The sequence below is a fragment of the Thamnophis sirtalis genome, unplaced genomic scaffold, assembly GCF_051295495.1.
Source record: "Thamnophis sirtalis isolate CommonGarterSnake01/CBP01778 unplaced genomic scaffold, rThaSir2_p1.2 scaffold_10, whole genome shotgun sequence".
NCBI classification, from domain to species: Eukaryota; Metazoa; Chordata; class Lepidosauria; order Squamata; family Natricidae; genus Thamnophis; species Thamnophis sirtalis.
Window position 1 is genome coordinate 63,879,964 of NW_028261390.1, and position 71,964 is coordinate 63,951,927.

The 71,964-nt window shown below is 44.8% G+C and overlaps 2 protein-coding genes across 2 annotated transcripts in view; both read left to right on the top strand.

Annotated features, from left to right (window-relative positions):
* SCFD2 (sec1 family domain containing 2) overlaps positions 1–1,863 on the top strand; it is a 200,635-nt gene extending 198,772 nt beyond the window's left edge. Inside the window, exon 10 of the mRNA XM_087724747.1 lies at positions 1,798–1,863. Within this exon, the coding sequence (XP_087580873.1) occupies positions 1,798–1,816 (19 nt within the window). The 3' untranslated portion in view covers positions 1,817–1,863. The remainder of the gene's footprint in view (positions 1–1,797) is intronic.
* A 17,322-nt stretch (positions 1,864–19,185) lies between these two features.
* On the top strand, positions 19,186–60,724 carry USP46 (ubiquitin specific peptidase 46). Its single transcript, XM_087724748.1, has 9 exons — positions 19,186–19,687; positions 36,249–36,329; positions 38,966–39,179; positions 40,842–41,071; positions 43,761–43,837; positions 44,990–45,073; positions 45,910–46,107; positions 51,746–51,824; positions 53,277–60,724. The coding sequence occupies exons 1-9, from the start codon at positions 19,652–19,654 to the stop codon at positions 53,376–53,378; spliced, it is 1,101 nt and encodes a 366-aa protein (XP_087580874.1). The 5' UTR covers positions 19,186–19,651; the 3' UTR covers positions 53,379–60,724.
* The last annotated feature ends 11,240 nt before the right edge of the window (positions 60,725–71,964 follow it).

Sequence of the window (71,964 nt, forward strand, 5' to 3'; positions counted from 1 at the left end):
CATTTGCCTTTTTTTAAAGCAGCTACATCACATTGTTGGTTCATGTTCAACTTGGAATCTACTTGAACATCCAAATCCTTTCCCCATGCACCACCATCAAGTCAGATAGTTGTGCATATATATATATATATATATATATATATATATATATATATATATATATATATATATATATATATATATATATATATATATATATATATATATATATATATATGAATATAATTCTTTATGGCTTCTAAAATGTTAGCATCTGTTCCTAGTTTTGATTCATCTGCAATTTTCCCTCAACTTCTTCATCTAAATCACCAATAAAACGTTGACTGGCTCAAAGCCCAGAGTGGACCTCCCTATCCCTCCATTATCTCCAAAAATGTATGAATCCATTTATGAATGTGCATCTTGCTGCGATCATTCAGCCAATTATGCATCCATCTAATAGTTGCATCATATATTCTATATTGAGATTAGAAGGAGGATTTCAGGTTTTACTGTTCCCCTGTGTCATCGTTTCAAAACAATTCCATTTTTCTGCTATTTAAATGGACAAATACGAACTAACTGCCCGATTTTCTTTCAGACCAATTTGTCCTCCTTGGGAAGTTAGACAGGATAATAAATGCCTCTGTAAATAACCATGAATGGGATTGCAATGTTTTGTTCTCCTGGGAAATAGTGACGGATTTAAAATTAGGTCCCATTTTGTAGCTGTTTGATTGAAATGGAACGCAATGTACTGTTCTATATCTTGTCGTTTAAATTAAGCCTTTAAAAACTGGGTTATAGCCGAATTCACAGAATTCATATCCAAGGGGTGAGCAGCAATTTTACAACTTCTTAAATCAAGTGAAAAGAAGACCCCATAACTATGAGGATGTTGAAATAAGGGACGTGCTTGGTTATTCCGCTGAAGTTTATCTATAATGTCCAAAGTTTTGCAGAAATAGAAAACTTGAACTTGGTTTTCTCTGGCTCACAAATGTAATTGATGAAACACAATATTTTTTTTAATAGCAATAGCAGTTAGACTTATATACCGCTTCATAGGGCTTTCAGCCCTCTCTAAGCGGTTTACAGAGAGTCAGCATATTGCCCCCAACAATCCGGGTCCTCATTTTACCCACCTCGGAAGGATGGAAGGCTGAGTCAACCCTGAGCCGGTGAGATTTGAACCGCTGAACTGCTGATCTAGCAGTAGCCTGCAGTGCTGCATTTAACCACTGCACCACCTCGGCTCTTAAAGAATTAAAGAAATGGAAGCCTGTTAGCTTAAATAAAACATTTAAAACTTGTTGACATAAGCCTATCAACAGCCTTGACTGAAAACCCACCAAACGGCAAATCATTTCGCACTAATTTAGGTGGTGGCTCAGTGAGACGCGGTAGGTCAGTGGTTAAGACGCTGAGCTTGTCGATCAGAAAGGTCGGCAGTTTGGCGGTTCAAATCCCTAGCGCCGCATAAACAGAGTGAGCTCCCGTTACTTGTCCTAGCTTCTGCCAACCTTGCAGTTCGAAAGCACGTAAAAAATGCAAGTAGAAAAATAGGGACCACTTTGGTGGGAAGGTAACAGCGTTCCAGGCACTTACGGCGGGGAACTTTTACCTTTAGCTTAATTTAGGCCAGATAGTCTGCCTTTCCCTTGATATTTGATCAAGACTTTCGCACGATAGCATATGAAAATTTGTGCTTTTCTCCTGCCCTTCCATGTCCTGAAGCAAATAAAGGTGATTCCATTAAGTTACTCATCATGTATTCTTAGTTATATGTGACAGGTTCATTCTCTGCTTTATCTACAGGTATCTTTGGAATAATTGACTGCCCCAGCTCTTGCCTCCCAAAGGTGCTTTTTCAAAAGGTAACTGGACTTCCTTTTTAAGACATTTCGCTTCTCATCCATCTCAAAAAAATGGCTTCTATGTATTTGAATTTAAAATCTAAATGCTGGAGATGTGATTGTATGGATGCCACATATTTTCATATACGGTGGACTTGCAAAAAGGTTAAGGCATTCTGGATAAAAATATGGTGGATTATGCAAAATGTTCTAAAAAAAAAGGATAAAGTTTACCCCCCCCCCCAGCTATTCTTGTTAGGTATACTTTCTGACTGTACAGCAGTAGAGATTAACTTGATTTTGCACTTAATAACTGCAGCTAGATTGTTGGTGGTGCAATACTGGAAGAAGGAAGATTTGCCTACTATCCAAGAATGGACATTGAAAGTCACAAACTTAGCAGAGATGGCTAAAATATCTGCATATCTTAAGGACTATTCAAACGAGAGATATAAACGAGACTGGAAAAAATGGATTGACTGTATTCAAAATAAATATGGGTCTAGGAAATTTCAGATAGCTTACGATTAAGATCAGAAATGATACAAATTGTTTATAGTTAGCCTAGCAAGAAGAAGCTAAGCTCAATTCAAAGACGTTATTAATTTTCTACTATCTCTTTAAGTATATTTTAAACTGTTTTTGTTAAAAATTTATACCTTGTATTGGTTCTGGGAAGTTGGGGGGGGAAGGTTGGGGGGGGGTTGGGGGGTTGGAGGAGGGGGGGAGGGAGCGGAGTTTGCTAAGTTGGAGGAGGGGTGTTGGATTTTAAGGTATTATGATTGTACATGTATACTGCTATTTTTTTTAATGTATATTGAAATGGAATTATAAATACCATCAACACAAAAGGGAGTTTGCTCAGAAGCTGAAATACACCAAGTGAATTAGAGGAAGAGTGGGAAGCAGAGGAGAGAAGAAAGATAGGAAGAGAGGGACAGGAGAGAAGGTGAGGGGGGAAGATGAGGTGTACAAGGAGGAGTGGAATGAAGAGAGAGGAGAAGGAGAAAGGAAGGGGAAGTAGAGTAAAAAATGATGGAGGGAGGAAAGAATGTAGAAGAGTTGGAAGCAGAGGAGGGAAGAAAGATAGGAAGAGAGGGACAGGAGAGAGGGTAAGGGGGGAAGATGAGGTGTATAAGGAGGAGTGGTAAGGGGAGAGAGGAGAAAGAGAAAGGAAGGGGAAGTAGAGTAGAAAATGATGAAGGGAAGACAGGATAGAAAGGGGGAGGAGAGGGGGGAAGAAAGTGTTGGATAAGGTATAAATATGGTGTATGGAGAGCAGAAGAGACAATAACTGGTTTTTTGTATGGTAAGATGAATTGATGTAATTATTTAATAATACAACATGATATTGACTATGTAATAGTATACATGTGATTATATGCTATGAAAATGGAAAATAAAAAAATTTTCTATGTGAAAAAGCACCTTTGGGGGATTACTGAGAATCTCCATAGACACAACACTTGTGATTGAGAACTTGGGTCTGGACATTTTGTCTACAGGTATTCCTCAACTTATGACTCTAATGGAGCCTACCCATTAGGGTTCGTAAAACGTGATGGCTGTAACGCAGATCACTCATGTGACCGACCCAATTTTATCACCTATTTTGCAATGGACTTAAACACAGTGGTCGTAATGCATGCCCGTTGTTCTGCATGGGGCACTTTTGCCAAAAACCAAAATAAAGGCCATTTTGGGGGCAAAATGTTGTAAAAAATTATCATGTGACTGCAGGATGCTGCAAACAGCTGTAAATGACAGCCAGTTGCTGAGCATCTAACATGGGGTCATGTGATCATGATAGGGGGGGGGGCAGCTATTGAAACTTTGAAATTGGATCATAAGTATCTTAGAGGCGGCCACAACTTTGAATGGTTGCTAAGCGAGCATCATAAGTCAAGTACTACCTGTATTACTTGTATTACACTAAGCGGCAGCTCAGTGGCTAAGACGCTGAGCTTGTCGATCAGAAAGGTCAGCCGTTTGGCAGTTCGAATCCCTAGAGTACAGTCGTTCTCAATCTGTGGGTCGGGACCCCTTTGGGGGGTCGAACGACCCTTTCACAGGGGTCACCTATGACCATCGGAAAATACATATTTTCGATGGTCTTAGGAACCGAGACACCAATTTTATGGTTGGGGGGGTCACCACAACATGAGGAACTGTATTAAAGGGTCGCGGCATTGGGAAGGTTGAGAACCACTGCCCTAGTGCCGTGTAACGGAGTGAGCTCCCGTTACTTGTCCCAGCTTCTGCCAACCTAGCAGTTCGAAAGTATGTAAAAATGCGAGTAGAAAAATAGGAACCACCTTTGGTGGGGAGGTAACAGCGTTCCGTGTGCCTTCGGCGTTTAGTCATGCTGGCCACATGACTACGGAGACGTCTTCGGACAGTGTTGGCTCTTCGACTTTGAAACGGAGATGAGTACTGCCCCCTAGAGTAGGGAACAGCTAGCACATATGTGCAAGGGGAACCTTTACCTTTACCTGTATTTCTTTCTTCTCTCTCTCTCTCTCTCTCTCTCTCTCTCTCTCTCTCTCTCTCTCTCTCTCTCTCTCTCTCTCTCTCTCGTTACCATAAACTCCTGTGCAATATAACAAATAGATTTTGAACTTGTCATAATTCTTAAGAGTTGCTTTTGCAGAGAAACAAAACCAAAGTCTTGTGTTCATTAACCAGCTGCATAGTAAGCAGCATTTTTGTCATGGTGTGGAAGAAACTCATACCTCGTTCTAATTCAGCTGCCCTAATAATATTAGCAAAGGTTATCATTTCAGAACAAAAGAAGAGAGGCAGCCTATTTATACTTTGCGGTACAGAAGCCACGACTTATCTTCTTTTGGGATTCATTGCAAAAGTCATTCTTATTCGGCTTATTGAATTGGCTCCAAAGAGCCTTGTCACAGTAGGTCCTTGCCACTTAAAAGAGGAGCAAGCACGAAGGAAGAGTGTGGTGTTTCACAAAACTATGAAAGCATTCTTTAATTAAATATCAGGCTGGCCTGACAGACTGTATAGCAATTCTCTCTTTCTGGGCAATGGAGCAAAGCATTCTGGAGATTCTTTTTCCAAACAAGAATGCAAAGTAAAAACATTCTTAAACACCTAATTATATATATATTAAAAAAAAAACTTTTTTAAAAAAAAGCTGTTCAAGTGGTTTAATCTGATTTCGAACTAATAAAAGCATAGATAACTAATTTCAAGGTCTGGCACAAAGAGAAACGAGGGCCCCTCCACTGTTGTGTCTGTGACTAGCTCAAAAATGTTAAAATTGCAAACTTATCTCCAGTCCCCACCGAGGGCTCAAATTACTTCTACTGTCACATAATCCAAAATGGGAATCTAATTTACCCATTTCAAAGTAAACTATGTGAAGCATTTCAGAGTGTGCAAAGCCACAGTTGGCATTTGAAACGATTGCTGTACACAAACACACACACACACACACACACACACAAATATAGAGTACATACCTACAGTACATACATATACCGTGTTTCCCTGAAAATAAGACAGGGTCTTATTTTCTTTTGACCTTCAAAATAAGCATTTGGCCTTATTTTCGGGGAGGTCTTATTATTTTTGAGATGCAGGAGGTGGCGAGTGTGGTTACCTCATGGCTGCTGCTGGGTTGCAATATTTTCAGGGAGGGCTTATTTTCGGGAGAGAGCTTATTTTAGCACATGCGCTCCAAAGCCCGATTGGGCTTATTATCCAGGGAGGTCTTATTTTTTAGGGAAACAGGGTACACATATACCAGGGGTGGTATTCACTTACGTTCTCTACTGGTTCACAAATGTGAGTGCGCACACATGTGCTTGGCCTTCCGTGCATGCTCTCTAATCGCACATGTGGCTTGCACACATGCACACAGCTTGAAAACATGCCTAAATAGGACGGAATAGGGCAATAAGGATGAACCTATCAGAACTGGCTGAATACCACCTCTCTCTCTCTCTCTCTCTCTCTCTCTCTCTCTCACACACACACACACACACACACACACACACACACACACACCAGTGGTGGGTACCGGATCCCGGTTGCAACGGGGCTCAGTGTCCTCCACATGAATGTGTGTGGCACACGCATGCATGCATGCATGCGTCTTATCTTCCAGCGACGCCTCTGCAAGCCTCCACGATGTTCCAGCTGCTCGGTGGAGCGTCGCACAGATGCTGTACATGCCATGTGCATGCGCAGAAGCACCAAAGGCTTTAAAGGACAGGTAAGGAGTGACGGTGGGCAGGTGGGCCCTCCGGAGCACCATACCAGAATGCTACCCGGTGCTCTGGGCAGGCTCCGGTATGCCTGTACTGGGACGTACCACCTGCAACCCACCACTCACACACACACACACACACACACATACATACATGCTGTACATACATATACACATACACTGAGCCGAGGTGGCGCAGTGGTTAAATGCAGCACTGCAGGCTACTTCAGCTGACTGCAGTTCTGCAGTTCGGCTGTTCAAATCTCACCGGCTCAGGGTTGACTCAGCCTTCCATCCTTCCAAGGTGGGTAAAATGAAGACCCGGATTGTTGTTGGGGGCAATATGCTGACTCTGTAAACTGCTTAGAGAGGGCTGAAAGCCCTATGAAGCGGTATATAAGTCTAACTATTGCTATTGCTATTGCTATATATTCATGTGCTCCTTGGTTTCTGTTACCAGACTGTGCAGCTCCTTTGCATTTTTGGGCTACACACACACACACACACACACACACACACACACACACACACACACACACTGTTTTCTTGAAAATAAGACCCTGTCTTATATTAATTTTTGCTCCTAAAGGTGCATTTACTATTTTCTTTATATGGTTACAAACTGACTGCTTACTAATCTGTTCCAGAGTCTTGTCAGATATTTATTTCAAGCTGTCCAAACTGTAGTTATCTTGTCTTCTTTATTCTTTCTGAAGATGATGATGATGATGATGATGATTATTATTATTATTTCAGAAAGAAATAAAAAGAAGAAAAAATAAGAAGAAAAAGAAGAAATGAACATTTCTTATTTTCCAGTCTCTGGCACTGCCGCCATCCTAATTTCTTAAAGATCACCCTGAGAAGCTTTAAGATGATTTCTGCTACCATGTATCCCCAAAAATAAGACAGGGTCTTATTTTGTTTTGACCTCCAAAGTAAATGCTTGGCATTATTTTGAGGGAGGTCTTATTATTTTTGAGGTGCGGGAGGCGGTGAGCCTGGTGACCTCCTGGCTGCTGCTGTGTTGTAATATTTTCAGGGAGGGCTCATTTTAGTGCATGCGCTCAAAAGCCTAATTGGACTTATTTTTAGGGAAATGGTAGTTTCTCCAAACTCTTGGAGGAAGTTAATTTGTCCCTGGACACATGAGGTCATTTGAAGTAGCCAGAGACTCCCTAACCATCTCTTTACTTATCTTGAGTCTCTACGCCTTTTTTGTGCCAATTGCTCTACTTATCTCTATGTGAAACTTTAGGAGGGGGGGAAATACAACGTGAAGTAAAAGGAGGAGCTCTGTTTCTCTCCATCATCTTCAAGGAAGACTTGTGACTTAAAACAGTTGCTAAACAACCGGTCATAAGTCACGGTCAGAGGTGGTTTCAGCAGGTTCTGATCGGTTCTGGAGAACCAGTGGCAGAAATTTTGAGTAGTTTGGAGAACCGGTAAATACCACCTCTGACTAGCTCCACCCCCATCTATTCTCTATCCTTCCCCTGCCACGCCCACCAAGCCACACCCACAGAACTGGTAGTAAAAAAATTCAATCCCATCACTGGTCACGGTTACCTCTATGGATGTATATGAATTTTTTTTTGCATTTTTTTTATTTTTAACCATAAAAAACAACATAAAAAAATATCATCCATTACATACAGCATGTTACAATATATATATTGTATTTGTGCTGATAAATAAATAAAGGGAGACTAGTATAGATCTATTTCAAGCTATTTAGCTCTCATCAGCTAGCCATACCCTTACTGGGATTAGAACCTGTGCTGTATTACATCTTAGGCAGATGTGTTAACCACTAAGCCACAAGGTTCTCCTCCTTATATATATAGCAGTCTTTCATTGTATCATTATTAATCTATTTAACAACATAATTGTATTATCACTTATCTCCTTCAATTAAAACATAAGTAAAACATTTTTCATTTCCAAGTTTTTTTCCCCAGCCACTGATAAAAGTATATGGACTTTTAAAGGACCAACTGTAGCTTAAAATGATTTCTCCCAAAACTATAGTCACTTATTCAGTCCAATTTGACAAATTCTTCTTGAATTTGAAACCAAGACTTGAAACCAAGTCTCGCTCTTGCCTTAAACGCCGAGGGGAAAAAAACCATGGTTAATTTAAAGGACATGACCGACATAATTTGAAACTAATGGCTTTAGTCTTTTGCAAGATAAACACTTTACAACACATTTGTCCTAATATATACCAAGCAGCCATTGATCTGAGGAATAAATGTTTCTGAGGAATAAATGTTAATATAATTAAGAAGTTGGCAGCTCTTTTTTTAAACAAATGAAAGTTCCAAGGAAATATTAAAATAAGTTTCCTTAATTAGGGGGGGGGGGAATTGCCACAATCAAACATTTTTTCTCTAGAAAAGTAACTTTCTGGCAGCGTCTGAACATTTGTCTATTACCTCAACAAAATGAATTGGGACATTAAGAGGTCAGCCTGTTGTACAAACCAAGGAACACAACCTTACAAGGAGCCACACTGCAGAAAATTGTTTGTGTTGAAAAACACCATTTGCCAACGTGTCACTAAAGGCAAAAGATCAAGCCAGATCAAGGCCATTTCTTTGCATCAGTCATCTTTTTAAATCCTCGTATTGCATGAGGTGGACAAAGATACTTTTTCAGGAGGCAACTGGACTTTCTTGGTTTTTCTTTTGAAGAGGTTTCGCTTCTCATCCAAGAAGCTTCTTCAGCTCTGACTGGATGGTGGGGGAATGGAAGGATTTATACTCCTTGCAGACAGCTGGTCATTTGCATCCTTTTAGAGAGTCATTGAGGCCATGACCCGTCAAAACCGCGCTCGACTAAGCCGCGCCCAATTAAACTGCGTCGCTGACGTCATCAACAGGGCGACGACAGCCAGCGCGGAGAAAGAAGGGCGCTTTAAATAGCGCTTTGAAAGCAAGCCGATTCAACTTAAGGTAAGGGTTAGGTTTAGGGTTAGATTAAGGGTTAGGGTTAGGTTTAGGGTTAGGTTAAGGGTTACGATTAGGTTTAGGGTTAGGTTAAGGGTTAGGGTTAGGGTTAGGGTTAGGTTTAGGGTTAGGTTAAGGGTTAGGTTTAGGGTTAGGTTAAGGGTTAGCTTTAGGGTTAGCTTTAGGGTTAGCTTTAGGGTTAGGTTAAGGGTTAGGGTTAGGTTTAGGGTTAGGTTAAGGGTTAGGGTTAGGGTTAGGGTTAGGGTTAGGGTTAGGGTTAGGGTTAGGGTTAGGGTTAGGGTTAGGGTTAGGGTTAGGGTTAGGGTTAGGGTTAGGGTTACGGTTACGGTTAGGGTTAGGGTTAGGTTAAGGGTTAGGTTTAGGGTTAGGTTTAGGATTAGGTTTAGGGGGGTTAGGTTTAGGTTTAGGGGTTAATTTTAGGTTTAGCGTTTACAGCGTGCTTCTGTCTCCATGCTGTTGTCACCCTGTTGATGACGTCAGCTACGCGGTTTATTCGAGCGTGGTTTATTCGAGCGCGGTTTTGTGGTGGAACCATTGAGGCTACTTGGAGGTTTATCTGTGTCCTCAGAGGTCAGCTGAGTAGCACAGGATAAAAGTAACTTTCCCTTTGCATAGGAAATGAGTTACATGTAGTCAAACATGTTACATGCATGTTCATTTAAATCAGGTCTGATGTCAGAAGGGGTGCAAAATTTAAGATGTTAACGAGGAAAACAGCTTGTTTGGAGTTCAGGAAGAGTCAAACCAGACGCCAGTGAGCACGAACAAACCTCTTTTTTTTTAAATCAGGAGATATTCTCCAGCCACCCCTTCTATATTTTATCTTTTCAGTTTCGGAATGTTAAAAGCCATCAACCAATTCATACAGCAATAGGATAAAAAGTTTTCCTACATTCCGGTTTCAGTGTTTAATAAAGCCTTATCATCATTTTAAAAAAGAGAGAAATAAGTTAAAATACAAAGTATAAGCTACAGATCCATGTTAGGGGTGAAATGCTAGCAGTTCGGACTGGTTTGGACCAGTTCGCCCGAACTGGTAGTAAAAAAATGCTTCTGGTTCAGGCTAACCGGACTGGTTTGGACCAGTTCGCCCAAACCGGTAGTAAAAAAATTCTACTGGTTCAGGCAAATCACAGCTGATCGTCAGTAGTTCCAACAATCAGCTGTGCAGCGTAATTTATATTAGCTAGAAAGCAGGAAATCCTGCTATCCCACCCCCCTCACTGTTCTACTTACCTTTGCAGACTCAGAAAAGGCTTGTTTTCAGCGCTGCGCGGTAGTGCATGTGGTGCACATGTGAGTGAAGCGCGCATGGGTGCGTGAAGCAAACCAGTAGCGAAGCAAAGCAGTAGCAGACTTCAGAGCATTTCACCTCTGATTCATGTCATGTGCCCCTCAGACCCTCTCTAGTTTCTCAAGCTGTAAAACAAGAAGTGGGAAGACTTCAGGGGTGGGTTCCTGCCAGTTCTAACCTCTTCTATAGAAGAGGTTCCACAAATCTACAGTGCCGTTTAGAACCGGTTCCAGCTCCCTCCCCCCGCCCGTCCGCACATCATCAAGATGAAGAGCGAGAGGAGGAATTCTGGGAGTTGAAGTCCACAAGTCTTAAAGCTGCCAAGTTTGAACACCCCTGGGTTTTTTTTTTCTAAAGGGTTAAGGGTGCAAGGGTCTTGTAACTTGACAGCTTTAAGATTTGCACACTTCAATGCCAGAGTTCCTGAGCCAACTTGACTGGAGGAGGAATTCTGGGAGTTGAAGTCCACAAGTCTTAAAGCTGCCAAGTTTGAACACCCCTGGGGGAGAGTTTATAAAGGGTTAGGGGTACAAGGGTCTTGTAACCTGACAACTTTAAGACTTGCATGCTTCAAATGCCAGAGCCAACATTCTGGTTGCTAAGCAAGAGCGTTATTAAGTGAGTTTCACAACATTTTACAAGTTGGCCACACCCACCCAGTCACATGACTGCCAAGCCACTCCCACCCAGTCACATGGCCAGCAAGCCACTCCCACAAAGCAGGCCACACCCACAGAAGAGGTTCTAAAAAATTCAAAACCCACCACTGATGTGCACGCATCCCCCGCACATGTGTATGCAGCTCCGAATTGCGCCCTGCCTTCCGCGCATACACGGAAGAGACCCAGCAAGAAGCACATGTGCATGTGCAGTGGAGCTGGGCTCGCATGCCCACAGAAAGGGCCATAGGTTCACCACCACGGTTATAGTATTTTAATAGGGCAAGTGGCCATACAAAAATGAATGAAAAGCGAAAACATTCTTTAGATGTCTTCCCTGTTTCAGTGACTCTCAGGCTAATCGAAATCCTGGCTTTTCACTGAATGGGATCTCAAAAGGATGAGGTCACACGGTTACGTTACGCAAGGTTTAACACCACAGAAGGCGAGGAACATTTTCTAACCAGCTAACAGCTATAATGAAGACAAATATTATGTACACAAGGCAAGATCAGCTCCGGGTGCAGAGTCTGCCTCTTTGTGACTATTTCTGCAAAGGCACTAATTTACACTGAGCTCACTCCTTTACGAAATGCAATTAAGCAGCAAGGGAGGAAAAGGCCAAGCTGCATAATATAATCACATTTCCAACGAGTTATTTATGAGGAATTGAACTGACTGTGGGGGAAAAAAAGATCTAGCTGTGAATGAAAGCCAAATCCATTCTTATCTGCAAAATAGGTTATAACCCAGTCTGCAAAAAATTGGTGATAAGCTTATTCAGTGTGATGAATGTGGGCTGTCACAGATGTTTCAAAGCAGTGGTGGGTTTCAAAGTTTTTTGGAACCTCTTCTGTAGGTGTGGCCTGCTTTGTGGGAGTGGCTTGCTGGGCCATGTGACTGGGTGGGAGTGGCTTGGCAGTCGTGTGACTGGGTGGGTGTGGCCAACTTGTAAAATGTGGTCAAACTCACTTAACAACGCTCTTGCTTAGCAACCAAAATGTTGGCTCAGAAACTCTGGCATTTGAAGCACACAAGTCTTAAAACTATCAAGTTACAAAACCCTTGCACCCCTAAAAAAAAACCTAGGGGTGTTCAAACTTGACAGCTTTAAGACTTGTGAACTTCAACTCCCAGAATTCCTCCTCCAGTCATTTTGGCTCAGGAACTCTGGCATTGAAGTGTGCAAGTCTTAAAGCTGTCCAGTTACAGGACACTTGCACCCCTAACCCTTTCAGAAAAAACAAACAAACCCCGGGGTGTTCAAACTTGACAGCTTTAAGACTTTTGTAAAAGAAAACACTCAAATCAAGGCCCAACCTGGGTTTTTTGAAGTGTGACCAATGCTGATATTTTTTTATAAAAAATAACATATCAGAACAGGGCTTATGTGAACCCCCTACCAATCTGAGGATTGATTTATTCCCCTTACGTCCCCTTACACAGGTACAGTATATGTGGAACCTTGCTCAATAATAATAACTGTGAGAGGGATCTTGGAGTCCTAGTGGACAACCATTTAAATATGAGCCAGCCGTGTGCAGCAGCTGCCAAAAAAGCCAACACAGTTCTAGGCTGCATAACAGAAGGAAAGAATCAAGATCACATGAAGTGTTAATACCACTTTATAAGGCCTTGATAAGGCTACACTGCGTTCAGTTTTGGTCGCCACGATGTAGAAAAGATATGGAGACTCTAGAAAGAGTGCAGAGAAGAGCAACAAAGAGGATTAGGGGACTGGAGACTAAAACATATGAAGAACGGTTGCAGGAACTGGGGATGTCTAGTTTAATGAAAAGAAGGACTAGGGGAGACATGATAGCAGTCTTCCAATATCTCAGGGGTTGCCGCAAAGAAGAGGGAGTCAAGCGATTCTACTTTACTTCTTTCTGTGTTTCTTTAAACAAGCACTTTATATAACCTAATTGAATCTGCCATTCTCTTCCGACTTGTCAGTCTCCGCTCCTGGTAAATCAGGGTGATGGATTGATCAGTTAGTGGGATTTATACTTCACCTTTTATGTAAGCAGCATATAAAACACTGCACTGTTTCCTGTGTTTCTCCACAACTCTACAAAATAGTTTTAGATTCCACTTGGATTGGAGAGCTGAGAGGCCGATATCTGCAAAACCTGGCAAGGAGTCTTGGAGAGTCATGAACCAATTAAGTGAATTAATTGTCTCCTGCAAACTCCACTCCCCTTTCCTTCCTCTTTTATTCCCTCTGGGAGGGGCCATTCATTCATCCACCTGTGCCTTACTCCCAAGTCGAGCCCTGTTCTTTAGCTGTCCACTTCGTCTGGCAACTCTGTGCATGCGCACACTGGGAACAGGCTCCAGCTGTTCCTCTGCCTCACTGATGTCTGACTCTGAAGGCAGCTGCTAACTGGCATACGGCTCTGGCCCCCTCTCTGCCTCCAACACAGAGCCCTCATCAGAGCCTCCCCCAGACTCCAGGACTGGCCCATCTTCCTCCCCAACCTCCTCACTGTCCGAATCTGCTGCCAGCTCTGCTGGCCGCTGGCGGGCCACAACACTACCTCATCAATGAGCTGTGGATTTTGGGGTTGTTGCATCTTACGTTAACGCTGATAAATGATGTTGCTTGAATTGATGGAGAGAGAAATGGACTGAAGGCAACCTGAATTGAACACTACATTAACAGCAATGTTAGTTAAGCTGGAGAGCAGCCTAAACTGTTGGCATTTCCCTCATCCACATAACAAAACGCCAACTTTATGGTAATCATAGTTTGGCTGGATTTGCCACCAAAGGGGACCAGTAAGCCACCAAAAGGAAGTGCGATGTCTTTATTTGACTTTTCAATAGAATTATATAAGCCCTGCTGAGTTATAAATAGTTCTTTTGGCCTTACCACACAGGGAGGAAACACAAGGCTGTTTGTTTGTTATGAAGGAATACAATAGGGACCATTCTTCTGTGTTCTTAGCCACCCAACTCTTCCCAGCATTCATTGGCCAATCGTTTTTTAAAAAAGGGAGAGAAAATAGATCTCGTTAAGTAATGCCTGTTTTTATCATGAGTTATCCAGGGTATTCCTGGATAACTCCATCATGCATATCCAGGGTATCCCTTTGCAGCAAAATTTACAAAAAGTTGTAAAACAAGACAGCCGAATTACTGGCTGCGTAAGCCATTGTGGGACCAATTCAATTTTAATACTTTTGAGATCATAATTTTTTTAAAAATTATAGCTCAGAGTTAGTGAAGCCCCGCAGTTAAATCTGTACATGAGGATTTGAGAAAGGTAAATATAATTTAGGAAGAAGTTATCCTGGGCCATTTCCCCACATGGGCCATGTTTAAAGCATCATTTTCCCACCGTGACAGATTCTGAATAAATGGAGTTTAACCTTCCAAATTCCCCCCGTCAAGAATTCTGCGAATTGAGGTGCAGTGTCCCCAAAATTGCCAGTGTTGGAGAATATAGTTTTAGTCGTGTTTCTGAACCTCAGCTATTAGAAGATATGTGGACTTGAACTCCTAAGATCCCCCAGTTAGAATGGCCAGCTGGGAAACTCTGGGAGTTGAAGTTCATGGGTCTTAAATTGCCTCTGGTTAAGAAACATCGAAGTAGATTTATTCAACCATCATAAACTGAAGACAGTATTCCTCAATCTAGGACCACAATTGAGCCAACAAATTACGTTGCTAAGCGAGACAGTTAAGTGAGTTTTGCCCCATTTTATGACCTTTCTTGCCAGAGTTGTTAAGTGAATTGCTGCAATGGTTAAGTTAGTTAGAGGAGCGAAAGGGGAGTGGGCTTTTGTAGGAAACAATTTGTTTGTTTGTTCATTTGTTTCAGGAGTATGAAGATCTGTCTGTGAATCTCAGAGACTCTGGGCCAAATCTTTCCTTGGCGTTTGGAAAATATTTGCAAGGCAGCTTTCCAAGACAGATAAGGTCTGTGGTCATAACTCCACCTTTGAAAGACTGTTTGCCAGGCCTTTGCTGAATGTGAATGAGAGGAATTCACATTCATTTAATAAAAGGGGTTTTGTCGGGACCAGGAATCTACTTGGTGCTTTTTGGGGAAGCCTACGTCAGAACACCGCCTGGGAATCATGTGAGCCCAGGATGCGCAACATTTTGATTACGTGACTGATGTCTGCAACGGTCATAAATCTGAGGACTAGTCCCAAGTCACTTTTTTCAGCACCGTCATAACTTCGAATGGTTGTTGAATTGAACGGCTGAGGTTTTTCCTGCAGAGAAAAGTGCTGTGGGCAGAGTATCTTCTTTTAATATCTCAGCTGTAGAGCCTGTGCCCACGGTTCTACCTGTTGGACTGGAAGGAATGACTAATAAAACACTTTATGCTAATGCAACGCCCGCCGGTTGAGCCGACAGCATTGAATTTAGACTCTTGTTTTGCTGAACGAGGAGGGCAGGTGCCCACAAACCGAAAGATAAAAAATGGGATTAGGGATCCCTGGTTATTGAGTGCAGTTCCAACTTTGCTTCTATAGATCTGGAGGGGGTATAGGTAGTCCTCGACTTACAACGGTTCGTTTTATTTTTTTATTTTTTTATTTTACTTTTTAATAAATTTTTTATTTTGAACACATAAGCACATCAACAGAAACAAACACATAACTTAAAAACAACATAGGAACAATAAGTTCCATCGTATATCATACCGCAGTTCCGAATCGGTGTCTTTACAGTTAGTATTTTCCCTACTATACATTTCTATCTTTTCATTCATAATCTCCTGGTTCGTTATCCATTTTTATGTACAATTCTTTATTTAAGATTTAAGATTTAAGATTTAGTTTATTTGTATGCCGCCCTTCTCCGGGAGGGACTCAAGGCGGCGAACAACTCAAAGGGGGAAAAGGGAACATAAAACACAATACACATGATTAAAATAAACAAGAGTCATACAGCCAGACAAGTCGAGAGGGGAGGGGAACTCATCAACCCCAGGCCTGCCGGCACAGCCAGGTTTTGACGGCTTTCCGGAAGGCCTGGAGAGAGGTGAGGGTCCGAATCTCTGTGGGGAGTTCGTTCCAAAGGGTATTTATTTATACCTAGCTACTAATGACCCAATATTATTTACCTATATTATGCTTTATATTTTTTACTGTTATTTATTCCCTTACATACAGATTATAGATATACATTCACATAATTATTCTTTTTCTTTGCCATTCTTATATTATTATTATTCCATTTGGAAGGTTATAAGGTATAGTTTGAAATGCTTTGTTTACCATCCTTCGCACCTGCTAAGACACCACCTCGTTTTCTCTTTCTTTTCTTTTCTTTTCTCCCTTCCCAGTTCGTTTCAGTGACCGTTCAAAGTTACAGCAGAACTGGGAAAAAAAGTGACTTATGACCATTTTTCAGAGTTATGACCTTTGCAGCATTCCCCCATTGCACACGTGATCAAAATTCAGATGCTTGGCAACTGGTTCGTATTTATGACGGTCGCAGTGCCCTGGGGTCGGGCGATCCCCTTTCGCGACCTTCTGGCAAGCGAAGTCAATGGGGGAAGCCCGATTCGCTTAACAACCGGGTTACTACTGCAGTGATTCACTTAACAACCGAGGCAAGGAAGATCGTCACGTGGGGCAAAACTGCCTTAACAAATGTCTCGCTTAAGAACGGAAACGCTGGGCTCCACTGTGGGTCGTAAGTCGAGGGCTACCTGCGTATCCAACGCAGACACAAACGACACAAACACACAAACAGAATGTTCCCATCCCAGGCCCAGATTGCATGGAACTTTACAGCCCAAATGGCTGGTTAGGCAATCAAAACACTGAAAAACACCTTGAGAAAATCAGGCACGTCGTGACCCGTCAAAACCGCGTTCCACAAAAGCGCGATCGACGGAATCGCGTATGTGACGTCATCACAACGCGACGAAAAAGATCGAAAAATTGAAATAAAAATTAAATTACAGCAAGCCGATTCACATAAAGGTAAGGGTTAGGTGAAGGGTTAGGGTTAGGTTTAGAGCGTTAGCGTTACGTTTAGCGTTAGGTTAAGGGTTAGGTTTAGGGTTAGGTTTAGGTTTAGGTTAAGAGTTAGGTTTAGGGTTAGGTTTAGGGTTAGGTTTGGGGGGGTTAGGATAAGGTTTTCGCTTTATTTTTACATTTTTCGATCTTTTTCGTCACGCTGTGATGACGTCACATACGCGCTTTCGTCGACCGCGATTTTGTCCTCCGCGGTTTTGTGGTGGAACCCAGGCACGTAGAAGGCAGCAGTAGAAGAAAGCCTGCAGTTTTAGGGAGCAGCTCCTTCGGAATACGTCTCTCCCTACGGAAAACGTGGTGCCAGAGAATTCTGCAACCTCTTCCTTCAAGATCGATAAATCGAAGCAGCGTCTCCGGTGAACAGCCTGGGGGCTCCTGTGCCGTTGTGAGAAAAATCTCATTTATTCATGCAATCCTCGTAATGGGAGAGGCTGTGGGTTGCTTTTAAGCAGGCGCTTTCCCACGGTCTTCCAGGGTTCAGTTCCCCAAAGGCAAATTGCTCTGGAAGGGGGGAAGCGGGCAAGAAGTTTCTAGATCCCGCCTGGCAGTCAAAACTTCAGCGCCAGGCTTCAGGCGTGCCTAAGGAGCCACCCAATGCGTGCAGGTACCAGGTAGTCCTCAACCTATAACCGTTTGCTTAGCGACCGCTTGAAGTTACAACAACACCGGGGGGAAAAGTGACTTTGGACCATTCCGTGCACTTGTGACCCAATCCGCACACTTCCGAAAGTTGCAGGAGCATCCCTCACGATTCTCGCAGGCGTCGCACAATTTGCACTTGGACGCTTGACGAACTGATTCACATTTACGACCGTTTGCAGTGTGCCCCGGAGGGTGTGGGGCGGGAGGGTGTCACGTGACTTCCCCTTCTGCAACCTTCTGACCAGCAAAGGGGAAGCCAGAATTCACTTAACAACTGCGTGACCGATTGAACGACCGCCGTGATCCACTTAGCAAATTCCTCACTTGGCAACCTAAATTTGGGAGGTTGGGGCTTACAAATTTCATTGGTCTGAAATGGCATAGAGCAGTGGTTCCCAAGCCCCACAGGGGTGGGGGGGGCAGTTTGATTTTTAACGGGGGGCAATTTGAACCTTGTTTAAATCAAGTGAATGGCCTTTTAGGCTTTCTCCCGAGTGGGTAGAGTTCACTTTTTGAGTGAAGTAAGAATTATATGGGATGTGGGGAGGAGGAAATCAGGATTTTAAAGATGCTTAGACGGGGCATGGCCAAAAAAAAAAAAAAAGATTGGGAACCACTGGCCTAGAGTTTCCTGCCTGAGCAGGGGGTTGGACTAGAAGACCTCTAAGGTCCCTTCCAACTCTTGTTACTCTAAACAAATTAGAGTCTTCCTTCTAATTTTAGATTCAAATTCTAACGGGGGTTGGACTAGAAGACCTCTAAGGTCCCTTCCAACTCTTGTTATTCTAAACAAATTAGAGTCCTCCTAATTTTAGGATTCAAATTCTAAAGGGGGTTGGGCTAGAAGACCTCTAAGGTCCCTTCCAACTCTTGTTATTCTAAACAAATTAGAGTCCTCCTTCTAATTTTAGGATTCAAATTCTAAAGGGGGTTGGACTAGAACAGTGTTTCTCAACCTTGTCAACTTGAAGATGTCTGGACTTCAACTCCCAGAATTCCCCAGCCAGCATTCGCTGGCTGGGGAATTCTGGAAGTTAAAGTCCAGACATCTTCAAGTTGACAAGGTTGAAAAACGCTGGACTAGAAGACCTCTAAGGTCCCTTCCAACTCTTGTTACTCTAAACAAATTAGAGTCTTCCTTCTAATTTTAGGATTCAAATTCTAAAGGGGGTTGGACTAGAAGACCTCTAAGGTCCCCTCCAACTCTTGTTACTCTAAACAAATTAGAGTCTTCCTTCTAATTTTAGATTCAAATTCTAAATTGAATAGGCGATGTAAAGCAGGAGGAGGAAGAGAAGGACGGTGAACAGCGGGTCCCGGAGCTCCTGAAAGGCGCAAATCCCTCTTCCCAGCGCCGTTTTCGGCTACGCTCCTCTCCTCCTCCTCCTAGACTGGCCTGGTGGGCGGGGATTGCCTTTCTCCTCCCTCCCCCCCGCCCGCCTCCCCGCTCGCAATTCGTCCTTCCCGAAAAGCGGCCGCGGCGATTGGCCGCCGTCCACGTCACCGGCGGGGAGTGACCGTCCTTGCCAAACCCGGCCGCCGCCGCCGCCGCCGCCGCTGTCAAAGTGGATCCCGGGCGCTGCGCTGCGATGGAGAGACGGGAAGCGGCGGAGCGGCCGGCGCGAGGGAAGGAGGAGGAGGCGGAGGAGGAGGAGCGGGAAGAAGGCGAAGGAAGGAGGGAAGCGGCCGAGTGAGGAGCGGCCGGGCCCGGGCAAGGCGAGGCGAAAGCCCCGAAGCGGAGTCCTCCGTCTGCGCCGCTGCCCTCCTCTTCCTCCTCCGCCTCTTCCAGCTATGCTCTGCCCGGCGCGCTGCTGCAGCTGATCCGCCGATGCCCTTCGGGCGCCTGCCCGCCTTTGGCCTCTCCCTGCCGGCTGCTGCAGCCGCCGCCGCCGCCGCCTCCCGCGGGGCCGCTTCTCTCTGCCTCCGCCGCCGCCTGAGCTCCTGCAGCCGCGGCCATGCGGGCTTTCCCCTTCTGAAGATGGCGCTGGGGAACCGCGGCCCCCGTTAGACTCCATGACTGTCAGAAACATCGCCTCCATTTGTAATATGGTGAGTGGAAGGGCGGGCGGAGGCCCCGCGGGAGAGACGGGGACGGGTCACCTCCGGGGGTCGTCAGGCAGGGGAGCCGCCCGGCCGGCAGCCACGTCGGGCAGGAGCAACTTTAAGCGGTGTTGTGGCGGTCGTTAAAGCTTCACTCCCCCTCCCTTACGGTCGTTATGCGGAGACTGGGTGTTTCGGGCATGGGCGGGTGTATTGCTGGAAGGAGGGTCGTAAGTGAGGGACTTCTTGTAGGGTCTGCATCCACAGGGAGTCCTCGACTTATGCCACATTATGGTCATTAGGTGGGAAAGGGGTGCTTTGGGGATGGGGGGTCATTATGCGGGGACTGGGTGTTTCGGGCATGGGGGGATTGCTGCAAGAACAGTCGTAAGTGAGGGACTTCTTGTAGGTTCTGCGTCTACAGGGAGTCCTCGACCTATGACCACATTATGGTCATTAGGTGGGAAAGGGGTGCTTTGGGGATGGGGTGGTGGTGGCTAGAAGAACGGTCGTAAGTGAGGGACTTCTTGTAGGTTCTGCATCCACAGGGAGTCCTCGACTTGTGACCACACTGGAGCCCAGAATTGCAGTCATGAGGTTGTCGCGGTCGTTAAAGCAACCCCAAGTCTCCCCATTACAGTCATTATGTGGAAGTGGGTGCCTTGGGGATGGGGGGGATTGCTGCAAGAACGGTCGTAAGTGAGGGACTTCTTGTAGGTTCTGCGTCCACAGGGACTCCTTGACTTATGACCACAATACGGTAATTAGGTAGGAAAGGGGTGCTTTGGGGATGGGCGTCTGGCTGGAAGAAAGGGTCGTAAGTGGGGGACTTCTTGTAGGTTCTGTATCCACAGGGAGTCCTCGACTTATGATCACAGTGGAGCCCAGAATTGCGGTCTTGAGGTTGTTGTGGTTGTTAAAGCGATCCCGAGTCCCCCCATTATGGTCATTATGCGGAGCGGGGATGGGGTGGAGGCCTTGGGTTGCTGAAAGAAGAGTTGTAAGTTGAAGAGTACTTCTACAGATGTTGTGCCTCGACTTACAACCACTGTTGAGGCCAGAATGGCGGTTGTGAAGGAGTTGCGGTCGTTAAAAGCGATCCTGGCTCTCCCCATTATGGTCATTATGTGGAGCAGGGTGCCTCAGAGATAGGTAGGCCCTGGGTTGCTGTGAGAATGGTCATAAGTCAAGGACTACTTCTCCAGCTGTTGTGCATCCAGAGGGAGTCCTCAACTTTGGACCACAATGGAGCCCCAAATTTATGTCACTGAGTGAGACATAGGTGAGGTGGGTTCTGCCCTATTTTACAGCCTGGCCACCTTTGTCGAGTGAATCGTTGCGGCTGTTAACTTAGGAACACGTTGTTAAGTGAATCTGGCTTCCCTCATTGACTTTGCTTGGCAGAAGGTCACAAAAGAGGATCACATCGCTTTCGGGAAACTGCAACCGTCATAAGTGTGAGTCATTTGCCAAGCGCCTGAAGCTTGATCACATGACTGTTGGGACGCAGCAACAATCATACAAATGGTCAGAAGACCCCTTTTTTCAGCGCCGTCGTAATTCGAACTGTCAGTAAGCAAACTGTTGTTACTCGTGGACTGCCCCGCTGAGTAAGTCCTTGACTTATAATGGTTCATTTAGTGACCGTTCAAAGTTACGACGTCACTGAAAAAAGTGACTTATGACCACGTTTCACAGCTGCAACCTTCGTAGCATCCATGCGATCCCAGTGATCAAAATTCAGATGCTTGGCCACTGGTTCATACTTACGTCCATTGCCATGCCTCTGGGTCACATGATCCGCTTTTGCGACCTTCCGCCAAGCAACATCAACGGGAAAGTCAGAATCCCTTAACAGCCGTGTTGCTAACTTAACAACGGCAGTGATCCCCTTAACAACGGTGGGGGAGAAAGGTCGTAAAATGCAGCTCACTTAACAAATGTCTCACTCAGCGACAGAAATGTTGGGCGCAATTGTGGTCGTAAGTCGGGGGCTGCCTGTATTTGGGCGGAGGGTATGGATCTGCAGTCAAAGAATTGGGATGCAAGAAATGGCTGTTCCCCATTCAAATGCAAAAGTTGCCAGGATAAACAAAAAAAACCCCATGAATTCAATATTTGGGGCTGCTTTTTGAGCTCTGAAGGGACGTGGTGGCTCAGTGGCTAAGATGCTGCGCTTGTTGATCGGAAAGGTCGGCAGTTCGGCGGTTCGAATCCCTAGCGCCGCATAACGGAGTGAGCTCCCGTTACTCGTCCCAGCTTCTGCCAACATAGTTTGAAAGTGCAAAAATGCAAGTAGGAAAATCGGAACACCCCTTTGGTGGGAAGGTAACTGCGTTCCATGCGCCTTTGGCCTTTAGTCGGCCACATGACCACGGAGACGTCTTCGGACAGCGCTGGCTCTTTGAAGCGGAGATGATCAGCACCCCCTAGAGTTGGGATCGACTAGCACCTATGTGCGAGGGGAACCTTTACCTTTAATTTTGGAGCTCTACCTCTGCTTCACAAGGAACTGACCCCGGGTTAGTAATTGGAGCAAGATAGGAAGGGGGCTTTAACCCCTCTTTGTTTTATGAAATAGCAGTAGACTTATATACCGCTTCATAGGCCTTTCAGGCCTCTCTAAGCGGTTTACAGAGAGTCAGCATATTGCCCCCAACAATCTGGGTCCTCATTTTACCCACCTCGGAAGGATGGAAGGCTGAGTCAACCCTGAGCCGGTGAGATTTGAACCGCTGACCTGCTGATCTAGCAGTAGCCTGCAGTGCTGCATTTAACCACTGCGCCACCTTGGCTCCAGGAGGGGCTGAGCCGAGTTTCTTTCATTGCCCCTGGCTCATACTTCATATTTTGAATATCTGCTCCCCAATCATCAAGATGCTCTCCACTCCTAAATTTGCAGCAGGAAATGTCTAAAAGCTTTACTTTCGAATGGATGGATGGATGGAATAATGAGTCAAGGATGGCGGGACCCATCCTGGGAAAACCTGTTAGCTACGAAGTCGTGTCCAACCCATTGCGACCCCATGGACAACGTTCTTCCAGGCCTTCCTGTCCTCTGCCATCCTCTGGAGTCCATTGAAGCTCACATCGGTGACTCCATCCAGCCACCTCATCTCTCTGTCGTCCCCTTCTTCTTTTGCCCTCCATCTTTCCCAGCATGAGGCTCTTCTCCAGGGAGTCCGTCTTCCTTCTCATTAGGTGGCCAAAGCATTTGAGTTTCCTCTTCAGGATCTGGCCTTCTAAAGAGCAGTCAGGGTTGATCTTCTCTAGGACTGACCGGTTGGATCACCTTGCAGTCCAAGGGACTCGCAGGAGTCTTCTCCAGCACCATGGTTCAAAGGCCTCCATTCTTTGGCGCTCAGCCTTTCTTATGGTCCAACTTTCACAGCCATCAATTGCAACTGGGAAAACCACAGCCTTCACTATATGCACTTTTGTTGGCAGGATGATGTCTCTGCTATTCTGAGAAAACTAGTCACTCTTTAATGACATGAATGGAGAGCTGAGTAGCGTTAGATAGAATGAAGCATTAAGCAGAACGTTGAGAGGTTATGTTGTGATTTTGGAAACTCGCTGGGATGTCCAATGCTGTGGCCTTTCTTTTATTTGGGAGCAACTTAACCAAATCCCAGATCGGTAGGATTTTGATTCCCCAAATTCCCCCAGCCAGCAATTCAGTTCAACTTATTATTTTTTATAAATATCTCAAGATGGTAAAACATACCCTGCCCTCTTTTCTCCCCCCCCCCTCCTATTTTCTACACAACAACCATTGTGTGAAGTGAGTTGGGCTGAGAAAGAGTGAGTGGGCCAAGGTCACCCAGCTGCCTTTCGTGGCTAAGGCAGCAGGACAACTCATAATTTCCTGCTCTTTAGCCCCGGGCCTTAACCACTGAAACAAGCACATTGTAGTTGTCCTGGATTAGGCAGACCACATAGGGAAATCTTAGTCCTTCACCCATATCACTTGATTAGCATCACCTTGTTTCATTGATGCCCAATAACGATGCCTTACTACCGGTTCGCAATCCATGCATGCCCCAGACATGCGCTGGGCGCATGTGCGGCGTTCAATATAAATGATTCTTTGCACAGACACAGAACAATTTACAGTGAACTGCGCACCCGCAGTCATTAAAATCCAAAATGCCGGCGGCATCAGCAGCGGTGAGGGAGCTGGTTCAGGGGCGTGGCCAGCCTGGGTCGCTGCCGGTTCTGCGACCGAGGCCTGAATCCCACTTCCGGTTCGGCTGATCCAAGAGCAACCCACCTCTGTCTGTGATGCAGTTGGAAAGTGCATTGGTGGAATGTATAATTAAAAGGGGCGAAGGGCATGATTGTACATCTGGGTTAGCCTCGGAACTGTTTACAAACAGGGAGTGTTCTCTTCATTTTGATTCATCGTGGAGAGCCGTTCGTGAAATGAGGATTGTAATAGTGTCTTGGGTTGTGGATATGTTCACAATCACAGGCTGAGCAGACCTGTTTCAGAAACAGGTTTTAGGTTGTGTGATGTAACCAGTTACAAAAACATTGCTTTTGAAATCAGCATCTTGATTTTATACCCAGAGTTATCCTATTTTGGGGTTATGTTATGTTCCTTTCATCCAAAACTGTGTTGCTGATTTTAACAGGAAATTAATAAAAATATCAGGCCAACTTCAGTCTGAATTCTCAGACTCCCACACATGTATCTAGAACCAGTTCATTGATAACTTTTTCCTGGTTTTGGCGCTGTTGTGAATTACAGCACATCTGAATATAATGCAAAATATACTTTGGGAAGTCGAACTGCAAATGTATTTACATAATATTTTTTCCTGCGGCCTCAAACCCCTTTCCCTCTCACAGTAATCCTATGATTATTTTAAACAATGGTGGCTTATGGCTTGCCCAAGCAAATGTTTTGATTTTTTTCCCTTAAATAGGCGTCTGTTAAATATATTACGACAGAAGCTTTCATGGGCTGAAATCCATTTCATCATCTCTATGGTTATGCTCTTACACCTCTTGCTCATGTCTTTCACACACATGGCACACAAGGGTGCACATAAAAAACACATAAACAAGCCATAGGGGGAAAAAACCAGTCAAATGGCAGAATAATCTGACAGATTGAGCATAAAGGCGGAGATGGACAAAATAACCATTACTAAAAGGAATAAGATAGTGCCTGCACGCAATCCTAATATTTCTAGTAGAACAAGCAGGCAGATTTTTGTTTGAATATAAATGGGTGGAATGCGACATGAAGTACAACAATAAGTGAAAGTTCCTGCTCACTAATGCTATAATTCTTGTGTGCCTGCCATTTTGCTGCTGTGCTCATACCATGTTTATGTCTCTGGGAATTATCCCAGTCTTATAGTTTGAGGAGGGGATTACTCCTCCTGAAGTAGTAACCTCAAATATTATGTAATATATTATGTAATATAATTGATCACATGATTGATATTGTGTGTGTATATATATATATATATATATATATATATATATATATATATATATATATATATATATATATATACACACACACATACATACATACATACATACATACATACATACATACATACATACATATATATATATATATATATATATATATATATATATATATAAACACACTCTGCCTAAGATGCAATACAGCACAGGTTCGAATCCCAGTAAAGGTATGGCTAGCTGATGAGAGCTAAATAGCTTGAAATAGATCTATACTAGTCTCCCTTTATTTATTTATCAGCACAAATACAACGTAGGTAGGTAGGTAGGTAGGTAGGTAGGTAGGTAGGTAGATAGATGATAGATAGATAGATAGATAGATAGATAGATAGATATGATAGATAGATATGATAGATAGATAGATAGATAGATAGATAGATAGATAGATAGATAGATAGATAGATAGATAGATGATAGATAGATAGATAGATACGTAGATAGATAATGTTTTCGTAGATTTTCACAGGTGTTGGTTTGCTGGTCTTGTTGTATTCGGGTCTTTTCCCGCGTAAGATTGAGATTGGCTTGGCAACGTTTCAGCGAGGTCTCACTCGCCATCTTCAGGCTGGGTTTTGGGCTTAAAGTGTGATCGGAGTTGCCGTCTTTCTATAAATCTTGGTGGGGGTGTGTGGAGTGCCGGCTTTGTTTCAGTAAGTGGAATGATTGGTTGTGTGGTTGTATCATGACTGGTAGATTGGTGCTGATTGGTGCTGGCTGTGTGTCCGTTGTTGTTTCGTGTTGTAATGGCCTTGGTGGTGGGTGGGGCTCATTTGTTGACTAGAGCTGGTTTCCATATGTATGTATGTATGTATGTATGTATGTATGTATGTATGTATGTATGTATGTATGAATGTATGCTGGTCTTGTTGTAGTCGAGTCTTTTCCCATGTAAGATTCTCCTATTCAGGGCAACAAAAGAAGATCAGCTGGGAGGCAGCGGGGTGGTGGTGGTGGCGAGGACAGCCTATTTGCCGGTTCTCCGAACTACTCAAAATTTCCGCTACCGGTTCTCCAGAACCTGTCAGAACTGGCTGGATACCACCCCTGCTTTTATGCTTCTATGAGGTGGCATTGATTATTTTTTTGACCTGCCATAAAGGGTTGTATCAGGTCAGCCTTTCCCCAGCTTGGTACCATCCAGGTGTATTGAGTCTCTAACTCCCAGAATTAATAAGCCAGGATTAATGATATCACAGATCATGCTAAGGAAAGGGCTATCCAAACTTCATTGGACATTATTAAGGGCATGACTAAGTTGTTCTGTTGTGTTCAGGGGAGCTTACATACAGTCTTTTAATTTTCCCAGTGTGTATTAAAGTGGTGCAAGAAGAGGAAGACTGTGTAATTATGAAGTGTTATTATTGTGCATTCCTTTCTGTAGAAATTGTATTGCATTTGGAGCAGCCTCCAGAAAAAAAAAAAAGTTCACTGTCTACACATTCCTCAGGAAGGTGAGAAAACCACTGTTGTCATCATTATTATTGTTATAAAATTTAGCTGGGGGAGGGATAAGAGATAGACTCTGAAGCAGGGCAGATACTAAAGAATTTAACCACCCAGTCAAGTTTTACTGGCTTCAGAGCATTAATTCAGCAGCTGAAAGATGACCAACCACCTGGAAGTACTCCACATAAACTGAATATTCTCTTCCCTAGAAATCATGAGGCAGTGGCGGAGCAGTAATAGTAACAGGGGGTCTTGGAGGTCATCTAGTACAACCCCCTGCTTTCTGACAAATGGCTGTCTTAAAAGCCTCCAGGGACTGGAGCATCCACAATTTAGGAAGGCATTGTTATCACTGTTAAGAATTTTCTCCGTTAGTTCTAGGTTGCTTCTCTCCTTGATTAGCTTCCATCCATTGCAGTGGTGGGTTTCAAAAAGATTTGGAACCTACTCTGTGGGTGTGGCCTCCTTTGTGGGAGTGGCTTGTTGGCCATGTGACCTGGTGGGAGTGGCTTGCCGGCCATATGTTCTCTCTCTCTCTCTCTCTCTCTCTCTCTCTCTCTCTCTCTCTCTCTCTCTCTCTCTCTTTCTCTCTCTCTCTCTCCTTCCTTTTGTCTCTCTGTCCCTTTTTTCTTTTTTTCTTTCATCTCTCTCTCACTTTTTCTTTCTTTTTTCTTTTTTTATTTATTTGTTTCTTCCTTTTTCTTTCTCTCTCTCTCTCTGTCAGTCTGTCTGTCTCTGTGTCTGTGTGTGTGTGTCTGTGGCAGTGCTGGGTTTCAAAAAATCTTGGAACCTCTTCTGTAGGTATGGCCTGCTTTCCGGGTCCACTGGTGGAACCTCTTCTAACCGGTTCGGTAGATTTGACGAACCGGTTCTACCAAATAGGTGCAAACTGGTAGGAACCCACCTCTGATCCATTGTTTCTTGCTTCATTCAATTTGTTACAGCCACAACAGACTCTGAGCAGAGTACAAAAACAATGAGAACAAAAAAGCACACAAAACCAGATTAAAATTATCTTGGCCTGGCAAGATTTTAACGTTTAAAAGAGGTGGTCTGGATCTCTCTGGGGGAGGAAAAAAACCTAAATTTGATAAAACTCAAGATTTTTTTTTTTTTGCATTGTAATAATTTTCAAATTTCCACAACCTTCATTTTTTTTGCCAAAAATAAAAAATCTAGTAGGAAATCAAATAAGCAAGCAGAATAATGAAGTAGTGTGATGTAATCAGGGGCTTCTGTAAAACTGAATTCAAGTTCAGAAACTTCTACTTAATGGCTTTCCAATAAGGCCTGATTGGCCCCTGTAGGAAGAGGATTGGAGAGATGTATGACAGTGTTCCATTGTTCCTCGATTATGATCTCCTACAGTGTGTGTCTCTCCATCACACGTAAACTTCCAGTTTGTCACTGTGTTGTGTGATTGCTGAAGTTCAGGAAAATTATTTTTCACCGCTACTAACAATCTCCTCTTGAAGAAATCTGCATGCCTTCCCCACCACTGTCTTCCCCGGGAATCGGAACTACACCTAAAAGCCATTTATTGGAATTCAGTGTAAACATTTCAACATGCTACATTAGTTTCTAATGGTTAAAGCTACTTGGAGGCTGAGATGAACCATTTGCCCAGGCTTCCCACCAGCCGCAGTTGTAAATCTCATCTCCCCAAACATAATCCCTTATTCAAGATTTGCTTTACTCCACAAAAAGCTCAAACACAATACTACTCAGCAAAAATTAAATCTCTTTGCTGCAAACAAGAATAAAGCTGAATAAGCAGATACTGCAGTACAAGGCCTAGAATAGGACTGCAGTCTAGGATTTAAAATGTAAAGTTTTCCCTTCCACTTTTCCCGGTGAGCAGATACTTGCCTGTTTTCTCGATGACTTTAGAAAGCATCTCATCTATGTTTCTCATCTATGATCTAACAGTTTTCTCGTACCCTGGGAAGAACTGATTCCTGCCTCAACAGCCTTGTTCCTACAGTAATGTTTACCGTTTCCCTTTCCTGCGACAAGAAGATAAATACATCTCATCATGTTTTATATAAGAGACCTAAGGACGGAAAGTTGGGCCTTTGAGGGAGCCAAAATTATGAATGCTAATACTATCGTGCTTCTCTGAAAATAAGACAGGGTCTTATTTTCTTTTGACCCCCCCTGAAATAAGTGCCTGGCCTTATTTTCGGGGAGGTCTTATTATTTTTGAGGTGCAGGAGGCAGTGAGTGTGGTGAACCTCATGGCTGCTGCTGTGTTGCAATATTTTTGGGGAGGGCTTATTTTAGCACATGTGCTCAAAAGCCTGATTGGGCTTATTATCCAGGGAGGTGTTATTTTCAGGGAAACAGGGCACTTTTATTATAAGGTTACTGTTCTGTCCCCCCCTCCATAAGGTGAGTCACCTCGACACAAGATTGCCGCTAGACAATTTATTCACAGTAAATTAACACATAGACAAGACTTTGGCAGCAACCCAGACTTCCACAGATAAGAAATACACATCAGAGCTTCTCCAGCTTTAGTATAATAGTTGAGTCCTGCAAACAGCCTCCTCCCAAAGTCTCTTCTTATATACTCTCTTGGGAGGAGCCTAATCACAACCACCTGGCCCCAATTATCTTCTATATCTCCGTAGTTGCTGTTGGCGCTTATCTGCCCGTCTTTGCCTGGTGTCCGGGACCAACTCCTTTAGCTCCTCCCCACTGCTCCAGGGCCTGTCAACAGGGACCAACTCCCTTTGACTTTCACCACTGCTCCATGCCCCAGGCGCCTCCTGGTGGCCAACCAGCCTCTCTGGTCCCTGCTCGGAGTCTGAACCCTGCCCAGGTTCCTCCACATCTTCCAGAGCCGACTCATAGAGTCCCTCGCTATCGGAGTCCATCGGCAGCTCCAATGGCTCCTGCTGGGCCACAACAGGTTACTATAACAGAATTTTGCAAAGTCTGGATGCATATCCCAGCCTCTCTCCCTTTGTTTCTGAGAAATACCGTCTTTTCCCGAAAAAACGACCTACTCCAAAAGTAAATCCTAGCTTTATTTTTACAATATAAGTCCTACCACCCCCAAAATAAGCCCTAATTAAGATCCTGCCCACTCCAGGGTGCACTAGTAAAAATTAAGCTAGTGTGGGGATGGGGGAGCTGCCCTACTACTTACCTTCGGATAGTTGTAGCCAGACTTCGCACCGCTCGGCCCATTTCTCATGCAGTCAGCAAGTCTTTCCCGAAGGCCTCTATAGCCAATAACAGAGCTCTCTTATCGGCTACAGAGGCCTTCAGAAAAGCCTTGCTGGTTGCAGAAGAATTGGGCCGAGGTGTGCAAGGCCTGGCTGCAACTATCTGAAGCCGAAGAAGTTCCTGAAGGCCTCTTGACAGCGACAAGGAGGCCGGGCGTGATGCAGGCAAGTGACGTGAATCAGTGGACAAGATACCCCCCCAAAATAAGACCTTGTGGCTTTTTTGTGGCAAAAAATATAAGACAGGCTCTTATTTTGGGGGAACACAATAGAGAGGGTCAGGGCTGAGACAGAGCCGAGGTGGCGCAGTGGGTAGAGTGCAGTACTGCAGGCCACTTCAGCTGACTGCTTTTTGCAGTTCAGCGGTTCAAATCTCACCGGCTCAGGGTTGACTCAGCCTTCCATCCTTCCGAGGTGGGTGAAATGAGGACCCAGACTGTGGGGGCGATATGCTGACTCTGTAAACCGCCTAGAGAGGGCTGAAAGCCCTATGAAGCGGTATATAAGTCTAACTGCTATTGCTATTGCTATTATCTCAAATTACATTTCTGCCTTGGATTTATTTATTTCTGCCTTATTTGTGACTCTTCCTCCTGTTTTCCCACTCTTCCTTGCAGAATTCTTCTAGCTCAGTAACAACCTTAGGTTCTCTTGCATTTGCTGCAAGAATTTCGCAAAGCAAATTTTTAACTACCACGTTTCCCCGAAAATAAGACAGGGTCTTATTTTCTTTTGAACCCCCTGAAGTAAGCGCTTGGCCTTATTTGGGGGGGGGGTCTTATTATTTCTGAGGTGCAGGAGGCGGCGAGTGTGGTCACCTCATGGCGGCTGCTGGGTTGCAATATTTTTGGGGAGGGTTTATTTTCGGGGGAGGGCTTATTTTAGCGCATGTGCTCCAAAGCCCCATTGGGCTTATTATCTGGGAGGTCTTATTTTCAGGGAAACAGGATAATAATAATAATAAAATCTGAGGACTGCGAAAGCCATTCTAAAAATATCTGTTTTTCTTGAAGTACTTGATGGTAGTTTTAGAGCTGTGTTTTGGATTGTTCTTTTGTTGAATAATCTTTTAAACTACTGTTCATCTCTCAGGGAATTCATTCACGTGTAGAGTTTTGCCATGCAACACCTATTTTCTGCACAAACCGCAGAAGTGGAATGCATTAAACCCAGCCTGGTTTTTCTACCAGCCAGCTCATTCGCTCAGTCCAATTCTAGATTGCTTGTTTCTTCTTCCAAGGCAGTATATAAAAATAACCCACTGTGATTCTTTTGTATGAATGGGAAAGATAGAAATAAATGGCATTCCTAATTGCACCCCTTCTTCCTTTTAAAAACCAAACTCTTTTTTGATAACCTTATATGAAGTCAAGCCTCTGAAGAATATCCACAATGGCTATTTTGGTATGATGTCAGCTCTTTGAGGTAGAACCAAACTTAGAAATCAACTCCATAAGTGGCTAAAATTACTTTTACTTGACAGTAGCTATAATAATGCGGTGTGTTAGGTAAGCTCCCCGATGGGAGAGCGAGTACGTTCAGCGAAGAGTTGTGAGAGTTGTGTTGGAGAACACACAAACCAGCGTACAGAGACACTGCAGTTTAAATAGGCTTTTTATTTTCGTGGAAATAGAGGTATCAGAGTCCATCAAACAGTCCAAGTCATACACAGGTAAGACAGTCAGTCATCAATGTCTTTAAGTAAAGGGATAATCCAAATAACATAGTCCAGTAACATATAATCAGTCCAGTAATCAAGGTTTGCTAACAGTTGCAAAACTTACAATAGCTCACGGCACTCAGATCAGCCCAGCATCTAACAAACAGAGAGAGAGCTAACAGTCGTTCTGGCTCCCTCTTATGGCCGATTGAGGAAAACAGCAACCAATCACATTTTACAGTATGATTTAAAGCAACAGATACAACATTGTTACATGAGTTATATATTGCCAACCCAACCATTAGAATTATATTCCTAACACAGTGGCTCAGTGGCTAAGACACTGAGCTTGTCAATCAGAATGGTGGTTCGAATCCCAAGCGCCGCGTAACAGAGTGAGCTCCTGTTACTTTTCCCAGCTTCTGCCAGCCTAGCAGTTCAAAAGCACGTAAAAAATGCAAGTAGAAAAATAGAGACCATTTTTGGTGGGAAGGTAACAGCATTCCATGCGCCTTCAGCATTTAGTCATGCCAGCCACATGACTAGGGGGACGTCTTCGGACAGTGCTGGCTCTTCGGCTTTGAAACGGAGATGAGCACCGCCCCCTAGAGTCGGGAACGACTAGCACATATGTGCGTGGGGAACCTTTGCCTTTTAGCTATAATCTTGCAAGCTTGGTTGTATTGTACCTCCTCTTCCTTCTGATCAGCCAATTAGGAAGGTGCTGTCTGAACCTCTTCAAAAATACTATCTGTTTCTTATGTTGTAGGAAGTTATCACCCAGCCCTCTCCCAGAAAATTAAATACCCTAGGAAATATTGAAAAGGCAGAATATTTCTCTGGATGTGAAAAGGAAGAAACATGCTTCAAAAGGACAGAGTAACTCTCCCTACAGCTTCCTGCCCCCACCCACTTTGTCCATGAGCCATTAAAGCCTGAGCTAGTCCCTTTACATAACAAAGAGTTCTTCCCTTCAGCCCCAGGGGATGGGATCAAGGCATGATAATATTGGCCCTTTACCCAACTGACCACACGGCATCTGAGAACTCAACCAAACCTGGACTCAGCCTAGAGAGCTGCCCCTGCATGGCCCCATGGGAGTCTGACAACCAATCAGAATACATTTCTTACACAGGAACAGGAAACAGAGAGGTGGGGCCGAACAGATTAATAAAACCCCTGCAAGCCCCCCCCCCCTCGACCCTTCTTCTTCTTCACCCAACACCTGGAAGCATGTGATCACCTTTTTCCCCCAGGACCTCAAGCCATGCGGTCCTGTCTATCATTAAATATTAAACCATCTTTCTAAGCAGCCTCCATGCCTCCAGTGTCTTTTTCCCCACTTGGAGCCGAACCCCAGAAGGACATTTCTTCCAACAGTGTATTTAAAATATTTCTTGACACCTCACTTTGGCAACAGAGTGGGCATCACTCCATCAAGGTCAACTTCCTTACTCTCTACATGAATCCAGGTGTGACTTCTAGTGTGCTGAGGTTGGATGGGAGGGGAAGCTCAGCAGAATGAATAGCATCATGTGCGTTGAAGATAAACTATGTAAAGGCTTTCTTATTGGAACAGCTACAAGCATGGATGCCCACCAGAGGCAGAAAATCAAGATCCTGGCCAGAGCATTGCAATTGAACTTCCGTCCAGCATTTTTAATGTGCCATCATCTTAATTATTATTATTATTTTGACCCTCCTTTATGGGGTTCCACCACAAAAGCGCGTAGGACAAAATCGCGCTCGACAGAAGCGCGCTGTGACGTCATCACAGCGCGACGAAAAAGTTCAAAAAATGTAAAAATAAAGCGAAAACCTTACCCTAAGCCCCCCAAACCTAACCCTAAACCTAACCCTAAACCTAACTCTTAACCTAACCCTAAACCTAACCCTAAACCTAACCGTTAAACTAACGAAAAACCTAACGCTAACCCTTAACCTAACCCTAACGCTAACGCTAACGCTCTAAAGCTAACCCTAACCCTTAACCTAACCCTAACCCTAACCCTAAACCTAACCCTTACCTTTATGTGAATCGGCTTGCTTTAATTTAATTTTTATTAATTTTTATTTGAATTTTTCGATCTTTTTCATCGCGCTGTGATGACGTCAAAGGCGCGATTTTGTCGATCGCGCTTTTGTCGTCCGCGCTTTTGACGGGTCACGCCTTTATGGATGTTCCTGTTTGGAAAGAAGGACACATTTAAAAGCTTGGGTAGCCTAGATCCGACAGATAATTTTTGACAGCAAGATGAAATTTAAAGAAATACATGACATTGTATTAGGAGCTCCCACCTACAGGCAAGTTGCTGTTATTTTTTTTAAAGCTTTCTGCAATTATCTGGTTTCACTCTCATTCTGCCATTCGACTCTTCTGAAAACATTCTCTTACTGGGGTGGGGAGGGGGAAAAAAAACCAGAGTTTCTCTCTTAATCCAAGCAAGTAAAAACATCCCATTCCTTGCAACTTAAGACAAAACTAAAATAGCAGATAGGGAAAAAAAATTGGATAAGATTATGAAACTAAATAAACCTGGACAGCAACAGTAAAACTGGGGGGAGTGTTTATTTTTGTATGTTAGTCTGGGGAAATGATTGATGGCAGGTTAATGGATTTGGTTGGGGAGGGCAGGCAAACAAACCATCTTCCTTTTAGAGGTTTATTCTAGTTTCTTTCTTTTCAAAAAGAATGGATCTCGTGCTCTCCTCCTCGTTTAAAGTTGCCGGCATTCCCATGCTCATTTATGGTTATGACGATATGGATAAAAAGCCCCTTTATGAGTTTTTTGAAGACCATATTTCTTTTCTTTTATTCATTTGGTTTATCAAACGTGTACAAGATAGCAGGCGTAAGTATGAACATTGACATGAACCAAGGAAATGGGTATAAATAAACGGGGACAGTAGGACAGGGACAGTAGGCATTCTGGTGGGCTTAGAGCCAAGGTGGCGCAGTGGGTAGAGTGCAGTACTGCAGGCCACTTCAGCTGACTGCTATCTGCAGTTCAGCGGTTCAAATCTCACCGGCTCAGGGTTGGCTGCCTCTTGCCGATTACCTCCCAAAGACCCATTAGATCCCACAGATTAGGCCTCCTCCGAATTCCATCTGCCGGCCAATGCTGGCTGTCGACCACCCGGAGGAGGGCCTTCTCTGTGGCTGCTCCGGCCCTCTGGAACGAGCTCCCCGTGGAGATTCGGACCCTCGCCACCCTTCAGGCTTTCCGTAAAGCCGTTAAGACCTGGCTGTTCCAGCAGGCCTGGGGCTGTTGAGTTCCATCCCCTACTCGAATTGGTGTGCTTGTTGAGACCTTTTTAATTGTTTTGTATTGTTGTCTGTTTCTGTTGCCTTCCCTTTTGTATTGTCCCACACCCCCCTCCCTTAGTTTTGTTAGCCACCCTGAGTCCCTCGGGAATAGGGCGCCATACAAGTTGAATAAAACCTAAACCCAAACCTGACTCAGCCTTCCATCCTTCCGAGGTGGGTAAAATGAGGACCCGGATTGTTATTGGGGGCGATATGCTGACTCTGTAAACCGCTTAGAGAGGGCTGAAAGCCCTATGAAGCGGTATATAAGTCTAACTGCTATTGCTATTATGCATGCCCCCTTTATGGGCCTTTTAGGAATGGGGTGAGGTCCAGGATAGAAAATTTAAGGTTGAAGCTATGGGGGTTTGAGGATGTAACAATGGAGTTGGGTAGAGCATTCCAGGCATTGCTGAAGCCGTATTTTCTGCAATCGAATTTGGAGCGGTTTACCTTGAGTTTGTATCTATTGTTTTCCCGCCTATTAATGAGGTTGAAGCTGAAGTAGTCGTTGACAGTAGGACGTGGTAGCAGACAATTTTATTTATTTATTTTATTTGTCAACAAGTAACAGTACAATTTTGTTTGTGTACTGCCGCTTAAATCATACTGCTGGCGGCATAGTTCCAGGTTGTCCGACAGAAGCGCGCTGTAACATAACCCTAAAAATAACCCTAAACCTAACGCTAAACCTAACGCTAAACCTACCCTAAACCTAACCCTAAACCTAACCCTAAACCTAACCCTAAACCTAACCCTAAACCTTACCTTAAGTTAAATCGCGCTTCTGTCGGTGCGCTGTTGTCGGCGCGCTGTTGTGGGCGCGCTTTTGACATCGCGGTTTTAGCGCTGCGGTGTTGTCGGCACGCTTTAGTCTACCGCGGTTATGTCGTGCCATGCAAATTTCAAGCCTTGGTGGCATAGGGAATTCCACTGTGAGTAAAGGAGTGGAGTATTCTTCCTGTGAAATACTTCTGGACCCGCTCACTCGTATTAATGTCCGATATACAGCGTGGATTCCAGGCGGGATGAGCTGTATTCGAGGATTGGTCTGGCAAGGGTTTTGTATGTCCTAGTTAGCAGTACAATGTTGTCAGAGAGGAAGCTTCGCAAAATTAGGATAACGACTCTTAATGCCTTTTTGGCAATGCTGTTACAGTGGGCTGTGGGGCTTAATATTTTGGGGTGCTAAAAGGATGAGGGCATTCATAGTCTTTGCAGCAACATTGAGACACCGATGGAGTAGAAGGAGGATGTGAGTACGCACAGCTCTCTGAAGCATTGCCTGTGAGAACCATAATTAGTGCCATTTTTCGTGAAGCGAGAAAACTGTCCTTTCTGGGACTCATTTGTCCCTCTCTGATTCTATTTGAATTTGAGTTTGTGGGAGAATAATGGCCTCTTTCTTTTTCCCCCCAGGGCACCAATGCCTCCGCTCTGGAAAAAGACATTGGGCCAGAGCAATTTCCACTTAATGAACACTACTTTGGACTGGTCAACGTAAGTATTATCACTCCGTTCTGCCTTCCCTAACATGGTGCCCTGCCGATATTTGGGTATCAGCCCCTCTCTTCCTTAGTGGGAATCCTTTAGCCAAGCTGTAGCCAGGCAGTATAATTGAAACAAACTTGGCTGGGGAACTTTGACATGTTCAGAGTATCTTCCCCTGAAAAGTGTAAATTTGCAGATATGAGGATTACATTTACAGTTATGGGGGACAGCCTGAAAGTTGAAGAATCTATTACAATGTTGTAAAGGGGTTTGACTAAAAAATGCACAAATAAACTGGGTGAGACCCGGCTTAATAGCAGTGGCTGTGAGAGGGATCTTGGAGTCTTAGTGGACAACCAGCTTAATATGAGCCAGCAGTGTGCAGCGGCAGCCAAAAAAGCCAATACTTGAGAGACCGCCTGCTGCCAATTACCTCCAATAGACCGATTAGATCCCACAGATTAGGCCTCCTCCTCCTCCAAATTCCATCCGCTGGCCAATGCCGACTGGCGACCACCCAGAGGAGAGCCTTCTCTGTGGCTGCTCCGGCCCTCTGGAACGAGCTCCCCGTGGAGATTCGAACCCTCACCACCCTCCAGGCCTTCCGCAAAGCCCTTAAAACCTGGCTGTTCCGACAGGCCTGGGGCTAATGAGCTTTTGTCCCCGCTCGAATGGTATGGTTGTTGTGTGCTTTTAAATTGTGTATTGTTCTGTTCGTCTTTTTTATTCCTTATTTGTACCCCCCCCCCTTGACTTGGATTGTGAGCTGCCCTGAGTCCCCTTTGGGGAAAAGGGCGGCATAGAAATATAATAAATTCAATTCAATTCAATTCAATTCAATCCTAAATTGCATTAACAGAGGGATACAAGCAACATCAAGGGAGGAATTAATACCACTCTATAAAGCCCTAGTAAGACCACACCTAGAGTACTCCATCCAGTTTTGGTCACCACACTATAAAAATGGTGTTGAGACTTTAGAAAGAGTGCAGAGAAGAGCAACCAGGATGATTAGGGGACTGGAGGCTAAAACATATGAGGAACGGTTGCAGGAACTGGGCATGGCTAGTCTAATGAAGAGAAGGACCAGGTTGACATGATAGCAGTCTTCCAATATTTGAGGGGCTGCCACAGAGAGGAAGGGAGTCAAGCTATTTTCCAAAGCACCTGAAGGGCAGACAAGGAATAATGGATGGAAACTGACCTAGGAGAGATTCAACCTAGAAATAAGGAGGAACTTTCTGACAGTGAGAATAATCAACCAGTGGAACAGAAGTTGCCTTTGGAAGTTGTGGGAGCTTCATCACTGGAGGCTTTCAAGAAGAGACTGGACTGCCATCTGTCAGAAATGGTGTAGGATCTCCTGCTAGATGACCTATAAGATCCCTTCCAACACTGTTAATCTATCTAATCTGTCTGAATGTAAATGTATATGGCAGCTGCATTCTCGTGTCCTTGCGAAGAACGTTCTGTGCTTAACCCTAAGGTGCTTTTTGAAAGAGGCAACTGGACTTTCTCGTTTTTCTTTGAAAAAATGTCTTCTTTGACATCTCGCTTCTCATCCAAGAAACTAGAGAGCCGAGGTGGCACAGTGGTTAAATGCAGCACTGCAGGCTACTTCAGCTGACTGCAGTTCTGCAGTTCGGCTGCTCAAATCTCACCGGCTCAGGGTTGACTCAGCCTTCCATCCTTCCAAGGTGGGTAAAATGAGGACCCGGATTGTTGTTGGGGGCAATATGCTGACTCTGTAAACCGCTTAGAGAGGGCTGAAAGCCCTATGAAGCGGTATATAAGTCTAAGTCTAACTGATAAACTTCTTCAGCTGTGACTAGATGGTGGGGAATGGAAGGAAGATTTTTGCACCGCTCAGGTGGCCCTGAGGACACAGACAAACCTCCAAGTGGCCTCAACCACTCTCTAAAAGGATGCAAATGAACCAGCTGCCTGCAAGGAATATAAATCCTTCCGTTCCCCACCATCCAATCAGAGCTGAAGAAGCTTCTTGCATGAGAAGCGAAACGTCTTCAGAGAAAAAAAAAACAAGAAAGTCCTCTTAGCAATAGCAATAGCAGTTATATACCGCTTCATAGGGCTTTCAGCCCTCTCTAAGCGGTTTACAGAGTCAGCATATTGCCCCCAACAACAATCCGGGTCCTCATTTTACCCACCTCGGAAGGATGGAAGGCTGAGTCAACCCTGAGCCGGTGAGATTTGAACAGCTGAACTGCAGAACTGCAGTCAGCTGAAGTAGCCTGCAGTGCTGCATTTAACCACTGCGCCACCTCGGCTCTTGAAAAAAAAAAAAGCCCTTTGGGAGAACCATGCCCTGGACGACCGAGAATCTCCATGGACATAATGTGACGTTCTGAAAGGACAGTGAGGTCATTTACCAATTCATCAAAATCCCCTTGGAATCAAAATGGAGAGCAACTGAATTGCTAAATCAAATTTAATTGCCATTTAATGCCTAATCAGAGGGCAATTTAAGACACCTGTGATCTTCGTTCATTCCTTGATTGGTTGCTTTGAGTAATGATGAGCAGTGGTAGGACAATAAAGAGCAAGTTGGGTTAATAACCAGGTGTTGCATTAGCTGTTTTTCTTTTTTTTTTTCATCCGTTGCTTATCTCTATGTTTGTCCGCAGTTCGGCAACACGTGTTACTGCAACTCCGTCCTGCAAGCTCTGTACTTCTGCCGGCCATTTCGGGAAAATGTGCTGGCGTATAAGGCCCAGCAGAAAAAAAAGGAAAACCTCTTGACGTGCCTGGCAGATCTTTTCCACAGCATTGCTACGCAAAAGAAGAAAGTCGGGGTGATTCCCCCCAAAAAATTCATCTCAAGGCTACGGAAGGAGAATGGTAGGTGTAGATCCCAGCTATTCAAGACAATGAGGAATGGATCTACCTAGTAACGGTATTCAGCCGGTTCGGACCCGTTCGGGAAAACTGGTAGTGGCAAGCTGCCGGCAACTCACCCGCTCCGACACTATGCCATCCTATTTAGCCACATTTCCTAAGCTGCACGCATGTGAGCCAGCCGCGTGTGCACGCAAAGCGCATGCACGGAAGATGATGCACATGCTCATATTTTCGGTGCACCGTGAACCGGTGGTAAAATTATGTGAAACCCGCCTTTTGAGCATCTGTGTTCTGACCTAGGCTCCCCCAGCAGCACGAAGCCGAGTCCTCATCCCGACAAGTCCCTTTTATTAAATTTACAGTCAATTCCTCTCCAGCAAAGTCTTTCCTCTCCCACGGTCTTTCAAGATAGTTCACAATTACCGACCTTTATCAGGCTTGGAGAGTGGCCAGGCTGATATCTTTCAGATGCCGCAATTGGCAAGAATGCAGGAATGAACTAATTGCCTCCTGCAAACTCCACTCCCCTTTCGCCCCTCTTTTATTCCCTCTGGGAGGGGCCATTCACCGTCCACCTGTGGCCTTACTCCCAAGTCGACCCCTATTCTTTAGCTGTTCCCTTCGTCTGGCCACTCTGCACATGCGCACACTGGGAAAAGGCTCCAGCTGTTCGCCTGCCTCACTGATGTCTGACTCTGAAGGCAGCTGATAACTGGCGTACGGCCATGGCCCCTTCTCTGCCTCTGACACAGAGCCCTCATCAGAGCCTTCCCCAGACTCCAGGACTCGCCCATCTTCCTCCCCAACCTCCTCACTGGCGGGCCACAACAATATGGCTTTTCTTAACTTGATTTTTTTTATTCCTTTCATTCTTTCTGTATTGGTTTCACTTGTATCTTTATCCCTATTGTTGTTAGCAGGCCAGAATTGTGTGCATTATAATATGAGCGGCTCTAGCCATCTTTTACATACATACATACATACATACATACATACATACATACATACATGTTCTGACCTCCTCGTTCCACACCCAAGCACACTCCGAGCCAAAGATAAGTTACGGCATTTAATTAACAGACAAACAGGTCCTTGGTAGCAAACCAGCACAGACAAGCTTGGGCAGCAATAAACACAGATAAGTCTTGGCAGCAATCCAGCCTGCCAAGCTCATAACAATGTTCTCCGACATTCGATCCTGTGTTGACTTCTGCAAGAGGGGCGTGTGCACAAGTAGTCTTTTTATAGTCTGGAGAGGAGCCTAATGACCACCAGCTGAGTGCAATTACTTCCTGTAACTGCGCAACTGTTCCTGACGCCTATTAGCTCTTCGATGGCGTGCATCCAGGAACAACTCACTACTGGCTTCCGGCTCACTCTCCCTTGTCTCCTCCCCATTGGTCCAAAGGTCAGGTGCCTCCTGGTGGCCAACCAGCCTCTCTGCGCCCTGCTCAGAGTCGGAACCTTGTCCAGGGTCCTCCACATCATCCAGAGCCGACTCATAGGGCCCCTTGCTGTCGGAGTCTGGTAGCAGCTTCAATGGCTCCTACTGGGCCACAACACTCACATGGATGGATGGATGGATGGATGGATGGATGGATGGATGGATGGATGGATGGATGGATGATAGATAAATAAATATAACATCTTTTTTTTAAATAGATCTTTTTGACAACTACATGCAGCAGGATGCTCACGAATTTTTGAATTACTTGCTGAACACGGTTGCTGACATTCTACAAGAGGAGAAGAAGCAGGAAAAACAAAACGGCAAGCTGAAAAACGGCAACATGAACGAAGCGGAAGAGAACAACAAACAGGAGCTCACCTGGGTGCACGAGATTTTTCAAGGAACCTTGACCAATGAAACGAGATGTTTGAACTGCGAAACTGTAAGCATTGGCAGGATTAAAACAAGAATTACCTGTAAACAGCTGGCTAATCCTTGCCTAGTCAAAGAAATCTCTACCTTTATAAAGTCATCGAAATGAGGATGGTCCTAGTTGGTAAAGGCAATATTTATTTATTATGTGCGTGTTTGGGGGCCATTTATCTCTCCCCATTTATTGTGAAAATATTTTTTTTTAAAGGGACTGATCTCTCAGCCCAGTTTCTTTATATATGCAAAGAGCATGGTGCATAATTTTAATATATACAAATCTATCTGCAAAAAGCAGGCACGTTTACATAATTTAAATATGCAAATCTGTACCAAGAGCACAATGTACATGTGTATAATATGCAAACACCTGCAGGAATTTCTGGACTTACGATCACAACTTGGCAGAGTTTGCAGTAGAAATCACATCCAGAAAGCACACAGAGATAACTGATTCAGCAGGCTTCATTAACTTCTTTATATACATAACAACACATGAATAAATGTACCATACCAACAGCAGATTCTTCCAACGTGGGAGAGAAGAGAGATTGTTTCAGTTCAGAGTTCAGAGCAGACTACTAGATTAGTTTCGTTTCAGAGGTGAGCACAGAGCTAAGCCACACCCAGACCTTTTGCTTAAGTTTCTGTTTTGCAAACAAGCCCCATTGGCTGACCTGTTACCATGCCAGTTCATTGGCTGACCTGTTACCATGCCAGTTCATTGGCTGACCTGTTACCATGCCAGTTCATTGGCTGACCTGTTACCATGCCAGTTCATTGGCTGACCTGTTACCATGCCAGTTCATTGGCTGACCTGTTACCATGCCAGTTCATTGGCTGACCTGTTACCATGCCAGTTCATTGGCTGACCTGTTACCATGCCAGTTCATTGGCTGACCTGTTAACATGCCAGTTCATTGGCTGACCTGTTACCATGCCAGTTCATTGGCTGACCTGTTACCATGCCAGTTCATTGGCTGACCTGTTACCATGCCAGTTCATTGGCTGACCTGTTACCATGCCAGTTCATTGGCTGACCTGTTACCATGCCAGTTCATTGGCTGACCTGTTGCCATGCCAGTTCATTGGCTGACCTGTTACCATGCCAGTTCATTGGCTGACCTGTTACCATGTCTCTGCCGGTTCATGAATACTCTGACACAACTGAAACTAGAATTTTGGTTGTTGAGTGAAGTGATGGTTATGCGAGACCACTTTGCTCAATGACTGCAATCCCGGCTCTCCGTTGCTCTCATTAGACAATTGTATGGGTCATTCAGGGGAACGCATGGATGCCTCCGGGTGATGGAAGCCAGGACCTGTTGCCCACCCCACCGTGCCCAGAAAGCCTTGACTTGTTACAGGGCCCAGAAACGCGCATACATTGGTCCACTTAACTTTGCATTTTTCTGCAGCGTGCCCAGCTAATGTGAGGAACACCCTTTCTACAAAGACTGCCTTGCGCCATTCTGCAAGTGGGTGTTCAGCTCTTCCGTGCACCCAAAGGAACTCCTGTGGGGTGCAGAAACAGAGGACTTGAGCTCTGTTTCTGCATCCTGCAGAAGAAGTACAGGCCTTTGTGCCCAGAAGGGAACTCCTCTAGTGGGAAGCAGAAAGGGAGCTTAAATCTTGGCAGAAGGATGACAATTCCCTTCAGCCAGTGCCCAGAGACAAGAGGGAATTCTATCGCCAGGAGGCAACCTTCATGGCCAAGTTCTCATTTAACGTTCTAGTGAAGCCGGTAGAGAGGATTGCAGATAACAATCTCATGATTGCGGGGAGCTTGGCAAATGATGATAAGTATGAGCAGGTTGCCAAGCCATTATTCCATAGGCAGCGCAACATTTTGGGACAGCCAGAAGTGTTTTATACACTGTACAACACTCTTTCCAAGGCCACCTTAATTTGGGAGAGCCGTTTAACAGCTACCATGTTTCCCTGAAAATAAGACCGGGTCTTATATTAATTTTTGCTCCAAAAGATGTGTTATTTTCTGGTTAGGTCTTATTTTCGGGAAAATATGCTGTATTTTTCGGAGTATAAGACGCACCTGGAACACTGCTATCATGTCTCCCCTGGTCCTTCCTTTCATTAAACTAGACATACCCAATTCCTGCAACCATTCTTCATCTGTTTTAGTCTCCACCTAATCCTCTTTATTGCTCTTCTCTGCACTCTTTCTAGAGTTGTCTTCATCCCACCTTTTTTTTAAATGGAACAAGGTGGCAGATATTCTTAATAATATTTCCTCTTCGTATTTTCCCCACAGAAAGAACGCTGGGAGGTGGATTGGGCTGAAAGAGAATGACCCAAAAGTTACCCAGACAGTTTTCACAACTAACTATAAAACTATAAAATAAAATCCTGCCTTAGAGTTATGTCGAATACACGGTCCTAGTTACAAAATCTGAACCATGATTAGATGCTACCTCTGCATTGGACCACAAATGCCTGAGCAGGGGGTTGGACTAGAAGACCTCCAAGGTCCCTTTTCAACATTATTATTCTATTCGAAATGCAAATCTGTGACTGTCGAAATTCATTGGGCAATAATTGCGATTGGGGAAGCTGGCTGCCTCCGTGTTTCTCTAAGATGCAGTGAGGCCTTCCTGGTGTATATTGACAGGATGAGAAGAGGGTAAATTAAAAATGTTGCAACGCTTTAAAATGCCATTAAATCTTGTTTTTGTTGGTGGCAGGTTAGCAGCAAAGACGAAGATTTTCTTGATCTCTCTGTTGATGTAGAACAGAACACGTCCATAACTCACTGTTTAAGGTAAACACATTTTCACAATGGCCCGCATTGTTTTTGCTTTACAGTCATTAAAGATAAGTGGGTTACGAAAAGAAAAAAAAGTGATGTATCGTATTTTTCTGAGTATAATGTCATCTCTAGGGTTTTCACTGTTTGACAGTGGGAAAACAATGGGGAAACATTACAAAAGCATTAATAAAGTCCAGGAAAAGCAAGGGGGGTGGGGAGTTAGAAAGAAAGAAAAATGTTAGAAAGAAATTTAGAAAATGTTAATAGTTTTTTTTTTAAATTTGGAATCTTGTATGGCTTTTTACTGTTTTATATGTCCGCGTTTCTGTTAACCGCCTTACAGGCCATGCTAAATTAGGTGGCTGTATGTATTTGTCAAATAAGTGAACAGGTAAAGAAATTACAGCAAGAAGGGAGTTGCACACTTGACATTTGTGTAACAGCCTCCCAGGCTTGCTGTTGGTGCATGCACCAGTATGAGTCAATCCCCTACTCAACAGTGAGCGGGAAGCAGTGGTGGGTTTCAAAAATTGTTCGAACCTACTCTGTGGGTGTGGCCTCCTTTGTGGGAGTGGCTTGCCGCCCATGTGACCGGATGGGAGTGGCTTGCCACCCATGTGACCGGATATGAAGATGCCGACGACACTTGTCAGAACCACCTTAAATTACCTCACACACAGCACTGGCATGCATAAGAATATGATGTAAACTTGTTTTTTAAAAGGCATCTTTGGTTTGCGTTAAAACAACTTCAACACACGCAATGCTCTGATTGCACCACAAACGCAGTAGTCATCCTTACCTTTCACAGAGGCACTGAGTTTTATAAATAGGAGCATGATAGTGTAGAATAATCACATCCAAGGACCAGTGGTGGGTTTCCAAAAATTTTGGAACCTCTTCTGTAGGTGTGGCCTGCTTTCCGAGTCCACTGGTGGAACCTCTTCTAACCGGTTCGGTAGATTTGACGAACCGGTTCTACCGAATAGGTGCGAACTGGTAGGAACCCACCTCTGGCGTGAAGCTACCCTGAAGCCAGGCGTAATAAAACAATTAGGTTTAGGTTTATTAAACTTGTATGCCGCCCTATTCCCAAAAGGGATTCACCGCCGTGTCTGTGCTATTCAAAGACATCTAACAATTGGTACCTCTGTCATTTTTCAGAGACTTCAGCAACACCGAAACGTTGTGCAGTGAACAGAAATACTACTGTGAGACTTGCTGCAGCAAGCAGGAGGCTCAGAAACGGTATGTAAAAAGGGTTTGCTTATCGCTGTGCAACTTAAGTTGCCTTCTGGGATAGATTTTCAAGCGGCAATTAAAGCAAACTGAAATCTTTTTGGCTCTAGGTCCTTGCTGAAGACCCAGTATATTTTTGCTGTGATTTCTTCAACCTACGTTGGAATAACATTTCAGATAATAGCAATAGCGCTTAGACTTATATACCACTTCACAGTGCTTTATAGCACTCTCTAAGAGATATATAGAGTTGTTGTAGGGTGCCAGATTTGGACAGGAGGAGGTTGGGGAGGAAGATGGGCCACTCCTGCAGTCTGGGGAAGGCTCTGATGAGGGCTCTGTGTCAAGAGGCAGAGAGGATGTCATGGCCATCTGATAGTTATCAGCTGCCTTCAGAGTCAGACATCAGGGAGGCAGATGAACAGCTGGAGCCTGTTCCCAGTGTGCGCATGCGCAGAGTTGCCAGACGAAGAGAACAGCTAAAAAACAGGGGTCGACTTGGGAGTAAGGCCACAGGTGGACAATGAATGGCCCCTCCCAGAGGAAATAAAAGAGGAGCGAAAGGGGAGTGGAGTTTGCAGGAGACAATTAGTTCACTTAATTGGTTCGTGACTCTCCGAGACTCCTTGCCGAGTATTGCAGATATCGGCCTGGCAGCTCTCCAAGCCAGATAAGGTCTGTGGCTGTAAATCCTCCCTTGAAAGACTTTGCTGGATGCGAATGAGCAGAATTCACAGTCAATTGATAAAAGGGTTTTTTGTCGGAACAAGGAGTTTGCTTCATGCTCTTGGGAAGCCTCGTTCAGCATATTTCCCCTCAACAATCTGGGTCTTTTGACTTTATAGGATGAGGGTGAAGAAGCTTCCAATGATCCTCGCCTTGCACCTGAAACGGTTCAAGTACATGGAGCAGCTACACCGGTACACCAAGCTCTCCTACCGAGTGGTCTTCCCGCTGGAGCTACGACTCTTCAATACATCGGGAGACGCCATCAACTTGGACCGCATGTATGACTTGGTGGCTGTTGTCGTTCACTGTGGCAGGTAAATTGCACTCTGGGCTCTGCCAGGAAGTTAAACCCGGCGTAAGGAATAAAGGAATAACTCTCTATGGCTCACTCGAGTGCCTATCCATACGGAAGCCAAAATAAGGTTCCTTTCTCTTACACCAAAGAGTTTTTATATATCCAGGTGCACCTGAGGCATTCATAAGTAGGCAAGCTTGTAAAGTTAAAATGATAATATCTTTCTATGGTCCTTGGGAGGTTCTAAAATTTATGTATTTATATATTATAGCATAGCATAATCTTTCTCTGTGCGCTGTGGGAGACTCCACGTATGGGTTAATTAACCAATTTTTGGAGGCCCAATACAAATACTTGAGAGACTGCCTGCTGCCAATTACCTCCCAAAGACCCATTAGATCACACAGGGCAGGCCTCCTCCGGGTTCCATCTACCAGCCAATGCCACCTGGCTATCACCCGGGGGAGGGACTTCTCTGTGGCAGCTCCGGCCCTTTGGAACGAACTCCACGCCGAGATTCGGACCCTCACCTCTCTCCAGGCCTTCCGAAAAGCCATTAAAACCTGGCTGTGTCGGCAGGCCTGGGGTTGATGAGTTCCCTTCCCCTCTCGAATCGTGTGGCTGTTGGTTGTTTTTAAATGCCTTGTATTTGTAGTTTTTGTGTTTCCCTTTCCCTCCTTGTGTTTGTGCGCCTCCCTGAGTCCCCCAGGGAATAGGGCGGCATATAAATAAAATGAAACCTAAACCTAAACCAAACCATAGCATAAAATAGGAGTAGAGTAGAATAGAATAGAATAGAATAGAATAGAATAGAATAGAATTCTTTATTGGCCAAGTGTGGTTGGACACACATGGAATTTGTCTTTGGTGCATGTGCTCTCAGTGTACATAAAGAAAAATAAAATACATTCATCAAGAATCATAAGATACAACCCTTAGTGATAGTTGTAGGTTACTAATAAGCAATCAAATCGTACTAGGAAACAAATAAAGCAGTATAAATTGTAAAGATACAAGCAACATGGTTATAGTCGTAAGTGGGAAGAGATAGGTACTAGGAAGGATGATAAGAATAATACAGTCTTAGTAGATAATTTGACAGTGTTGAGGGAATTATTTGTTTAGCAGAGTGATGGCATTCAGGGAAAAACGGTCCTTGTGTCTAGTTGTCTTGGTGTGCAGTGCCCCATACTGTCGTTTTGAGAGTAGGAGTTGAAACAATTTATGTCCAGGATGTGAGGGGTCTGTAGATATTTTCCCAGCCCTCTTTTTGACTCTTGCAGTATACAGGTCCTCAATGGAAGGCAGGTTGGTAGCCATTGTTTTTTCTGCAGTTCTAATGATCCTCTGAAGTCTGTGTCTGTCTTGTTGGGTTGCAGAGCCAAACCAGACAGTTTTGGAGGTGCAGATGACAGACTCAATAATTATTGCAGGAGATAAATTGGTTGGGTTGAAAGCCAGACAGAAAAGGCAATCAGCCTGCTCAGATTTTTGGAAGGAAGAGATAAAGGCTTCTGTATTGATCTTTAGCCCCCACAAAAAAAATTCCCACCTGCATTTTAGTGAGAACGAAACAAATGAAAACGTCTCTTCTCTTTTTCACCATCTGTCAGAATACAGATGTTTGCATAACCAATTTTGTGTGTACTCTGGCAGCTACAAAACATGTTTGTGTATGAGGAGAATTTGGCTGGCAGCTTTCGCTTCTCTGCAATAAACACAAGGTCACACTAAACATATCTTGTGTAACCCGAGCACTGCTCCCATACAATCCATGAAATATTCAGGTGTGGAAATGACCTATTCTTAGAAAACTAACTGATCCCTTTTCCACATTCCCCAAAGTTGGGCAATTTGTCCCATCACAAAACCTTCACATGGAGCCTTCTGCCTAGTGCAGGAGCACAGTTTAGCTGATAAGAGCTGTCAGAGAGATAATATCTTTTAAAGGACTACGGATTGACTTAGTGAGAAGGAAGGAAAGGGACATTTTTTTCTCTCTCCTGTGCTTGTTGTGGCCTGCCAGCGGAACTGGCAGCAGATTCGGACAGTGAGGAGGTTGGGGAGGAACATGGGCCAGTCCTGGAGTATGGGGAGAGCCGAGGTGGCGCAGTGGGTAGAGTGCAGTACTGCAAGCCACTTCAGCTGACTGCTATCTGCATTTCAGCAGTTCAAATTTCATCGGCTCAGGGTTGACTCAGCCTTCCATCCTTCCGAGGTGAGTAAAATGAGGACCCAGATTGCGGGGGCGATATGCTGACTCTGTAAACCGCTTAGAGAGGGCTGAAAGCCCTATGAAGCGGTATATAAGTCTAACTGCTATTGCTATTGCTATTGGGGGAGGCTCTGATGAAGGCTCTGTGTCGGAGGCAGAGAGGGGGCCAGGGCCGTCTGACAGTTATCAGCTGCCTTCAGAGTCAGACATCAGTGAGGCAGACAAACAGCTGGAGCCTGTTCCCAGTGTGTGCATGCGCAGAGTTGCCAGACGAAGGGAACAGCTAAAGAACAGGGGTTCGACTTGGGAGTAAGGCCACAGGTGGATGGTGAATGGCCCCTCCCAGAGGTAATAAAAGAGGAGCGAAAGGGGAGTGGAGTTTGCAGGAGACTATTAGTTCATTCCTGCATTCTTGCCAAGCATTGCGGCGTCTGAAAGATATCAGCCTGGCCGCTCTCCAAGCCTGATAAAGGCCGGTAATTGTGAACTATCTTGAAAGACCGTGGGAGAGGAAAGACTTTGCTAGAGAGGAATTTACTGTCAATTAAATAAAAGGGTTTTGTCGGGACGAGGACTCAGCTTCGTGCTGTTTCCTAGTTTAGGACAGTGCTGGAGACAAATAGCCTAGTTAAGATACACTCATTTTGTCCTTCGTTTTTAAATTCAGACAAATGATGGTTGGTTGGCTGGTTGCTTACATGCAAAACATTGGACTAGATATTCTGGTCTCATCCTAACAAACAAACTATTTCCGAACAGTTTGGTTCTCAGTCCAAAACGCCTGGTTTTTCTGCGGATGACACGTTTTTCTTCATTGGCTGATGTGGGGTTCAGGGGGTTCGGTGTCTTTAATGCTGGGATTGAGACGGTGGACATTCAAATTCATTAAGAGCCTTGATAAGAAAATAAGGGCCCTATGTATAACAAGCTGGGGGGCTGAAAGATGAATGAGTAATGAAGAGGTGGCAGCCTTCCAATGTTCATTACTCATTCATCTTTCAGCCCCCAGCTTGAATACTTTTTGTTATATATTTTTATTCCATTAAAATAAAAAAATAAGACGCTTAAGATAATAGTTGATCTGGATACAGGTAGCTTACTTAACCCATTCCATTGTGGTGTTGGGAGAAATGTCCATCTGGGTTCAGTTCCAAGTGGGAGAAAAGACACTGGAAACATGGAGGCTGCTTGGAAAGATGGTTTTAATGGTGGACAGGACCACGTGGCTTAAGCTCCTGAACAGAAAAGGGGGATCACATACTTCCAGATGTTGGGTGAAGAAGAAAAAGAAGGCGCTTGATGAGAGTTCCTGAGTTGTTTTTTTTTTTTTATATACTCTCTGTTCGGCCCCACCTCTCTGTTTCCTGTTCCTGTGTAAGAAATGTCATTCTGATTGGTTGTCAGACTCCCATGGGGCAACTCTCAAACAGGCTGTGTTTTGAGTCCACGTTTGGTTGAGCATTGCTTCTTCCTAGGTGCCCTGTGGTGAGATGGGTAACGGGCTAATACTATCATGCCTTAATCCCACCATCCTGGAGCTGAAAGGGGGAGATCTTTGTTATGTAGAATAGACCGGCTCAGGCATTTTAATGGCCCATTGACAAAGGTGGGGGCTGTTAAGTTTGTTTCCTGCCTAAAAACCATGTTTCTCCATTTCTTATCCGGGGAAATGTAATATTCTGCCTTTTCAATATTTCCTAGGGTTATTTCATTCTTCTAGGAGAGGGGGTGGGTGCTAACTTCCTACAGTGGCAGCTTTTCATTGTATTCGGAGTCCAAGCTAGGTTGATGAAGAGATGCCTGGAGACAGAGAGAACTCCCTGCTGTCTAAACTACGGGAGGGGAGCCAAACCAGGACATTTCCTGCGTTGTTAAATCCAGAGATTCCTCTCACCAACAATGAGCCAGGTGAGAAAAATAGTCACAGGACCAGCATGTGAAGCTGCTGCCCTTGATCTGGCTCTCGTCATTGGCCCTGTCAGTGCAAATAAGCGCAAAGAGATGATTCAGTTCCCCCAACAACACACAAAGATTCAAATGTCATTTTCTTTTTTTTCTTTTTTTAGTGAAGAGGGTTTTTGTTGTCGTGGTTGTTCATTTTAAATGGTCTGTTTTTAAAAAGGTCAGAAAGAAAGAAATCCAGCCAGCATGACATGGCAAATCAACCTTGACATTTTTTTTGGCCCCCTCTCCCTGCAGGCCATCCTGGTGGTAAGCAAACTGTGGATAGAAATGATGAGAATCTGGGGAATACTGGTCTGGCCCAGCTCCCCAAACACAGCAGACCCTCTGAAGTCCACTCAAATATTCCTTTAATTAGGAGCCCCAGCATTCCCGGCAAATAGTTTCCGTCAGCGTCCCGAATAGCATCCAAAATTAAATCTGAGCCCAAGGCAAAGTATTGCTCAGACCTCCCAATTTATTAAGAGAGCCATGTTGGCACATCTGGGAAAACCCGAATCTGAAAGCTTCCCGGTTTTTCCCCACCCAGTTGAAAGTTCAAGATCTTGCCCCCCGCACCCACAAGTCCATCACATGGTCCGATCTCCCACTGCCACGCTGGCAGTTCCACCCATCCAGTTCCGGTCAGGTGCAGAGGTGCAAAGACAAAGGATGACCTTGGCTTTCTAGAAAGAATGTTGTTATGGCTACCTATCATCTAACTCCGTGCAATCCCCCCTCCCATTTCCCCACAATAGAAAATTTCATAGTAGAATAATAGAAAGTGTGGCAGGCCAAAGATCCAAAAGAAAAGATGGCTGCAGGCCTGACAGTTTCTCTCTCACCACAGGCTAACAATTCGGACCGGCAGGGAGATGAATAGTTGTCTGCCACATCTATTCATCTCCGCCCCCTGCCTTTTATCCCCAGAGCTAGGGTGGGGCTTCACTAGCACCAGTGGCTCTTCCGTACTTCCATGACTTTTGCTTTTAGAGAATTCTCTAGGATTCTGGTCTTTTAATTTTAATTTGTGTTTTTTTTCTTTCCTTCCTTCCTTCTTCCCTCCCTCCTTCCTTCCCTCCCTCCCTCCTTCCTTCTCTCCTTCCTTCCTCTTTCCTTCCTTTCTTCCTCCTTTCTTCCCTCCCTCCTTCCTTCTTCCTTCCTTCCTTCCTTTCTTCCTCCCTTCTTCCCTTCCTCCTTCCTTCTTCCCTCCTTCCTTCCTTTCTTCCTTCCTTCTTCCCTCCCACCCCCCTTTCTTCCCCCCTTCCTTCCTTCCTCCCTCCCTTCTTCTCTCCCTCCCTCCTTCCTTCTTCTTTCCCTCCCTTTCTCCCTTCTTCCCTCCCTCCCTCCTTCCTTCTTTCTTCCCTCCTTTTCTCCCTTCTTCCCTCCCTCCCTCTGTCCCTCCCTTCTTCCTCCCTCCATCCCTCCCTTCTTCCTCCTTCCTTCCTTCCTTCCTTCCTTCCTTCCTTCCTTCCTTCCTTCCTTCCTTCCTTCCTTCCAGCGGCCCTAACCGTGGACACTATATCACCATTGTGAAAAGTCATGGCTTCTGGCTATTGTTTGATGATGATATTGTAGAGGTGAGTAAATCGACAATTTTAAGCCAACCGACCGAGCCTTGAGGTGGCGCAATGGTTAAATGCAGCACTGCAGGCTACTTCAGCTGACTGCAGTTCTGCAGTTCGGCTGTTCAAATCTCACCGGCTCAGGGTTGACTCAGCCTTCCATCCTTCCGAGGTGGGTAAAATGAGGACCCGGATTGTTGTTGGGGGCAATATGCTGACTCTGTAAACCGCTTAGAGAGGGCTGAAAGCCCTATGAAGCGCTATATAAGTCTAACTATTGCTATTGATTGAGCCCACTCATTTCATTTGCTGAAAGCAAAATTCTTATTATTCTAAGTTTCTCCACCTGGTCGACTTTAAGATGTGCGGGTTTCAACTCCCAATATTCCTCCGCCAACTCGTTAGATATACTATCCCCTCTTCCCCTTGTGATTTGGAGGAATTATTCCGTGTTTTTTTCAACAGTTGCCTACAAGGAGTGATTTTTTAAAAAAAAAAAAAAGCGAAGATGGCCGCTACAATACTCACAGTCCTCAACTTACAAACCGTTGCTTAGCAACCATTCAAAGCTACCTCCCCAAGGCTACTCCCAGCCCAGATTCAGATCCCCCCCTCCCACCTTGTGAAATCGCATTTTGGGCACTTGGCAACTAACACGCATTTACGGCCCTTTGTAACAACCGATGTACTTGATCACGATTTACATTTTCGCTGGAAATGAACATTTAATTTGGTTTCCAGCAAAAATCACCCACTGCCGACATGGATTTGCTTCTATTTGCCATATTCCCTTAATGCCCATGGCATTTCTTTAATGATTGCAGCGATTCACTTAATGCCCACCTTAAGAAAAACGTTGCAAAATAGGGTGTGGTCATTTGTTGACGCTCTTAATAACCAGCCTAACCTATGACCATAATTTCAGCCTCATTGACAGTCATAAGTCAAGGACCATCTGTTGTGCAGTCGAAGGAGACACTTCTAAAACCCAGGTGGAACTTCGATCATGTTGTTGCAGTCATATTGTCACAGAAAGCCTCCTTTGGGAGGCTTGTAGGCTGCTCCTGGAGGCTTGGGGGAGGCAAAAATGAGCCAAAACGACCCGTTTTTAGCTCATCTTTGCCTCCCCTCAGCTCCCAGGAGCACTTTGCAGACCTACCAAACCCTCTGCATGTCCATTTTTGTGAAGGGGGCGGAGTTTCAGGAGGCCAAAAATGCTGTATTCCATGTATAAGACGCACCCAGATTTTCAGCCTCTTTTTTTGGGGGGGGGAACGTGTGTCTTATACTCCGAAAAATACGGTACATATTGCAAGTACAAAGTATATGGAAAGAGTAACTATTTTGCACCCGCTTGTCTGCTTTGCTGAAACCTGAGGCCAAATCCCATCGCTGTAAACATGACGTCCGTTTCAGCATTCCTGAAACGTTTGATAGCGTCTCTCTCTTTCCTTTTCTCTCCCTTAGAAAATTGATGCGCAAGCTATTGAAGAGTTCTACGGTTTGACGTCCGATATATCAAAAAATTCAGAATCTGGATATATTTTATTTTACCAGTCAAGGGAATGATTGGGAAGACTTGTGACTTTCTCCATGCCAGAATGGATCCTGACCAACACTTTTAACTGACTACTCTGTAGATCTGACCAATACAGCCCACGCAGGATCATTGCTTAATCGTTGACTAAAACTCCTAACTTATGTCTAGAAGATTCTCCCGTCTTAAGTCCGCAAAGAAAAAGAACAAATGTATAGAGACTCACATTCATCGGGTGACTCCACCGAATTGAGGTATAATGTTGGATAGATGCTTGCATCGCCGTTAAGGACCATTTCTTCACCCATTCCTATTCAGCAGTGATTTTTTTTTTCAGACGGTTCCATGTGGAGTTGTTGAGTTTCTTAAACGATTCACGAGTGTCCCTCCTCAAAAATTAAGACCACTCAAAATGAGAGCAATCTATGCGACAACCAGTAGGGGGCCTACGACAACTTGCCACAGCCAACTCGCCATGGGACAAGAGTGGCACTTAGATCGAAGGGATAGAAATAGAATCATTAAAGGATGCTAAAGGAAGGACAAAAATGAAACTTGGATGACAATAATTAAACGGAATTGTTGAGTGGTTGCATGGTGAGTTGGCCATGTCGGGTTGTCGTGCAGCGAGTTGGCCGTGGCGAGTTCCCATTCCATTACTAAAGGTCACTATCAGACTAAATCAGTGATGGCTAACTTTTTGGGGAGCAAGGGGAGGGGAGCACAGGGGGGGTTGTGTAGGCGTGCCCACATGCCTCCGGAGGGCAAAAAGGCTCCGGGGAGCAAAAAACGGCAGTACGAGCAAACCGGAAGTCCGTTCCTGAACTTAAGGTTCAAGGAAGCCTCCGGAGGACGAAAAACAGCCCGAAAAGGAGGCCAAAATCAGCTGGCCAGCGCGCATGTACGCTCTGGAGGTGACAGGGCGACACTTCGTGCGCCCTAACAAATGGCTCCGCATGCACAGGGATGCCACAGGTTCGCCATCACGGGGACTAGGCGGTTCATTGCTGGGAGGAGACAGAGGGAGGAAGGAAAGAAGCTGTATCTGAAAAACAAGAATATATTCCGCTTAAGGAACAGGAGCAGTGGAAGATACTTCACTCAAGCCACTTCTCCCAAACCAGGAACCATAGTTGATAGCAGTTCCTTAAAGCAGCTTTTCCCAGCCTGCATATTTCTAGATTTTTAGGCTGCAACTTGCATCTTGAAATTTTTACATGCTGTTCAGGGGATAGTGTAAGTTGTTGTCTAACATATCTGGGGTGGCATCCATCACAGGGGATGCTGGTTGTTCTACCTATTCGGCCCATAACTACAGTGCAGGTTGTCCTCAGTTACGACTGCAATTGATTGAGCTACGCCCAATCTTGTGACCTTTATGGCAACAGGCGTTAAGTGGAAACGGTGGCCGTTAAACAAACCTATTTTAGCCAACGGACTATTCCCCGCAAATAAATAAATAAATTTTGCAGAAAATCGCAGTCCACAGGATGTCACAAATGGCCACTTGCCAGGCATCCATGATGTGACTGGCGCTCAGGATTTGGAAACTGGGTGGTGAATTAATTCTGGGGAAGTCCAATCGTAATTTTGAACGGTTGCTAAGCAACCGGTCATAACCCAGGACTACCTGCACTGATGTTAAGACGGAAGGTATAAATGTATTGTAAAGTGCGCACGTGGGTTTTATTAAAAAAATTGATGAATTCCAGGAAGCCTTACCCAGCCCGTTCCGTGAAGTGAGTTTTTAAGGGGTCTTTAAGGGATGAGTGATTCTGAAAAGAGCAGTAGAGGTGAGAAGGGTTTGTGCGTGCTGGAGGAAATCTGAAATCATTGCTTTAAAGGCAATTGTTGCTCACGAAAAGGAAAGATAAATAATTTTTGGAACTGGGCTTAGGCTGTGGATTATTTCACACGGTGTTTCCCCTTGGTTGAGCCCAGCCTTCCGAGTCCTCGGCTGGTTGAAAAAGAAATCAAATTGGCAACGCCAAGCCATACATTCCCTTAAAAGGATTTTAGTCTCGCTTAAATCGTGCCGCAGATCCACATTCCCTGTTTATTATAGGGCAGCCATTTACCGTTTTTTGTGAGTTGGGTGGATACACACACACACACACACAAACGCACTTCTAAATATCTATATAGATATAGATATATATCTCCATTTTGTAATATACACACATTTTGTAAATATTTAAGTCTATCTTTTCATGTGGGCTGTACTCACTTTTGTTACCAGGGGTTTAGACAATAATCGCTGTGTGTTGCGTTATTTTGAGGGGACAGCACATTTACACTGCTACACAAGCTGTATGCTCACTACTTTACATTGTAGCCAAGTGTCATTTCTTCAGTGTTGTCACATGAAAAGATAGACTTAAATATTTACAAAATGTGAGAGGGTGTACTCACTTCTGTGAGATACTCTGTGTGTGTGTGTGTGTGCGTGCGCACAGACACACACACACAGTTTCCCCGAAAATAAGACAGTCTTATTTTCTTTTGACTCCTGAAATAAGCACTTGGCCTTATTTTGGGGGGAGCTCTAATTATTTTTGAGGTGCAGCGTGGTAACCTCATGGCTGCTACTCTGTTGCAATATTTTGGGGGGAGGGCTTATTTTCAGGGGGAGGGGCTTATTTTAGCGTATGCGCTCAAAAGCCCAATTGGGCTTATTATATGGGGAGGTCTTATTTTCAGGGAAGCACCAAGCTGGCTCTTTGGAGTCTTAACAAAACGATTAGGGGATTTCTCCGAGTTAGCTTCATTGCAAAAGTTACAGTTTTGTTCTTCATCCGAAGAGAGACCCCAAAAAAATGTGGTTCTTGCTTTTTCAGATCTGGTTTTGTATCAATGTCACATGCTTTATCCGAGAGTAACTGGATAAGCTGAGTGAATAAGAAGCACAATCCAAAGTTCTATAAGGTTTAAACGCATAAGCGGAATCCCACACGAGCAGGGATTTTTAGTTCTTCTCCCTCTTGGAAGATTGAACAGGTGGGTGTTGAGGATTTTAAAAATCCTCCACTTACGACCGGGAGGCCAGCAACAGTCTATGCTGAGCCCTGATTGTGTGAGAGATCCTGCATGCTGGTGGATTGAACAGTGGTGCAGAGGCCTACAGATTCTCCACGTTTCAGTAGATTCCGTGGACTGCAGAGAGAGAGCAAAACGGGGTGGCATCTTCTGGGGTTTCCTAGTGTCTGTAATATTATGCCCCTGCAGTAAGAATCAATTCTTGGGTTCTGTCTTTTTCAATTTTTAAGGTATGAGCAAGAAATGGGATTTTGGATGAGTGGAAAGGATTGCAATTTTGAAGGCTCACAATGAGTTCAGTGTGATAAAGTAAGTGGAGCGGGGGAGGTGGTCAAAATCGATTTAAGTGACGGCCGCATCAGGGTTGTGTTCGACCTCGGGGACTGGGGTGGGCGTGGCTAGGATGGGCATGGCCAGCTTGACATCACTCGTGTTGGAGAGGGGGGCACCTGTGGTGGCCCAAGCCCTCTGCCAGCAAAAGCAGACCCCCAAGCTCTATTTTTCAGCCGCGACAGCTTCTTGCAGTCCTCCGCCAGGGAAAACAGCTTGGCTGAAAATCCGTTTTCAGCGGCAGACCGCCTGCAGGAGGCAATCGCGGCTGAAAACACAGCCTTGGACGGCTGCATGCAGCCCTCCCGAGCTCCGTTTTCGCTGGCAGAGGCATTGTTGGCCAGTCCTTCACTCTTTCCAGGGCGGCCTCATGGGCAAGATCTAAGCACCCCGCAGGCTGGATCTGGCCCACGGGCCTTTTAGTTTGACACCCCTGCAGTAGAGGATAAAATTGCAAGATCAATAAGGGAGGCACAGAGTCGCTGAGAGTTGAGGGTTTTTCAATGCTAAGAGGTAAACCTAACATCTATTTTTGGTTTCCCTACAATCCCTCTGAACTTTCTAGCTTAAGAAATACAGGTAGTCCTCGGTTTACAACAGTTCACTTAGGGACTGTTCAAAGTTACAACAGCACTGAAAAAAGGAACGTGTGACCGTTTTCCATAGTTAACGACACTCCCAGCATCCCCACGGCCACCTGATCAAAATTCAGATGCTTGGGAACTGACCCACATTTATGACCATTGCTGTGTCCCGAGGCCCTGGGATCCATTTTTGCAACTTTCTAACAAGCAAAGTCAACAGGGAAGCCAGGTTCACTCAACAGCGGGGTTACTCATTTATCAACTGCAGTGATTCACTTAACGGCGGAGGCAAGAAAGGTTTTGAATTGGGGCAAAATTCTCGCTTAGCAAATGTCTCACTTCGCAGCAGAAATTTGGGGCTTGATTGTGGTCGTAAGTCGAGGATTACCTGTAAAAGGCCAGTTTTCGGTGGTCCCCATCAAGTTTTAATGTCGTAGAATAAATGGGCTACAATTGATTACAATTCTCTTGCCAGTCATTTTACAACAGTTTATAGAGTTACCTTGAATGGGTGCTTTAAAACCAATGTTGGGATTCAAATAATTTAACAACCGGTTCTCTGCCCTAATGATCAGCTGGGTAGGCCTGGCTCGGTGGTCATGTGACTGGGTGGGTGTGGCCCACTCAATGTCACTCATGCCGATGGGCGCTTCGCCTTAGCTGTTACAATGTAATGAGGGTTAACGGGAGAGGCAGTTTCTGTAAACAGGGCAATAAAGATGAGGCTAGAAGCAACACCAGAATGTTTCCTTCCTGCCTTCCTTACAGGATCAGCCCTGTAAAGTGGGAAAAACAAAATGAGATTTCTTCCAACAACCGGTTCTCTGAACTGCTTAGAAAGTTACCCACTGGTTCTCCCGAATAGGTGCGAACTGGCTGAATCCCACCACTGTTTAAAACTCACAAAGCACTTCTGGTTGTCATAAAGCAGGAGTGTCAAGGCCTGGGCGCTGGATCTGGTCTGCAGAGCTGCTGTGGAAACAGCTTTGGCCACCACAGGCGCCCCGACACGAGTTACGTCACACTGGCCGTGCCCATTCTGGCCACGCCCACATGCCCTCCCCCCCGGTCAAATACAACACTGATGCGGCCTTCAATGAAATCGAGTTTGACACCCCTGTCATAAAGTGTCATTCTCCTCCTGCCCAAGGTCCCATGATAGCTCACCTTTCTTGACCGGTTGCAGCGCCCCATGGTCACATGACTGCAATTTTACAATTTTTTTGCTAGCTTCGGGCAAAAAGCTCCCATTCAGAAAAATGGGTTCCCTTAACAAGAATTAACACTCCAGAGGAAGGATACTGCAAAATCCCCATTCCTTTCCCACTCCAGGGGAAAGATACTGCAAAATCCCCATTCCTTCCCCACTCCAGGGGAAGGATACTGCAAAATCCCCATTCCTTCCCCACTCCGGGGGAAGGATACTGCAAAATCCCCATTCCCTTCCCCACTCCAGGGGAAGGATACTGCAAAATCCCCATTCCTTCCCCACTCCGGGGGAAGGATACTGCAAAATCCCCATTCCTTCCCCACTCCAGGGAAAGGATACTGTAAAATCCCCATTCCCTTCCCACTCCAGGGGAAGGATACTGCAAAATCCCCATTCCTTCCCCACTCCAGGGGAAGGATACTGCAAAATCCCCATTCCCTCCCCACTTCTTGGGGAAAGAATACTGCAAAATCTCCATTCCCACCCCATTCCAGGGGAAGGATACTGCAAAATCTCCATTCCCATCCTACTCCGGGGGAAGGATACTGCAAAATCCCCATTCCTATCCTACTCCGGGGGAAGGATACTGCAAAATCCCCATTCCCTTCCCACTCCAGGGGAAGGATACTGCAAAATCCCCATTCCCTGCCCACTCCAGGGGAAGGATACTGCAAAATCCCATTCCCTGCCCACCCACTAACTTGCTTTCCAGCTCCGTTTTCCTGTGCAGGGCAACCGAAGAAGACCCAGCTGATCAGGCAGGAATAAAAACATGTATTCATATCAAAGCGCTCTCAAGTTTTGATCTGTAGCTCAAATAAGAACAACAAATAATCATCCATGTATATAGATGAATCACTTGATTATTCGATGTTCAATTCCTGGCAGCTGAGTATGGGAATGGGGGCGGGGGAGAGAAACTGGGACATAACCCTGGAACTCTACCAGTTTCAAGCCTTACAAGGTTTGCAGCCTTACCAGCGCCAAAAGGAAGAGGAAGAAGGGCCAAAATCCAATTTAAACAAATCAGCTCCCTGGCATATAACACGAAGAGTTCTCGTTTTGGGAACCAGCTAAGATGGTTTGACCCTGAGTTGAATTAAAGTACTGTAGCTTGAAAGAAATCACTTCCTGAATTTGAATATATGGGGAAACTATGGTTTGTTTGTTTAAAACTGAGCATGGAGGTATGTAAGTGAGTGGCGCGATGGCCTAGAGGTGGAGCTCTCGCCTCACAATCAGGAGGCTGTGGGTTCGATCCTAAGTAGAGGCCGATATTTCTCTCTCTGGGCACAATGAGAATGTATCTGCTGAGCAAAAATCCGCATCGGCAACAAGAAGGGCGTCGGGCCAGTAAACACTCTACTAGCTCCATTCCGTTGCCCAGATGCCACCCTGCAAGGGAATATGGGTCGTTGAAGGAAGATGATGGAGGTATGTAAGTATGGGTAAGAAAGGAACAGGGTGATCCTACAAATTGACTATGGCTCATTTACCCGGCAGGAAACCCCGATTTCTCACGTCCCCTACTGGCCTCTATAAGTATTGTATTTGATTCAACGATGTGAAAACTGCCTCTGGTATCCATTCACGCGTGCAAAAGAATTTTGACGCGTCAGTCATCAGGCGACCAGCAAGCATGTGTAAACCAGTTCACGGCTAGCCTATTCCCAGTCCTTGCATCAAAAGGACACGTGGTGGGGATGCTACTTCTGACGAAGGTGCTGAAACGGTAAATGATAATGACCTTGTTTAACTAGGAACTGGAATCAAGGAGGGTCTGGGCACTAAAGGGCATCTAAGCAAGCAGGCAGCCTCACGGTAACTCCTGCGCCGATGGGAATTGCCCTTGAGTGACTAAAGGCCTTTCACTTGCGTTGCTATGTTGCACAGCATTTTTCCGAAGAGGGGCCATCGCTTTTCTGACTGGCCAGCTCTCTGATGGTGGATGAGTAAATGCACTTTCTAGCTGGGTGTTGATCGGTGTAATAGAGATGTTTTGTATGTTGCAAAAGGTTGCCGCCAACCATTTTTTAACAAATAAATAAATAAAAAGCTACCCTTCGATGTATGACTTGAATGTTTGGAAACGGGTGTTTTAGGAAGAGAAGTTTTGCATTACTGGAGATTTTTTTTAAAAAGGAAAGTTAGTGACTATATTATTTTTGTGCTGTAAAAGAGAGAAGGATGAAATAACACTTAAATATCCCGAATTCCATGTTTGTCTTTTTTTGTTTGTTTGTTTCACTTTCTCAAAATTTGAGGATAATAAATTACGGCGTTGTGGTTATTAGTTACACAAAAATGGGAAGTCACAACTGCCAGGTTCTTCAGCTGCTGTTGCATTCGTATGCACTGGGTTCTTTCTAAGGGCCTATGATCCGTGGTGGCTTCCGGCAGCCGCTACTGCCAGTTCGGTCAGGGATGCGTTGTGCGCGCATGCTTGATGTGCGCTCTGCACACATGCGCAGTACAACAAAAATTGCTCTGCGCATGCACAGAAGCCAGAAACAAGATGGCGGCACCTATGAGGCCGCTGGAAGAACTGGTTCAGGGGCGCCGCAGGCCTGGGTCGCTGCTGGTTACAGCAACCTAAGCCGCCAAGCTACTACCGTTTTGGCCGAACTGGTAGGAACCCACCACTGCCTCTGATGTCATAATATAGCAGCATAGTATAGGTCAGGGGTGTCAAACTCACGTCATCACATGACATCGTGACTTTTTTTAACCTTCGCTAAACCAGGAGTGGGTGTGGCCAGCGCATGACGCTTCCGGCCCGCGGGCCACGAGTTTGACAGCCCTGGTATAGGTGCAAATCAAAGCAATCCAACTTTTGCACGTGGCAGATGGAGGTTTTGACTGGCAGAGCGCTGCAGGAGGCCGCCCAGGCCAAAAATGGGCTGTGCGAGGGGGTATGTGCCCCGTTTTGGGCTGCCAGAGGCGCCACAAGCCATCCTTTGCTATTTCCAGGCCGACCCCATGGGCCAGATTTAATCACCCCATGGGCCGCATCTGGCCTGCGGGCCTTGAGTTTGACACCCCTGGTTTAGACCATCTTTCAATTTTGTTTTCAGAACTCAAATATTTTGTGACCGTCTCCAGTTTTTCATCTTCTACTCCACAATTTCCTAGTATTGTGACATCAATTATGTCAGAGTTTGCACAGCGTGACTATTTTGAGACAACCCAGGAGCCAAATACAGTGCACAGAGGTTTTGTCTTTCAAACAGTGGTTTATCTACAAGGTGTGTGTGTGTGTGTGTGTGCATACACATAAACACACACACATACACAAGTACACGTACACGTACTAGGCAAATACCAGGCAATCAATCAATCTTCAACTATAACACGGAGGCATATACGAAGAACTACAATGGAGATAGATCACGAGGAGAGATACACCCTCACATGGCCTCCTTTATATAGACAGCTTCTTAAAGGGGCAGTAACCCTGCTGACTCATTCACATTTCTTCATCTTGGTTTACAGTCTTACAGCAGCTGGTCAGCTATTAAATCATCATCACCTTAACAAATTATCCACACTTTCTTTTCAGCCAGAGTTAAATCTGGTACGTTATGAGCCCAAACAATATTTTAACCTGTTCGTTTTCAACTACTTCGAATCTATCTTCCCACCAATTTTACATTACAATAGTGTTAACTGGTTTTGTAGAGTAAACCTTTGGTTTTTCTTTTTTTAAATTTCTCACAAAATCACGATATAATCTTTCTAAACATGAACATCCTGACTGGATTTATGAGCACGTGCCAAATGGATCTGGCAAAATGATCAAGTGGAAAAATCTCTTTCCATCTCGGATAGAATGCTTGAGACCCGCTTCTACCTAATTAATATGGCCTTTATCCGGAATATGGTGCACCTCCTTAACTTCACCAGCCTGCATCCTTAAATATGGTTCTTCAAAAATTCACTCCCTTCTCCATGGTGAACCATCATTTCTGGTCACATAGTTACGTGCAACACACACACACACCCTGCTCCGCACACAAGAGTCTGCCTTCCTACTTAGTTCAATTCTACACACCCCAGATCGTGATACACCAGAGCAATTCCAGAGAAAGGTTACTAAGACGATGAAAGGATGGTAAAAAAAGTCCTACACAGAATGATTTAACTTGTGTGGAGATGCTTGCAAGAAGAAAAGGTTGAGAGCACATGATGGCTGTCTTCAGATATCAAGAGGGAAGTCACACTGTAGAAGGTTAGGGCTTATTCTTGCTTGTTCCAGGGAATTAAACGAGAAGTAAGGGGATGAAACTTCAAGGGTGGAAATACAGATTAGACATTTATTGAGTGGAACATTTTGACAATAACAACTCTCTCACTGCAAGGAGGTTTTCATAAGGTCTTCAAACAAGTTGGATAATCATCTATCAGGGATAGTGCAACGAATCCTATAATGTCCAGAAGTGTTATGGCCCACCAGCTGCCAGTGGAGCTGGCGGAAGACTTGGACGATGAGGAGGTTGGAGAGGAACTTGGGCCAGTTCTAGAGTCTGGGGAAAGTTCTGATGCTCTGCGTCTGACGCAGAGATAGAGCCAGGGCCGTCCAACATTTCCCATCCACCGGAGAGGCAGCTCCCTGTGGAGGCTGAGATAAGTGGGGAGGAAGGATAGCTGGGGCCTGTTCTAGATCCGTGTATGCGCAGAATTGTTAGGAGAGGAGGACAACTGAAGACAAGGAGTCGACTCAGGAAGCAAGGCACACCTGGATGCTGAATGGCCCCTCCCTGGCTGGGGAATAATTAGAAGGAAAGGAGAGTGGTGGTTGTAGGAGACAACAGTTCAGATTTCTGAAGATTTGGCTCACAGGCTGCTTGCCCAAACTTAATTTATAGCTTTGTGACTGGGAGCTCATGGCCTGGCAATTATCGCAAGGAACTGATAAGGTCTGTTACCGCAGTTAACTCTTTGAAGGACTATTGCCTGGACTTTTCAGTGTGTGAATGCCATTAATTCACAGGAGATAAATAAAAGGTTTTTTGGGGGGGGGGGACAAGGAGTCTGTTTCTTGTTTCTGCTAAGGCTGGGTCAGAACAAGAAGTTGGACTTCTTAGGCTCCTTCCAACTATGATTCTATGCATGGCATGTTGAAAAACGAATTTTATAGTGTTGAGGAACTGATTAGCAATGAATTCTGAACGTAACAGCTGTCCTTGGCAGTTTTCCTACAATGATATGCCTCTCTGCATGTTTAATTCATCACCAGCCCTTTTATTCCTAATTCTGCAGCTTTATCTAAACTAGGCCTGTTTGACAACGCTGGTGTGGAGATCAACGGAGTAGCTTCAGGGACCAGTTTGGGTGTTCCGAGAATAATTCGGTCCTGAGTTTGTCTGAAGATGATCTGTTTTGATGGATGATCGCTGAGATGATTCAACAAGCGGTGGTGATGATTGTACTCTGAGGCAAATACAGACCCCAGTTGCACTATTATCTAATTCTTTGAACATTCGTGGTCAAGCATTCTGGTCTTCACTGAGAGATATGACATTCAATGAATGCACATCAGAGATGGTATTCAACCAGTTCTGACCGGTTCTGGAAAACTGGTAGTGGAAATTTTGAGTAGTTTGGAGAACTGGCAAATAGGCTGGCCCCGCCCCCGATGCCACCCAGCCTCCAGCTGATTTATTTTGTCACCCTGAACAGGAGAACGAAGCTGGAAAGCAGATTAGTGGGGTTGAGAGGGAATGGGAATTTTGCAATATCCTTCCCCTGCCACACCCACAAAGCCATGTCACACCCACCAAGCCACACCCACAGAACCGGTAGTAAAAAAGTAATTGAATCCCACCGCTGATGCACATTATTAACAACCAGAATCTTAGCCAACATCTACATTGATCGAGGAGACATAAGGAAACATTTAACAAGAAAATGAAATTGCATCGATAGATACTTGATTCAGAGGGGCTAGGAACTTCAAGAGGTTGATGGTTTGTGAATTCTGCCACATCCGCCCACTGACCAAGCTGGCTAGAAGTGATTAGAACCAGAATCCAAAAGCTTTTAACAGATCTTTTCCCATCTGCTTGTACAGGTGACCCTTGAGTTATGACTACTTATTCAGTGAGCATTCCAAGTTAAGAACCAGGAGAGTTACAACCAGTTTGCAAAATTGCAAGTTTGTTGAGCCATCCCCAAAATGTGATTGCAATTCAGGTACGGGCCAGCCAGCTACAATTAACCACAGTGGCAGCATCTCATGGTCATGTGATTTTGCTACCCTCCTTGACAGCTTCCCACATGCAAAATCAATGGGGAAACTGATTGGAGGTCACACGCGGGGTTGGGATTGAGAAATTTTAGCATCCGGTTTGCCTGAACCGGTCCAAACCAGCTGAAACCTACCCCCGGTCACACATCACTCCCACTCCTGCCATGTTTTTCACCTGCATATAACACCCACCCACTCACCTGTGCTCAGTAACTCCTATCCTTGGTTGGTACCAGGGGTGGGTTTCAACCGGTTTGCGGCCATCCCCGCGAACCGGTTGGTCAGCGAACCCGGAAGTAAGTAACTTCCGGGAATGGCGAAGGGCCCACCCGCCCGCGCTCCTTACCAGTCTTTGAAGGCTTCTGCACTTCCACGCAGGCGGATGGCACATACAGCGCCTGCGCGATTCTCCGTGAGCAGCTGGATGGCACATACAGAGCCAAGGTGGCGCAGTGGTCAAATGCAGCACTGCAGGCTACTGCTAGATCAGCAGGTCAGCGGTTCAAATCTCACCGGCTCAGGGTTGACTCAGCCTTCCATCCTTCCGAGGTGGGTAAAATGAGGACCCAGATTGTTGGGGGCAATATGCTGACTCTCTGTAAACCGCTTAGAGAGGCCTGAAAGGCCTATGAAGCGGTATATAAGTCTACTGCTATTGCGCGAGTCTCCACGAGTAGCTGGAGCATCGCGCAGGCGCTAAGACGCATGCGTGAACTGCGCGCGTGCACGAGGACGCCACCGGCCCCATTCCAACCGAACCGGTTGGAACGGAATTAGCAATCCACCCCTGGTTGGTACCCATGCATTCACCCATAGCACTCTTGTGTTCCCACCAAATATCCATGCACTGCAGTGTAAGACATGTACACCTACTGTAGAAATAGAAACCGTTAGCAATAGCAACAGCACTTAGACTTATATACCGCTTCAGAGTGCTTTTACAGCCCTCTCTAAGCAGTTTACAGAGTCAGCCTCTTGCCCCCAACAATCTGGGTCCTCATTTAAACCCACCTTGGAAGGATGGAAGGCTGAGTCAACCTTGAGCCTGGTGGGATTTGAACTGCCAAATTGTAGGCAGCCGGCAGTCAGTAGAAGTAGCCTGCAATACTGCATTTTAACCCCTGCCCCACCGCGGATTGTAAATGGTAGCAAAATGGCTAAATAGAAATTTTATTTTTAATTTATTTTTTAGGCCATAACTTTATAGATGCTGTGGGAAGTTATCATCCAGCCCTCTCCCAGAAAAATGAAATATCCTAGGAAATATTGAAAAGGCAGAATATTTCTCTGGATATGAAAAGAAAGAAACATGTTTTAAAAGACAGAATAGCTGCCTGTAGCTTCCTGCCCATCCCCACTGGTAATGGGCCATTAAGAAGGCCAAGCTAGTCCCTTTTACATAATAAAGACTTCTCCACTGCAGCCCCAGGGGGGATGGGAGTAAAGGCATGATAATATTGGCCCTTTACTCAACTGACCACATGGCATCTGAGAACTCAACTAAACCTGGATTCAAAACACAGCCCAGAGAGTTGCCCCTGCATGGCCCTATAGGAGTCTGACAACCAATCAGAATACATTTCTTACACAGGAACAGGAAACAGAGAGGTGGGACTAAACAGGTTATAAAAAACCCTAGCAAGCCCCTCCCTCAGCCCTTCTCTTTTTCTCCACCAACATTGAAGCATGTGATCACCTTTTCTGTTCAGGGCTCAAGCCATGTAGCCCTGTCCACCAATAAACCATCTTTCCAAGCAGCCTCCATGTCTCCAGCGTCTTTTTCCCCACTTGGAGCCGAACCCAGAACGACATTTCTTTCATCAATGCGACAGAGACCAGGTTCAGCTTCCTGGTTTGTATAATCCCATCGAAAACCACCTACACATTGACATCCTTTCCTTCTGGGAAACAAAGCATCATGAAATAAAATCGATTAGAGGAGAACCAGCCCTGTGGGATTGTTTAAGGCAGGGGTAATCAACCCTGGCAACTTCAAGACTTGTGGATTTCAACTCCCAGAATTCCCCAGCCAGCAGGGTCTCACCTTTCCGTTGTTCTCTGTTCCTCTTCTGTCACCCAACAATCCCCGAGTAAGTAATGTGTCAGGCCTTCAGCGGTTCCTTTAAGAATCTTTGGCATGCCACACACTCATTAAAGGGGCGGGGGAATAGCAAGGGGTAGAATGTGTTGTTTTCAAAATAAAAAATTCCTTTCTAGAAGACCAAGGTCATATTTTGTCTCTGCACCTTTGCACCTGACCGGAAGCAGCTGGGTGTGGGTGCTAGCGTGGAAGAAGAAGATTGGATCATGTGATGGATTATGGGTGTGGGGCAGTGGTGGGTTTCAAAAATTGTTTGAACCTACTCTGCGGGTGTGGCCTCCTTTGTGGGAGTGGCTTGCCGCCCATGTGACCGGATGGGAGTGGCTTGCCACCCATGTGACCGGATATGAAGATGCCGACGACACTTGTCAGAACCACCTTAAATTACCTCACACACAGCACTGGTCTGCATAAGAATATGATGTAAACTTGTTTTTTAAAAGGCATCTTTGGTTTGCGTTAAAACAACTTCAACACACGCAATGTTCTGATTGCACCACAAACGCAGTAGTCATCCTTACCTTTCACAGAGGCACTGAGTTTTATAAATATGAGCATGATAGTGTAGAATAATCATATCCAAGGACCAGTGGTGGGTTTCAAAAAATTTTGGAACCTCTTCTGTAGGTGTGGCCTGCTTTCCGGGTCCACTGGTGGAACCTCTTCTAACCGGTTCGGTAGATTTGACGAACCGGTTCTACCGAATAGGTGCGAACTGGTAGGAACCCACCTCTGGTGTGGGGACAAGATCATGAACTTTTAACTGGGTGAGATTCTGATGTCATTTCCAGTATTGGGATTTCATAGCATAATGCCAAGATGTCTGATCTATTGAATTGGAGCTTTAAGTATCATTTTGCTTTGGACTCTTGAATTAATTCTACATGATACTTGGAACGCTGACATAATGTTTGTAAACAACTCAATCCCTACTCTTACTTTTGTTACCTCCCATAGATTCCTGATGCCTGAATGGCATCCCAAGAGCTGTCATTGTTTGTAAAACACAGCTTAAAAACAATCTGTACCACGGGGGTGTCCGTATGATTCAAAACAAAATGAGCAAATGGTGGAATTTAAACTCCATCTGGTTTTTTTTTTTTAATGGGCATTGTATAAAAATGTGGCCACCATCCTGACTTATTTTAATACATCCTATGGACACCCCTGTTTCCTAGTGAAAATGCCTCCATGCCAAACAACTCTCTCTCACACATGGTGGCCTTTACAATGTAGATTCAAACATGAGGGTTCAGACCAGGGATGGGTTTCTGCCGGTGCTATTGCCAGTTTGCTTTGCGTGTGCATGCCCATCGCATGTTGCTTGCGCATGCGCAGTTGCCTGTTAATTGTACTGCGCATGCACAGAACATTAGGAAATGAGTAAAAAACATGCCGGCAACAGCATGAGTGACCTGGGAAATGGTTCGGGGGCATGGCCAGCCAGCTGTCCCTATCGGTTCAGTGACCCAGTCCCAATGTCCGCTACCGGTTCGCCTGAACTGGTGCGAACCGGTAGCAACCCACCTCTGGTTCAGACCCCACTCATGTATAACACGATGGCCGGTTATGAGATTTCCAGGAATGGAAGAACTTCCAGGGTGCCTGCTGGTAGCTAGGATAGCCTCACTTCTCATAGAGTGCAGAGAAGAGCAACCAAGAAGATTAGGGGACTGGAGGCTAAAACGTGTGATGAACTAGGTATGGCTAATCTAGTGAAGAGAAGGACCAGGGGAGACATGATAGCAGTCTTCCAATATTACAGAGGCTGCCACAGAGAAGAAGGGCTCAAGCTATTTTCCAAGGCACCCGAAGGCCAGACAAGGAATAATGGATGGAAACTGAACAAGGAGAGATTCAGCCTAGAAATGAGGAGACATTTTCTGACAGTGAGAACAATCAACCAATGGAACAGAAGTTGCCTTCGGAAGTTGTGGGAGCTTCATCATTAGAGGCTTTCAAGAAGAGATTGGATAGCCATTTGTCAGAAATGGTGTAGGGTCTCCTGCTTGGGTGGTGGGGTTGGACTAGATGGCCTACAAGGTCCCTTCCAACTCTGTTAATCTGTAAACTCTGTAAGCCAATGGTGAAGATGACAGTTGGCAGGCAAATGGAGAGAACAGACTAATTCATGTAATCTTCAATTCTCCCTTTCTTACATTTTTTGCATTCCTTGGATGGATTCATCTGAACTTGTACTATATATGTAGAAGATGGATGATAATCCAAAGGAAAGATATTTAGGATTCGGACACTAAAAAACTGATGATTATTGTACTTCAGTGCAGTTCCTCTTAACTCGTATTTCCCCCCCCTTCATTTCTTCAAAGTTGCTCAATGTTTCCTGGGGTCTCCATACGTAAACTAAAACATGGCAGAAAATATTTTGCATTTGAGAAATTATGTTAAGAATTGTCCTAGTGCTTGCTGTAAGGACTAAGATTTATAAAGATGGTAAAAAGGACCTCAACGTTTAAGTATAACCACAAGGCGTGGAATGCTTTTATCTTTAAGTGCACACAGTTAATTCAATATTTATATCATTTACAATAAACTTTGGATATTTGAGACCTGATTCTAGCATATGTTTACTTTTTATCAGCTCTAATCCATTCCTTAATGTTAGTGTTTGCTTGTGGTTTTAAGAGCCGCAAAGAGTTTCAAACAGCATTTAAAGCTGAATTTAATTTTACGTTAAACAGGTAAAGGTTTCCCTCGCACATATGTGCTAGTTGTTCCTGACTCTAGGAGGCAATACTCATCTCCATTTCAAAGCCGGAGAGCCAGCGCTGTCCGAAGACGTCTCTGTGGTCATGTGGCCGGCATGACTAAATGTCAAAGTTGCACAGAACGCTGTTCCCTTCCCACCAAAGGTGGTTCATATTTTTCTACTTGCATTTTTACATTCTTTCGAACTGCTAGGTTGGCAGAAGCTGGGACAAGTAATGGGAGCTCACTCAGTTACGCGGCGCTAGGGATTCGAACCACCGAACTGCCGACCTTTCTGATCGACAAGCTCAGCATCTTAGCCACTGTGCCACCGCATCCCTTGAATTTTATATTAGATGTATATTATTTATCTATACTTGTTTGGCTTTCAATTTTCTATAAAATATGTTTTAGCAAAATTTTGTTGGTTCAATGATTATTAAATTGAAAATAATTATATCTTCATAACTATTTTTATGCCACTGAACTTTAGCTTTCTGAATTCAAAGGGGGAAAAGCATAATATTCAGATGAAATTTTATCAGAGGCTAATATGACGAGGTATTTGCCGAAGTTCTTACTCTAGTTCGATCCTGTTAAAGCTATCAAAGTCTGTTTATTGCTCTTGCTAAAATAGAAATAATATTCTATTCTATCAGTTCAAACGGAAAAAGGATAAGTCTTAATCTAGGATAATGTTTCTCAACTTTGGAAACTTTAAAATGTGCAAATGCCAGCATTCCCCAGCTGGCATGCTGCCTGTGCTTAGAAGTCCACACATCTTTAAAGTTGCTAAGATTGAAAAAGACTGATCAAGGAAAAAAAGATATTTGTGTTAAATAATCACCCCAATTTTTTAAAATCACTTTCTATGAGTTTCAAATATACCATTGTTAAACGGAAAAGGATTTTCCTCCTCGAGTTCGGATTTCCCAGCTGGGAGAATGCCCCGGCTGACTGAATGAATTTGGGATCGAAGCAAGCTGCGTTGAAAGCAAGTTGTCTTTATTATTTCAGGAAGGTCAGACCTACAGTGGCGTAGATCAGCGTTCCTGGGTGAGCTGACAGCCATATACAGAGAGAGTACATTTTTTATACCATTTTCCTCTTTGAAGTCCTTTTGTTTTCTTTGCATTATTGTTTTATCACCTTTTGTGTGTACCTTTGCTAATGGGGTTCCACCACAAAACCGCGGTAGACAAAAGCGCGCTTGACGAAAGCGCGTACGTGACGTCATCACAGCGCGACGAAAACATTGCGCTGTGAGTGGTAAATGTAAAATTAAAGCGAAAACCTTACCCTAACCCCCCCAAACCTAACCCTAAACCTAACCCTTAACCTAACCCTAAACCTAACCCTTAACCTAACGCTAAACCTAACGCTAAACCTAACGCTAACCCTTAACCTAACGCTAAACGTAACCCTAACGCTTAACGTAACCCTAAACCTAATCCTAACCCTTAACCTAACCCTTAACCTAACCCTAAACCTAACCCTTAACCTAACGCTAAACCTAACGCTAACCCTTAACCTAACGCTAAACGTAACCCTAACGCTTAACGTAACCCTAAACCTAACCCTTACCTTTATGTGAATCGGCTTGCTTTAATTTTATTTTTATTTCAATTTTTAATTTTTTTCATCGCGCTGTGATGACGTCACGTACGCGCTTTTGTCGAGCGCGCTTTTGTCGACCGCGGTTTTGACGGGTCACGTGCTAATGGTTCTAATCCTGTCTTGCGTTTTGTTATTCCTCTGCCCTAAAATACTTTCCATGGAGCTGGGATGAGCACAAATGTCTTCTACTGTGTTTCCTATTTTACATTTCTGTCCTGAGCTATTCAGTCTTTGTTGCCACTCTGCCTTTTCCTTTCGCTTGAGGGTGACATCTTCCTGCCCTTCCTGGGTCTTTTGTCTTATTTCCTACTCTGCAGCTATTCCTAATGGTCCTGATATCCTGGTAATTATTCTCCGGAGGTTTCTTTTAGAATGTATCCTGGCTTTGTTATTCTAGTGACTTTTATGTGCTGTACTGGTTTACCTAATGCAACACTGTCTTGGTGAAGTTCCCTTCCTACACCATCTTGGTCACAATTGCTATAACTCAGGCAAACAATTTTAACAGTATTGACAGTAAGGGCTCTACTACTAATTCCATCTCACTGTGGCACGACAAAACCGCGGTCCACTAAGGCGCGCCCGATTAAAGCGCGTCGCTGACGTCATCAGCAGCGTGACAACAACGACCGCGGAGAAAAAAGGGCGCTTTAAAAAGCGCTTTTAAAGCAAGCCGATTCACGTAAAGGTAAGGGTTAGGTTTAGGGTTAGGTTAGGGTTAGGTTAACGGTTAGGGTTAGGGTTACGTTAAGCGTTAGGGTTAGGGTTAGGGTTAGGGTTAGGT

Coding starts and splice junctions, on each gene's coding strand:
- USP46 (XM_087724748.1), top strand. CDS start 19,652: ATGACTGTCAGAAACATCGCCTCCATTTGTAATATG. Junction 19,688..36,248: donor TCGCCTCCATTTGTAATATG/GTGAGTGGAAGG, acceptor TTTTCCCCCCAG/GGCACCAATGCCTCCGCTCT. Junction 43,838..44,989: donor TCCATAACTCACTGTTTAAG/GTAAACACATTT, acceptor GTCATTTTTCAG/AGACTTCAGCAACACCGAAA.